We start from the raw sequence: 56293 nt of genomic DNA, 5'->3' as shown, positions 1-56293 counted from the left end.
AAAAAAATGACACAATAAAAAACATGAATTAAGATTCAAAAATAAATCTATGATCTTTATATTATCTTTGAAGCCCAAATAGACCAGTAAAAGCTAAAACAATGGAGGAAAATAAAGAATCTTCCGTCAAATCCAAATTCAAAAGAAATGAGAGATGAAGCAATATCAACAAAAATGGTAGGAATTTGAATATTTTTCTCGAATTAGAAAAATGTAAATAATGTTTGGTCCTTCAATTCATCTAATGCATTCTTAAACTAATATATATTAAAAGAATAAAATAAACATATTCCGCTCGTTGGATCATCTTTATGCTGTTGAAGGGAATTTGTAAATGAAAGACAACATGTCAATTTTTGCTATTTATACATTTGTGCTTTGGTATATAGACAAAACTAATGTGTTCACTTATGCCTAAAATTCTTCCTTATATTGACCAACGATAGGTTGATAGCCAATTAAATTACCGTTAATATTCTATACATAATACATTGATTTTCAACAAAATCTTCTATGAAAAATATGAAATCGAAAAAGTGTGTACTCTTTTTTGTCGAGTGTACTCTATTGACACTTGATCGGTGTAAGATTTAACACCCATTTTCCGATTTCATTCATTTCGTGTTGCATTGATATATTTTAAATGTACTTGAAAAAAGAAACGTTTGCTATAGAGTTTGATATAAAGTTTGTTTGTCTGTGATGTAATCTAATCTGAAAAAAAAAACTGAGCTGAATTGCTTTTCTTTATTCTTTTTTCTAAATGGCGATCTTATTACCAATGATATAGGCTATACTGTGATGGTCTTGGCCTGAGATTTCTATTTAATAGTCTTACCTTGCACGACTGTGGTGTGAACATGTCTGCTGTCATCATAGCAATGGAAGCATAGCATCCATCATAGACGTTTTCTCTTCAGACGTTACGAAACCAGAACGTTTGAAGTGTGTAAATACGTCTTATATAGTCACCAACAGAGTTAAGGTTATGAGTCTAGAAAGGACACTTATATGAATGCTAAAACATGTAAAACATAATAGTGGTCGATCTGTTCAGTTTGGAATCTGTGAATGAATGCTAAAGAAATATGAAGGGACCTACTTAAAAAGCGAGCTTGTTGAGCGTAGGTCCCGGTTAAAAACGAGTTTAAGATTGAGAATGGGAGCACGGGTACAAAAATGACCGGAACATAAGAGAAAAACAAAAAAAAATAAAAAAGTACAAATATACAGTTGTCACGTGAGTGACTTTTTTTTTCTCTGCTGTCCACAGTTCTCTTAGCACATCCAAAGGCCCCCGAACATGTCTCCCATACAACAACTCGAACGGAGAAAACCCCAGGCTCGAACTCGGTGCTTCTCGCAAAGCAAACAACAACGCCGGAAGATACCTATCCCACTGACGTGGCTCCTCGGAACACAACCGCTTCAGAGCTGATTTCACCACAGCGTTGTACCGTTCAACGAGGCCATTGCACATAGGATGGTAGCGAGAACTTGTCAACTGTCCTATCGACAGCAACCTACACACCTCACGCATCAAATCAGACACAAACTGTGTCCCTAGATCCGACATCACTTCAGTCGGAATCCCAACCCGGCTGTATACCGAAACTAACGCCTCAGCTACGTCAACAGTTGATATCGATTTCAACGGTATCGCCTCCACATACCTAGTCGCATAATCTACAATGGTCAGGATATGAGTGTGTTTGCGAGCAGACGGCATGAATGGACCAAGAAGATCTATCGCAATGCGTTGAAACGGGACACCAATGAGGGGAACCCTACCAAGGGTAGTCTTGGGCACCCTACCTTTGTCAATAGTCCTTTGGCATACATCACATGACCTACAGAAATTAGCCACGTCTTCCGACATCCCAGGCCAACAGAACTGAGTCTGAATCTTAGACAAAGTATTGTTGATACCCAAGTGTCCACCTAAGAGTGAGTCATGTGCGACTCGCATTATCTCGTTCCTACGAGGCTTAGGCACTACGAGCAATTTAGGACCTATGCCCTGATTACTTTCATCCTTTTTCTGCCTAAGTAGAAACCCCTGTTCACACACAAACTTGAACTTGGAATTGTCAACCTGTCCTATTTTCTGCCATAGAGGGCGCAATGACTCATCATCTTTCTGTTCCCTTAGAAATTCACTCGACCGCACATTATCAACAGGATCTGCAACAGTCAAACCTTTACTAGGCCTCGAATCCTTCACCTCTTGTGCACGAGTTTGAACAGCCATCCCAGTATCATCCAGTTCACCCGGGAATGCGACCTCGACGTCCTGTTCTACACCATCATTTGAACTTTCTAGACCCATATCCGGGGTTATGACCTCTACATCCGGGTCAGACACAACACTCTTTGGGACCCAATGTAGATTGGGGTCACTCGGTTCACGAGCCCCTTCTACATTCCCGATAACTACCTCACTCAAACAATCAGGCATGCACACGGCTTCAACTTCCCCTTCAAAATATGGCGAGTCAACAGCTACCTTAGCCACGGGAAAACGCCTAACCGTACCGTCAATTAACCTCACTGCCTGATGTTGACCCGTTAATTGGTCATTTCTAACCAATTTCTCTTTCACCACACACGTACTACAACCTGTATCACGCAAAACAGACACGGGTGTATTATCTGGCATCAGCCTCCCAGACACAACCGGCATACGATTCACCATCGCGGCGACATCATTGTATGCCATTCCAACTCTGTCAACCACTTTCATTTTCACATCCTCAAAGTCATCGACCACTCTTTCAATGGGGAAACAACCTGCCGTCGAACCAACAACTCCCGGCTTAGAATCACCCCGAGACACCTCATTCGCCACATTCATGTCTACTTTTGGGGCCGTACCTTCCCCAGCACCCATCAAACCTTGAGCTGATACAGGCCTAGACAACATGGGACAATCTCTTTTCATGTGATTTGGGTTTCCACAAATATAGCAACCCCTGCCCTGAAAAGTCCTATTTCCCGTAGCCTTTCCCGCCTTTGACTGAGCATCAGCCGGTTTCTGATACGTACTAGTCCCTTTGACCTGATTTTGTTGGGGCGGTTTGCTTTCCGGCTTTGAATCAGATCGGTTTCTTTCCGATCTCTGTACACTCGAAAATGCATGAGGACCGTGAGCTTCTACATAGATTTCTGCGCAGTCAACTACCTCCTTGAAATCTTTACATTTTCGTTCCTTGACAAACCTAACTACTTCTCTGGGACAATCTATCAGAAATTGCTCTTGCAAAATCAAATCTTCTAGATCCTTTCTAGTATCCCCGATCTCAGCCTCTTCCACCCAATGATCAAAGTACCCCTTCATACGAGTAGCAAACTGTTTTGGGCGCTCAAACTTCATTGGCTTGGCTGATCTGAAACTCCGCCTATACCCCTCTTCAGTGAGATGATAATATGACATCAACTCATGCTTCACTGTAGCATAATTCTGGCGATCATCAGCACTCATCCGATTCACAACATCTAACGCTTTGCCTGTTAGATTGGAAATCAAATACAACACCCACATGTCTGCCGGAATATTCTGACTTTTCATCAACATTTCGAACTTTGTGACATAAGCATCAAACTTATCATGTGCGTCATCAAATCGACCTACTTTCAGCTTTAAGCCAGCTAACTGGGGCCTACCAACATTCGCTGTTCCTTCCTCTATACGCAACTGTGCTAATCTTATTTCATGTTCGCGCGCCTTTTCTAGAGCTTCGCGTTCACGATCAGCTTTGCGTGCTTCACGATCAGCTTCACGGGCAGCTGCACGGGCAGCTTCCTGGGCAGATTCACGCGCTTCGCGTTCAGCTTTAAGCTCTGCTTCAATTGCCTGGCATCGCTCTGAAACAAAGCTACTCAATTCACCACCACTAAGGCCCATTTCTCTGCCTAATGAAGAGAACTCTCTGATTTGCTCAACACTAGCCATACTGACTATGTAACTTCCAGACTAAGCAAACGTGTAGTCGCACAAAACAACAGCTGACTAGCACCTAGCTATCAAAGTCCGACAAAAGTACTACCTTGCAGCCAGCGTATACTTATCAACAATTTGTATCTCCGAACGAGCGTACAATTGCAAATGACAAACAGCTGAAATTCACTCAACAAGTATTCCACATACCAAACCGCTAGTACCTTATCAAAAGCGTATTGGAATGCAGGCAATGTGAAATCACACGAGTTCACTCAACAGACATTCCACATGCCAAACATGCCTTGTCAATAAGCATACTTAGAGCTGTATCTCCCAATGAGCATACAATTGATTTGGGACTGTACAAACCCAATGCAATCTACCAAACATGCCTATTACAGGCAACACCAAAGCAAGGGCGTAACCTTGCAATATAATGACACTCCGCACAGATTCATTCATGCATGCAAACCCCGAATCTATCACACTGCCTCTAACCGGCAATACCAAGGGCGTAACCTTGAAAAAGGAGTAACACTCCACATAGACTCTTGCACACAAACCCGAATCAATCAAACATGCATATAAGATGCAACACCAAGGGCGTAACCTTGAAACACGGAGCAACACTCCACACAGATTCATTCATGCATGCAAATCCCGAATCTATATCACACATGTGCCTCTAGTAGGCAACACCAAGGGCATAACCTTGGGGAGAAAGACTTCAATCAAACTGTCACGTAAGGCGACATACTCGTACGATTCACACTGGGGTAATGTTTCCGATCAAACATACGAAACAGTTATCATATCGACAATAATAACATGCAATAAATGACGGTAATGCGTACGATTGAGCAATGAGGCTTCAATCATGAATCAAACACAAACATCGCATTTAAGCCTAGAGCATGTTAAAAGAGTAGCAGTGTCTCGGTGGGACCTCCAAATTGTCACGTGAGTGACTTTTTTTTTTCTCTCTGCTACTCTGACACCGAAATAATGGAAATTCAAACTGTTCGTATACAGTTATGTTCGAGTTTAATCTTTCAAATCTTTGCAGCTTTCTCGTTCATAACAATACATTGAGCAAAAAATATAATATGAAACAAATCACAAATACATAACTTAGGTTATCTTGGATGACCTGAACTGGTGATCCCCTCAGCTTGGCTCAGTCGTCATCGATGTCCGATACCCTCGTCGTCGACCTCGGCACAGTCGCTTGGCTTGTCTCTTGGAAGCACCCTTTGACTTGGCCACTCAGCTAGACGCTACCCTATCGGCGGTCCTTTCAGCTCCTCGGCCTTCACTAGTCCCTGCTACCACGCAGACTCATGCCTTGATCTGCGATGCCCGAGCTCAAACGACGGCGAGCAGGCAAATGGAGATTGAGCTCCGTTCCAAAGTTCGGATCATAACTGTCCGAGTTCAGTTTTGTCGGCAGCTGGAGCTCGCATCTCACCGACGTAGAAAACCCCCAGAAGAACGACTGCTGCCTAAGCGGAGATCTATGCTGGATGTCTGATCAAAGTGTTTCTCCCCGATCCTCTACATTACTCAGCTTTTTATTAGCTTCCCTAACGATAGATGTTCATACTAAAGTCCCTTACACTCCCATACACTTGCTTTTTCATGCCTTTCCTACACTAAAGAAATCATCCAATCATCATGCTTAAATATAGCCCTATTGAAACTCTACACAATATGTCTAGCCATCGTCTAGACTGCTATTACATAACATCTTTACTCATGAACTTGTGCACAATAAATTACAACCAACATCCTAATGACACTGACATAGCTGAGTCTCGACTGAGCTAGAGAACATTCCTAGCCACCACCTGGATGGGAGCTATTACATAACACCTCTATTCACTCAATTTCTATAGTCTGAATTAATACATGATACTACAAACCAGGCATGCTGTTGCCATGCTATTTCTTTAACTTCTGCTTTGTCTCACTTCAGGTGACTGCCCTGTCTGAATTTGACTGATCTAGACATGCTGTTGCTATGCCAGTTTATTCTTTTACTTTTACTTTGTCTCATTTAATGTAAATTTCCAGACAGTCAGTCTCTTGCAGTTTGACCTAGTGGCTTTCTAGGACAACTTTAAAGCTCTAAACCTTTACAAATTCAAACAAATTCGATTTCACTTCACTGGCAAAATCAAATAGGGCCCTATAAATTTCTCTCCTGACAACAGTTATATAGCAAATTCTTCTCTAGTGCAGGTTAGGGATCGGAAAAGCCACATGCTGTATATAGGCGGATGAACCATTGTCGTTCTGGCAATACAATATGACTTAATATAGTTATAATAACAATGATACCGTTCAGACAGTATTAGAAATGTGTACATTGCGTGTATTAAGAAGGGAACACATGCACCTGCAAATCCATTAAAAAAGACATCGAACAACCAGTTGCAGTGCAATGAGAATGTGAAATACCAGCTGTTTCCTCGTCCCAGCAATCTTTAAAGAAGGAAAAATATACATAAACACAGTGATAGAATTTAAGGGCGCAAACAGCTGGGCTCTTAAAGTCTGGTTTTACATGACAACAACCCTGGAGTACAGTATAACGGGATAGTCCTGGACAGCAAGCAAGCAAGCATATGCAAGCAACGGCAAAGATACATTGTTCGTCATATGTAAAACACACACACGTAGTCTCTCTCTCTCTCTCTCTCACACACACACACAATACATCTACTATATATATATATATATATATATATATATATATATATATATATATATAACATATACATATACATGTACAGTATATACATATATATAAGTTTAACTGTATGCATATACATAATATACACACAAGTAAGTAATTATGTATTGATTCAAGAGAGACATCGCAATTAAGCAAGTTAACAGTAACAGGTTTTATGAATATTGGCACGGAGGAAAACGGCCCTATGCTATGATATATGATGTCGCTTTATTGGAGTACAAAGTTTGTTACCACCTTTGCTTGCATCTTTTGCTTGCTGAACGCCAGTCACCCAAGGGCGATCATAGCGACAGTACTTGCCTTCGGTCGATCATTTCAATGACAAGTGAGGCTGCGACCATAATCGGTTTTTTTTTTTTCTCGGGGACAGTGACAACACATGAGGCAACACTTAATATTCGTTCTTCAGGCCAATTCTACATGAGTTTGAGAGCGGTTTCTACCCCGATGATTACCGTGTGCTGCCATATGGCGCCTTGGGCAACTGATACAGGACACGCCGTGACAGTTTTCGCATTTTTCATGGTCTTAGGACACGCAGTGGCTCAGTTAGGTGAGTGCTGTGGGAACGATCGCTGAATTTGTGCCATCCTTTGTCGTGTGACATAACATTTGAGGAAAAATAGCATTACGATACACAGGATTTTAGTGCAATAAATGAACTTAATTATGAATATCATGGATTCTTGTCACGATGAGGTCTGTTTTAAATTACACAATACTTAGAAATCAATCTGAAATTCCCTTATCAGGGGGCTAACATAATTGGCATGTTTAACCGTCCCGAAATATGAGTCTGTATTCTTCCTTATTAGCAAGGATTAGCCAAACTTGTACATGTATCCTCTCGTCTTTTGTTTTGTTCAACAGTCAATCTATACTAGTATCAAAGTTGTTCCTTCATTCCTTCATAACTCCTTCCTTCCTTCCTTCCTTCATTGCTTTGCTTTCTATTATTAATTCAATTTCAAACAAACAACAACAAACCAAAAAAAAAATGAAATAAAAGAAGAGAACTGATTGATATAGTTTACCATATAACTAATTGGTCTATGAAAAAAAGAAAGTCAATTTTAGAATCTATTAGCTTTTCGCCTGTAAATGTTTTCTACGAATACTTCGTTCATGTCCTTCAAGTATATGGCACAGTGTGATCTTCAATGGTTTTTTTTTTTTTTTTTACAATCAATTGCAACAAAATTGCCCCACAAATTCAAGTAGGATATCAGTTTGTTTGTTTGTTGTTGTTTTTTACAGTGTGATTTCAGAATTCGATCCACATTATTTACAGGACCGTGGTTGTTTGTGTTCGTGTGTTATATACGTATATATAATATGTACATATATATAATCGTTTGTGTGTTTTGGTGTCTGTGTTTGTGTGTGATGTTCTCTAATGTTTTCTCTCTTTTTTTACAATGTTTTGACAATAAAAGTAAATTAAAACCGAATCCCGCAATGGAAAGTCTTAATTGCTGCATACACTGATAGCTTTGAGAAGCGAAATGATTATACAGGATATTTTGATAGAAGGCATCACTTACTCATGGGCCCTGTTTCATAAAACTCTTCGTAAAGTTACGCACGACTTTACAAATGACTGGAATATTAACTGCCAATATGTGTGGCCATTATCTTTCTTTCCTTACGTTTAAACAAAATACGACCAAAATTAACATGAAAGCAAGCTGGTTCGATTCATTTTCAAATATGACCGGTAATAAACTTTACAGTTGACAGCCAGTTCTTCATTTAACCATCGTAGCCCCTCAAACTACAGCACCTGTATACTTCTCCATCCAGAATTCTTGATAAGGAATGCATCCTCTTGCAAATATGATATGCTAATATAAACAAAACAAAACTATGTGCACGAAGTTCCATTATAGGCAAATAGAGTCGATAAACAGTTGCATTCTTCTCCATAATAGTTTAAAAAAATCATTTACGGTTTCAGGACACTTATTGTTACCCCTGAATGGTCACAATTTCGAAGTCGAAGTTAAAACTTGTTGTTGTTGTTGTTGTTGTTGTTGTTGTTGTTGTTGTTGTTGTTGTTATTATTTCAGTGAAGGTTATACAGTAAGGCTGGTTTGATAGAAAAAAAAGGCATCATGGCGGTTTCTTCAGCTATGACAATCAGGGAGGTGTTACAGAGATGGAGTGGCAACTCTTCGTACATGCAAACACAATAATGTTTGGGTTCAAGGCGTTACAATGGGATGTCTAGCATTCCACTACGTTGTTGTTGTTGTTGTTATTTCAGTGAAGGTTATACAGTAAGGCTGGTTTGATAGAAAAAAAAAGGCATCATGGCGGTTTCTTCAGCTATGACAATCCAGGGAGGTGTTACAGAGATGGAGTGGCAACTCTTCGTAATTCATGCAAACACGATAATGTTTGGATTCAAGGCGTTACAATGGGATGTCTAGCATTCCACTACGCTTTTAAGTCATGCTCGACACCACTCTAGTTGCAAGACGAAGTTCGGAGACGAAGAACGCATTTCGCCTTTCGTTGAATTACAAGCTTTATTTCACCGTAGTTTCTTCATAATGCGCAAATTGAAATGAAATAAAAATTAGGCCCTTTTAAAAACCTAATATTTTTCTATAATGCGCACATTTCCGCATGTTAGTTTTCTATCTTTTAATCTGGGATATTTTTATCTTTCAAATAAAGTACTCCGCTAAAGCGTGTTCCAGCGTGCTTTTAAACTATTTGCTGTTAAAATTGTCAGTTTCACACTGCATTTTGTCAGTTTCACACTGGTGTGACACGGCCTTTAAGGCCGTGTCACACCATTCCGGGCAAGCTACGCGGGCTTGTGGCGAGGAGGTAGTTTCCAGCACGTAGAAGATTTTCAGCGGGCGAACAAGAATGTTTGCAATTTTCATTCATTCCTTGTCATACCGTACGGGGGAACTTCTGCGGCTTGACTTGCGGGGAAACAAATTTACTCCCCGGAGCTCTCCGCAGTTGGTCCGCACCTGATAGTATCTAGCGCGTAGTTGCCCGGAGGTGCTCACGCAAGTCCAATTTAACCGCAGCCAAGTTTTGTGCATGACCAAAACTTTTTCCGGGTGAGTCGCGGGAATGCCCGTACAGGTCCACGCAGAACGCCAGTAGGAGACCCTTAGCGGCAGTACTTCCCAGGCAGTTCCCACGCAGGTACTTCGCAGTCCCGTATGCAGCCAAGATAATGAAATTCTGTGAGATTTCAGCCATTCCATTAGAGGAATTCCTTCACTGAGTTGTCAGCCCCCACGCGACTGGTACAAAGGTCACACAGTATACTCGCAAGTATAACGCGTCCAGCAAGTAAGACACATGCGCTGACTCGCACAAATCCTTTTCCGCCCTCAGGAATGTCCGGTATGCTAGAAAATCCCTACACGTAACAATCCCGAGTAGCTTGCCCGGAAAGGTGTGACAGGGCCTACACGACTACTTTTGAAATACATGTTAGGTACTGTCATGTGCGGATCATCTACGGGGACCTCCGGGTAGTCAAAATTGTTCTTTGCAAGTCGCACGCAAGGCTGGTGTGACACGGCCTTACAACCAGTTTAGGAATTGTTTTCATTATTTGTCAATACTTGTATCTTATTGTCTAAATATGAAAGCTATAATAACGACGATTAATGTAGGGTTAGATGAGCATATTAAAGACACAATATGTCATGCTATTATCGAAGTTTTTTGTTCATACACAGAAGATACAGTCCGTCTGGTCGGCGGAGCTAGCAACTTCGAAGGACGCGTCGAGATCCTTCGCGGCTCCCAATGGGGTACGGTGTGTGATGATAACTGGGACTTGAACGACGCGCAGGTGGTTTGCAGACAGCTCGGCTACGGGGACGCCATAGCTGCAAAGACAAATGCCTACTTCGGCCGTGGGGGTGACAGCCAACCCATTCTCATGGACGGCGTGGCGTGCAGTGGGTCTGAGAGAATGTTGGCTGACTGTTACTTCTTCGGATTGGGGAACCACAATTGCTACCAAAGCGAGGACGCAGGGGTGGTGTGTTCGGCTCCTGGTAAGCTTCTTTATAAAAATAATAAGAGCAATAAAAAAGAAATGGTGGAAAAGACAGGCTTAAAAGTGATAATTCTATTCAAAGTTCAGTTCAATTCAACGAACTTTGTGTAAAATTACACAAACAAGAAATCTGAAGTGTCATTAATATCTTTTGATTTCTTATCATTTCTTTTATTGAATATTAAGAAAGGGAAAAGCGAAGTCAAACTGGCATCATTGGCACATATAAATATAATACATATATAGAAGGCTTCACACTACTAACTTCTTTTTTGGTGGCTGGACTACCGGTGAATCTACATAACTTGAACATGAACTTTACATTCTTCATTCATAGCACCCATACAATCTATGATACTATAACTGCCTCAGTTATACTTACCGTAATCATCACAAATTCTGCTGAAATACATTTCTACCAATCCTAATTACAGAAAAGAAAATTCCACACTCTAACAGTAAAAAGTAAGAAATTTTCCTCAACATTATGAGAGATTTAAAACTGAAAGCCGAAAAAGATCACTTACAAGGATGTGTAATGATATAAAGATGTCATGTAACTCTCCTACACATCGCTCATTTCATTCTCTTTCTTTTCTTTTTTTGTATGTGTGTAGGTGACCCAACCGTCATAATTATTACAATGGAATGATGTATGGATTCTTTCCAAGCGGGCGGTCACATCACTGATCGTGCTATCAAAGCTACTGGGATGCAGCGAAGTCCATGATTTGTGCTTAACCCATTCTAGTCAAGAAGAATTCATCATGACATTGTCTAACTGTTAGCATCAGTGGCGTATCTAGGGAAAACGGCGCCCGGGGCAAGCGCGGAAATCTACGCCCCTAATTTCTGAAAAAGAGTGTTCAAACCTAACCCCATCCCGGTAGGGACTTTATGCTTTTTCATATAATATGCTTTTTCAAGCACTTAAAAGGGGTCTTTTGAGAGTGATTTAAATGTAATAAATTGTGATAAATTTTGGCGAGCGGAGCGAGCGAGCTGAAAATGTGTGTATTTCAGCTTACAAAACATGGAATTCTTGTCATTTTTTGCTTACTAAATCTTACAATTCTAATCAAGATATAGTGACGGCCTTATAGATAACGATTTATACCAACAAACTAAAGTACTCCAACTTAGTACGCGCGAGTGAGCCGAAATTTGTATATTTCTGCGTCATCATCACGTTTTGTTCTTCTCTTTTCTTTTTGTGAAAATTTTTGTATTTCAGCTTACAAAACCTGCAATTCTTGTCATTTTTTGCTTATTGAATCTTACAATTCTAATCAAGTTATAGTGACAGCCTAATAGCTAACCTAAAGATTTATACCAACAAATTGAGGACTTGAAAAAATACTCTAAATTACTACGCGCGAGTGAGCCGAAATTTGTATATTTCTGCGTCATTATCACATTTTGTTCTTATCTTTCTTTCTTTCTTTTTTTGGATAAATTTTGGCGAGCGAGCGTAGCGAGAAAATTTTTGTATTTCAGCTTACAAAGACATGCAATTCTTGTCATTTTTTTGTTTATTAAATCTTACAATTCTAATCAAGATATAGTGACGGCCTTATGGATAACGATTTATACGAACAAACTGAGGACTTGAAAAAATACTCCATCTTAGTACGCGCGATTGAGTCGAAATTTGTATATTTGATTTGATTTGATTTGATTTTATTGTTCCACATTTCAAAACATCAAACATGATACGATCGATTGAACATAAGATTGAACATAGCGTCGTAAATTACAAAAAATACAAGAGAAGACAATTTAACAAACATGAAATGTGGGGACCTACTAAAAAGCAAAGCTTGTAATGTATAGGTCCCTGTATATATGAAAGTGTTGGTCTTCTTAAACAACCTAGAAACGAAAACTATGAAAGGAAGGAAAGGGACGTAAAAGAAAAGAGAGCAAAAAGAGCAAAGGAAAGGAATAGAATATACGAAAGCATAGCGAAATACAAAGTAGCCACCTGTAACGCGTTAACAAGACTCCTTGTCACCCGAGCAACACAGTTACGTAACTGTAAGAATGCGCAAAAACGCACATGATACATAATGATTCATTAATTCAGGAATAGCCTTGACATAAATGACTCAGTAAAAAAAAACCAAAAGGCAACCATGGAATACCATGGAATACATATGATAAACAACGAATCTGATAAAGAAGAGGGAGTTCAAATAAAATTGCATGTTGTATTATTAGATATAAGCCTGCACAAGGGATTTTTTTAGTTTACGTTTAAAACAGTTCAATGACAACGATTCAATAATGTCGGAGTCAAGGCTATTCCAGAATGTTGGACCTGTATGTACTATTGTTTTAAGAGCAAATGCAGTTCTCACGGGAGAAAAGTGAAATGAATTTTCCTGTCTTGTAGGGTAGGAATGTATAACTTTATTTTTTACAAACATGGGAGTGAAAGCATAAGGTAATTCGTCTTTAGTTAACTGGTACATAAATATCCCAAGGGAGTAAGAATATATATCAAAAATCTTTAAGAGGTTATTACTTTTGAACAGAGGGCTTGTCGGTGCTAAATAATTGGTACAATTGATAATTCTTACAGCTCGCTTTTGTATTCTAAAGATAGACTCCAGGCGTATTTTGGAACAATTCCCCCAGGCCAGTATGCTATAATGAAGATACGGCAATAACAAAGTCGAATATAAGGTACGTAATATATATGTGGGGAAAACATGCTTAAGCTTCTGTATAACACCCAAATTTCTTGATAATAACTTACATAAATGATTTGTTTGTTCCTGCCAAGATAATTTACAATCAATTAAAAGACCAAGAAATTTAACTGAATTTGTCTGTTGTAAGTTTACTCCTGTGATTGAAATTGAGCCAGGTAAACAAGTGATTGTATTACTAAACACCATAAAATTAGTTTTGTTTAGATTTAGAGATAGTTTGTTACTTTGAATCCAATCATTGACGTGATTCAACTCAGAGTTAAGCATATCAAGTAACTCAGTAGGATTTTTGTGCGTCAAAAAAAGACTTGAATCGTCCGCAAACAAGAGGAAAGAAAGGAGTGCTGACGACCTGGGCAAATCATTTATGTACACAATAAAAAGAAGTGGTCCCAAAAGGGAGCCTTGTGGAACACCACACGTTATATTTGCTGTGCTTGAATCAGAATCATTAATGTGTACAAATTGTGATCGATTTGTGAGGTAATCTCTGAACCACTCCAAGGCGCTGCCACGAATCCCGTAATGAGACAGTTTGTACAGTAATATTTCATGATCAATTGTGTCGAACGCCTTGGAGTGGTCCAGAAAAACTCCAACAGTGTGAGATTTAGCTTCGATAGCTTGAACAACTTTATCTATTAACAACAAAACAGCGTGAGTAGTCGAATGTTTTTTGCGAAAACCAAATTGAGTGTCTACTAGGATATCATGGTCATTTAAAAACTTGATAGTTCGGGAGTAGACAACTTTTTCAAGTACTTTGGAGAATGATGATAAAAGAGATATAGGTCTATAATTGCCCAGGTCGTCCTGTCTGCCTTTCTTAAAAACAGGAATAATCTTGGCAACTTTCATTTTACTAGGAAAAACACCAGTCATTAAAGACAAATTGAATACATGGGTCAAAGGTGCGGCTACTTCATAAATGATTTGTTTAAGAAGAAACACTGAAATACCATCATAGCCTGAGCTTTGTTTAGCTTTAAAATTATTTACAATATCAATGACATCCAATGCATCTACGGGCGTGAAAAATATAGAACTAGGATTGGGATTCACAAGAAATGAATGAAATGTTTTTTCCGTTAAAGGAATATTTCTGGCCAAATTTGACCCAATATTTACAAAATACGTGTTGAATGCTTCAGCAATACCACGGGAGTCATCAATTATCGTTCCATTTTGTATTATTTTATCAATTCCCAGTTTCTTTCCATCATTCTTTTTTAATACATCATTTATAACTTTCCAAGTAGACTTGATATCATTTTTATGGATTTGAAATTGTGCAGAAAAATAATCTTTTTTTGCTTTACGTAGCACAGAAGTCAAAGTATTTCGGTAAGCTGAGTATTTACGTTTTGCTTCTTCTGTACCACTAGACTTATATCTATAAAATAAATTGTTTTTACGATTTATAGATCTCAAAATTGATTTGGTGATCCAAGGACTTCTTGGGATTTTTTTATAATTCAATTTGATCGATGAAACTGGGAAATGAGCATCATATAAACGCAAAACAATTTCATTGAATATATCAAACGCTATATCAGCGTCATTCATATTATAAACAGCAGACCAGTCGGTATGATCAAGACTCATTTTAAAACTTTCTATACGTTGTTGTGACATTACTCGAAATCCCTTTTTATTATAATTTGTTTTACCTTTTTCAAAAATATCATGTAACGTCACAAATATAGGGAAGTGATCCGATATATCAGAAACAATGATTCCTTGATCAGCAACGTGAGATAAATTTGTAAATATGTTGTCAATTAGTGACGAAGTTGTATCAGAAACCCTTGTTGGTTTCGTGATACAAGGTATAAATGAATTGTACATCATTGTATCTAAGAATTCCTGACACTGGGGCTTTTCATTATAACAAAATAAATTAACATTAAAGTCTCCCATCAATATACAATGCTTGTTCATAAGAGAGGGAGAGTCAAGTATAGTTTGCAGTACACCGACAAAATCGTTAAAATTACTATTTGGTGGCCTGTAAATTTCTCCAACTATAAGGTTTTTCGCATTCGGTATAACAATTTCTATAACGACACATTCAATCATATCAGAAACTTGGCAAAATGTTTCCATAACATTAAACTTGACATCATCTTTAACAAACAAGGCCACACCACCACCATGCTTACGTGTTCTATCCTTTGAAACTAAAGTGTAACCGTCAATACATACCAGCGAATGAAGCGGATCATGCAACCAAGTTTCGCAAAGACCAATAACTGAAAAAGTAACTGATGAAAGATTTAAAAGTAATTTTAATTGATCAAAATTTTTACTTAAACTTCTCACATTATGATGCATTACAGAAAAACTATTACGTGAAGAAAAAGTTTCGCGGTGTACCAGTTGTTGTGGTAAAACATATTCAGTGGTTATATGAGGTACAGCTGCATCATTTTCGTCATATATTAAATGTAAGTCAGGCATTTGCTCATGTAAACAATGAATAACATCAGACTGAAAATACACCTCATTTGTTTTGTGAGACGTAGTATAATTACTGGCAAGAACTGCTTCTACAAAATCATCGTTTGACAGTGACTGCATTGGAAGACTATCCATTATGATGAACTATCGGGGAATCAACACAACGGATTGCAAAAGTGTAGAGAATTCCATCTCCATGACTACTACGCAATTCACGAATAGCAAAGAACACTATCAACAAGTACTCAGTGTGTATGAGTAATATCAATGCTTGCTTACAATCAGTGTTACGTAATCGAATGCTGATGAAAAGGAAGGTAGGTTGCTCGGGTGACTCGGGCTTAATGTGAATACATGAAATTTGGTTACGGCGCATGACATTTACATATCGTATAACAGGTGCGAGAAATGGTACCCGGTCATTTACCAGTGAGAAGAATTCATACATTACAAAGTAAATAAGAATAAATACAGAATAGAGGGAGTGGAACATTGTCATATCGTCACCCTGTGTACGAGGTAAAACTCCAGGTACAAACTCAAAATTTGTACAGCACAGGGATTCACAAAATGAAATAAAGAATGCTACCGACACGATACGAACGCACAAAACCATGGCCTTAACGGGTACTGATTGAACTAAAAAAACAACAACAACAACAAAGGAGGTTCAATCCACCTGCATCAGAATATGAATATTATGCTTTACATTTATTTATAAGCAACAACTACGACAAATATCATGTGTTATATGCTGCTATTTTAAGAGAATAAAATAAATGTGCCTACTTTACATGAATATCAGCAACTTTCAATGTAAATTAAATTTACCTATAGTATCATACGGATGCAGTTATCCTGTCGTTCAATTCACTTGAAGTGTGACATTTATAGCTTGTAATATATAATTTGAATCTAAAATCTAGTCTGAATTACACACAAAAGCAAAAAAAAAAAGCGTCGGATTGATGTAACAAGCAGAGTGCTGAGAAAAATTGCTATGATATCACATAATAGACTCAGACTAGATGTGAATTTGACAACTACCTGGTAGTGGTAATCAGAAATGAAAATCTCTCACCACTTATTCAATGTAATGGTCCCATGGCGCTGTTTTCTGGCCCTTATCGCGTGACTCCAGGATAAGTTGGGTTCCTACCAAGCGGATTCGTGTAGACTTTCCGTGGTCCTTTCTCAGCTTGTACGCGGCGGATTCAAGTTCGTAGCGACGGGCTTTGAGCTTTGGGGGGAGGTCTGTTTTCACGTTAAAGCATGGCCTGGTCTCAGGCGAACGATGTCTGGTCTCAAAAGCGTGAAGAACGGCGTTCCTATCAAACATCGAGACGAATCGCGCGATAATCGGGTCGGGGGTCTTCGGGGTATCTCCACTGGGTCCTGTGAGATTTGGTCGGGGTTTGCGAGGCAGGCGATGTACGTTCGCGAAAAGCATCGCGGAGGTTTCTTCGTCAGAGAAGCCAAGCTGCTTGATGGCGCCACGAATATCCAGCAGTGCCTGGTTGGATGTGGGATTCTGGGTTTCGGCCTTAATCCCATAAAACAGCAAATTTTGTTTCCTGTCGTGTATTTCCATTGCTGTCATTGCATCAAACAGATCCTTTTCCGTTTTCTTCCTGTCTTTCTCTAGCTGAGGTAACTTCTTGTTCTCGATGTCTGTCAACCTATCTGCTGAATCCTGCGCTGACTTTTGGAGTTCGGCAAGGGTATCGTTGATGGTTTTGATCTCTCGACGTACCTCTGCCATTCCATCATTCATTTTGTCCAACTTATCCAAGACTTGTTGCGCGAAACCGTCAAACGTGGTACGGAGTTGAGTCAGAGACTCTTCCGTAGCGTAGCTGCGTGATTTTGTGGACATGGTAGAAACAGCGTTGCGATTTTGCTGGCTAAACGAACGGTTTCTCAGAAAATATGACCTCGAGCTTGAAGAAGTGTCAGAATTGTTACAATTGTCCATAATTTGGTCGAATATTCAACGCCATAAACAACGATGCAGGTGGATTTTACCTCGTAGTTACGGAGCTCAAATCACAGTACGTCCATGTTGTTTCGAGGTCACGTGTCACGAAAAATATTTCCGTGTCATCATCACATTTTGTTCTTATCTTTCTTTCTTTTTTTGATAAATTTTGGTGAGCGCAGCGAGCGAGCCGAAAATTTTGTATTTCAGCTTACAAAACATGGATATCTTGTCATTGTTTTGCTTATTAAATCTTACAATTCTAATCATGATATAGTGACTGCCTTATAGATACCGATTTATACCTACAAACAGAGGACTTGAAAAATTACTCTAAATTAGTACAAGCGAGTGAGCCGAAATTTGTATATTTTCGCGTCATCATTACGTTTTGTTCTTATCTTGTTTGATTTTTTTTGCGCCCCCCTCCCCCCATGTTCGACACCGTTGGTGCCCTCCTTTGATCCAATCGGCGATCGCTTCAGAACGAAAGAAATTGCAGCCGCTGCTCCGTGTAACATTTTGCCTGCTAAATATAAAATTACATGTGTGAACACAATATACATTGTCATTTTGTCCGCATCATCATCATGTTTGTTTTCATCTTGTTTGATTTGGTTTTCTGCCCCCACCCCCCCCCCCCCCCCACCCCGTCCGGGCGAGGGTTTTTTCTTTTTCTTCTTCTTCTTCTTCTTCTTCTTCCTTTTCTTCCCCTTTTTTTCCTTTTTTTTTCCTTCTTCGGGTTTTTTTTCTTTTTTTCGTTTTTGGCGCCCCCAAGGAGCGGCGCCCGGGGCACGTGCCCCCCTTGCCCCCCCCCCCCCCCCTAGACACGCCACTGGTTAGCATCCCTTTCTTGATTATGCGTACGGATTTCTACGTTGTCTCTTCCCAGAGTATAGCTTTCACATAATTTGCACTTTCTCCTTTCCTCAACTCGTAACTGGACTACATTTTGCATCTAAAGAAATTCAGACATACATGCCAACAATATACTAAAACGAACCTGAGCTGATTTTAGTCCATTGTACCAACCGTCAATATTGACGGTTTGCTTTGTTTGTTTTTGATTTGTTCAAACTTTATTTTAGAGGTTTGTCTGTGTGGTTATTGCTGCTATTGTTTTTCCTGTTACATTTCAGATGATGGAGCAGTCCGCCTTGTTGATGGATCCGGCAGTCACGAAGGGCGTGTGGAAATCTTCCACGATTCGGAATGGGGTACCATTTGTGACGACTCGTGGGACATGACTGACGCAAATGTCGTGTGCAGACAGCTCGGCTACGAGAGCGCCCTCAGCACAAAGAGTTCGGCATACTTTGGCAGAGGTCAAGACAACCAGGAGATCTTTCTCGATGAGGTGAACTGCTACGGAGATGAAGAGGAGGTAATTGAATGCAGCAGTAATGGCTGGGGAAATCACGACTGTGGCCATAACGAGGATGTAGGAGTGATATGCACGCATGACGGTAAGCTTTTATTAGTGGAGGATAAAAACAATTTTTTTTTTCTTTTCAGTAACCTAAATCACGGGCATTTGGCCACGCTATAGAAGTGGTGAAAATCTAAATTTTGCTGTCAATATACCAACAATTTGCTGGCAGAACGAGTTAACTCCATTCTTGTTAATTCGGGATATTTGCGATGAAAGCGGCTATAAAAAATAAATAAGATAAAGAAAGTGTGAGTCTTTTTTATCGTAACTTCAAGAATATTCCTTGTTATGTTACAAGTAAGCTTTCACATTGTAATGTCGGACTTACCTGAGATTCACTCGTTTTGCATTAAAACATTTCATAATTATCATCTTGGACAATGTCATGAATGTTTTAACAAACATAATAAAAGTCATTATCCATTACAATAATAATTCAGTGTCTGTGTTTCTGATCTGTGCTGGAATGACCAGACTATATAAGTCGAACGAGTGAGTCCTTTTCAGGATCACAGAAATCAAATTATTATGTGGTATAAGCGTGCTGATACTGTGGTTCATTCTTCATATTGGTTATCTGTTCCAATGAATTCATTTCAAATATTTCGTGATTTATAAATTGTATCTATGGAATTCATTTTTATTAAGTCGAACACATGATTTTGTGTCCATTTCGATATGTCATGACCATAACCTTTTATTGTGATTTCAAAGAAGTCTCAATAGAGTTTATGAAACGAATGTGTTATGAACATGTCCATGCTAAATTGTACATACTTATATATACATATACCCATTATGTATAAAATCGGCTATTCTTGGATAGGTAGGAAAGCCCTAAATGCAGGAATTGTAACTGGTTTGTTCAATTTGTCACGAATCCAATTACATCAAACTTTATCGATCATGCATGACACAGAAGCAAATGACTCAACATGCCAGCAAAATGACTAAAGCTCACACTAGTAAGTTCGCGAAGGCTGAAAAAACAAAAAAAAAAACTTTAACCCCTTAATTTGTTAGTCTTTGTCAAGGCGAATTAATCATTTGCGTAATTACCTGACAGAATAGTGGCAAGGATTTTGGCATAATTATTTTCATAAATGATAATGCGTTAAAGGTTTCCCGGCCAATTTCGCACTTTTGTCAGTCCAATTCCTAATTGCTGCTTTCAAGTTAGAAAAATCTAGCGCTCGGTATTTCAATTTCATGATCTCTTCATTCAAATTCATTTTGGAGCATTCAAATTACCTTTAGCCTCATTCTACTAAACACTTTTTCAATTGAAATTCGTAAAACAAGCACCATTTCGTTATTCGTTCATTCAGTTTAGAATGATATAATCACGTGATCACGGACATGCTGCACTCGTTCATTCGAATTCATTTTTGGGCATCCAATTTAACATCTTTTGCATTCAATTTAGCACGCATCTTTATGCTTTGGTTCTTTCTTCATTTTTTCTTTTCATCATAGCTATTGTTTGCAAGCGTCATTGCGTTTCATATTTTCGTATTCATTTTAGAGATTTTGGCAACAGTGTATTTTCTTCAATGTGCTTATTGAGTCTTCCAGTCCGAAGATAGTTCACGTGGCCACAACTTATCTGGCCGTTTGGCGCTTTATTCCGAGTGTGTCAGTTCTAGGAAGTTAAGGTTATGATCATCAAATGTTCCTATAATTCTTTTTCTGTCTTCTTAGAAATACGTCTTTATCTAACTTGTGCTGTCATGACTGTAATTTGTAGTATTGGTACATGTAGGCCTAAAATGAAACATATGAAAGAAAAGGGGCGTTACAGAACAACAAACTCGAGTTATACCGGGTGTCCCCCAAAAAGCGGAACGGTGGATTTTCAGTACATTGCGTTCTAAAAGTGATATATATATATATATTTTGAAATCATTAGAAAGGAGCATCTTCCGCAGAAGACAATGATACTAAAATTATTAAATTTTGTTCAGTACTTTTTATTCTACTCCATTTTCTGTAAATGCAGTCATTTTCAAATTTCGACGGATTTTTGCGACTTATGAGATAATAATTTGGGCGCGACACGCGATCCATACGGTGAATATTGTGTGAGCTTCGTGATCCATGCCAACAAAAGATACAGCTTTCACATTGGGCCAGGAAAAAAACAGTGTGTGTGTGTGTGTGTGTGTGTGTGTGTGTGCGCGCGCGCACCCAATGTGAAAGCTGTATCTTTTGTTGACATGGATCAACGAGCTTACACAATTCACCGTATGGAACGCGTGTCGCATCCGAATTGTTATCTCAAACGTCGCAAAAATCCAGCGAAATTTTGAAAATGACTACATTTACAGAAATTAGCGTAGAATAAAAAGTACTGAACCAAATTTAATGATTTTTGGTATCGTATCATTGTCTTCTGCGGAAGATGCTTTTTCTAATGATGTCAAAAAATATATCACTTTTAGAATGCAAGGTACTGAAAATCCACCGTTCCGCTTTTTTTCGGACACCCGGTAAAGGGTAAAAAATATATACTTTTACTTCTTGACAGTGTATAGATGAAGCAGAAATTCACACAGAAATACGCGTTTAAATGTTCTCACCTTTAAAAAAAAGAAATAACATGACACCAATTTGAATGAACATGCTTGGAATTTGACTGCCCATACGCGAAATCGAATGACTGAAATACCCTTTTTTCGGTCAGTGCTGGCGAATTTGAATGATTGAAGAGCACGTGCCAATTCGAAAGGCACATGTGCGAATTTCATTGATCGAAATGCTAAATTGAACGAACAGCTTACAATTTTGAATGACAGAATGTGCAGTGACGAGTTTTTTTTTTTTGTTTTGTTTTTGTTTTTTTGTGCTAAACTGTATGAACCTTCTTTCAAAAGGACTGACAAAATTGCGAAATTGGCCGGGAAAACCTATACTAAGAGATGATGTGGTCATTTTTCTCTAATATGTTATTCTTACACATGCCGTGATCCAGCTGAAGAAGGGGAGCTCCGACTTGTTCAAGGAACGTCGTCGAAAGGAGTACTGGAAATCTACCACGAGAACTCCTGGGGTAGCATCTGTGACATTGGTTGGACCTTCAACAATGCAAAGGTCGCATGCCGCCAACTTCGGTTTCAAGAGGTGGGCGTAACTCAAGTGTACTACGGGTATGTGGTACCAGTCCACCTGTCGAACATAAGCTGCTCCGGTAACGAGGATGAGCTTTCGGACTGCACCAACGTAGTGTGGGGTGATTACAACTGCGGGTATTATGATCATGTGGGTGTCACTTGCTCCTACACTGACATCGAGTCTACGACATTTCCACCCACCACCACCTCCAGTGGTAAGAAGTTTTATAAACTTTGTTTCTAAGAGGAAATTGAGATTGAGTCGATAGATGTTATATAGGTTTACTCTGACTTACTCTGACTAATTGAGTCACATTCGACCACATAAAACGAAACATGCGTTTCCCAAAAGAAGAAAAGTAAAGAAAGAAATAGATGTAGAGGCGAGAGACTACGGAGAGAGCCAGAGGGAGAGAGAGAGGGAGAGAGGGAGGGAGGGGGGCAAAAATTTTGCAGGGCAAAAATGAGAATATGGATATACAAGTACAATAGTTTTGCAAGTCTCCTCTGTTCCATCTAATTGTCAGCTTTCCCCTGAAATTGTTACATTGGGTCATAAATTCATATTCTTCTCTAATATCAAACAGCGGAAGAAGGCGACGTTCGTCTTGCTGGCAGCAATTCGCCTGGCCGCGGACGAGTTGAGATCTACCACAACAACGAATGGGGTACTGTGTGCGACGACAGATGGGGCCAGGATGAGGCACGGGTAGTTTGTAGACAACTCGGCTATAAAGGTGTTATCTACTACAGCGAGACATTAGAGGAGGGAACAGGCCCTATCCATTTAGATGACGTCAACTGTGTGGGCACTGAATCTCGTCTGTCGTATTGTTCCCACCGTGAGCCCTGGGGCTCGAACGACTGTGGGCACCACGAAGATGTCGGTGTGCGTTGCAACACATACGATTCTGGTGAGTATAGGCGTGAGGGCCACTTGTTCAAACTGTCCTGTAAGTGTCTTATTGGACAAGAAGGGGCGAAAAGTTAACGTTTTAAAACTCACCCCGGCACCTTGTTAAGGACAAGAAGGTGAGAAGGAATCTTCTTATGGATCGCACAGAAGAGGTATTGTTTAAGCAGGAAAGGAACCTTGGCCCTGTTATAAATTTTCATGAGTCTCCTCAGTCGATTTCTGAAAACCCGTCTCCATTCTTCAAGCATTTAAAACTAGCAAAATGAATTTAAAAATGAGTTCATGCATGTGTGTGTACACACGTGTTTGTGAGAGGGATACTGATTGTTTTCGTTCACGCATTTGGTGCTCATCATATAATACCAAAGGATTTTTTTTTTTTAATGATACATTTTTCCTAACACTTCTCTGTCTTGTTTTGTATTGGGCCTACCTGTTGGAGCTAATAGAACTAAAAAGTAACTATGATTTCAGATAAAATGTTTCGGTACTGTTTATCAATATAAAATAAATGAATAAATAAACAAATGATAAAATATGTATGGTCCCCACATGTGTATCCAATCTAACATGTTTCCCTACTGTTTTATCAATTCTAAATGAATGAATAAACAAAGAAATGAGAATACATTTTAATCTTCTTAATATCAACTCACCCTCTCCGTCTTCATGATTTTTATAAAGTATAAAATCGGTTCTTTACTGTTCCTTGAATTCCTCCCTCATCGATTAAAGAGAGAGAGAGAGAGAGAGAGAGAGAGAGAGAGAGAGAAATGGTTCGGTGTTAATGTCAGAGTTGCGGCGCCAATGCCATTTAAACTTTGTCATTCTTTCTTAAAGTAATCTTTGCCTTTCCTGCTTCTACCCAGGGAGTTTTACCTTGACATTACGCCTCTGGCATTTCGTTCCTGTTTTTGTGGTAGGACTTATTTTTAAATTTACTTCTGGTCATAATTTGCATTTCCTCTCCGAACAATATCGTCACCATAGCCTACGAGGGAGACGTCCGTCTCGTTGACGGAAGTTTTTCAGACCGTGGTCGAGTGGAGATCTATCATAACAACGAGTGGGGCACGGTGTGCGATGACGGCTGGGGTGGACAGGAGGCAGAGGTCGTCTGTCGCCAGCTTGGTTACTCTAGCCTTGTCTATGCTGTCCAGTACTTCGAAGAAGGGAGAGGACCGATCCACCTCGACGATGTATCTTGCGAGGGATACGAGTGGTCACTGTCGTCGTGTGACCACAGGCCTTGGGGAGAAAACAACTGTGACCACAGTGAGGACATCGGAGTCCATTGCTCGTTTAGTGGTACGAACCCCTTGCTTGGCAAGCATTGTTCAGGGCTTCCTTTTCAGTACAATTGGTAACCTTCGTGATTTTCCCTCTGCCGAATAATCCCCGGAGTAACGACTTATTGCATTAGTGGTTTCACTCTTGGTTGGCAAGACCAGACGTCGTGGCAGCACGCTACTTTTGAACACCTATAGGGAGTGTATAGTTAACTATCGGTGAAAGTTGATTGTAGTCTTTCCTATATCTTTTGGACACCATTTTTTCACAAAATAAAATGATCCATTACAAACACATTCACCTAAAAAAAACGGATATCAAACAAAAGCATGGTAAAATTTGTTGACAGACGTAAATGGTATTTCGGTATGATATCAACTGTTTTCCATATTTTCATTTTAAGCTGCATCAATGTCTTCATCATTTGTGATTTCACTCTTATGATAATGATCTTCATGAATTCTGATTTATTTATATGTCAAGCTACTAGTATCTTTTTTTTCTGTTTCAATATTGACAAGTTCAGATCCACCTTACGAAGGCTTAAAAGGGAACACTGCGAGAGCATACCATGCTATTTATAATGGTCACCTTTATGAGTATCGATTTACTCAAGTGAATTGAATTGAATTCAATTCAATTCGATCATTTATTTTCCATTCTTCTCTGTTTCCAACAGAACACAACACAGTATAAATTAGGAATCATATCACAAACGTTTACATATAACTTTGCAAAGGATATCAAATGATACAAATAAAGTTTTTTATGCATGTATATATATATATAAATATATATAAATATAATATATATATATATATATATATATATATATATATATATGGATGCATACTCGCAAAAATAATACAAGGTTATGTTTCAATTGAGAAAAAAAATGTAAAGGTAGCTTTCTCCTGATTTATCGTTGCCATGTTAAGAGCCGTCTTACGGAGAAGCAGAAGGCATGGCTGGATGGCTGATTGGGGTTACCGTCGTGTGTTCAGTCTTTGGTTTCACCATCATCCTCACTATCATCGGAACTGTGTGCTCGGCATCCAGCCAGAAGCAACGACGTCAGTCACCAACCGTGTTTTCCGTCAGCGGGAATCCCACCGCTACCACCGACACGGCAGCGGCCCGCGGTGGCGTTGGAAACTACCCAAGGCAAGACGCAGCTCCCTACTCGGCGCCGCCACCCAGTTATGCCACAGTCATGTACGCGCCGAGTAGCAACGGCGTGGAGGTTCCTCAGGGGCTCTTCTACGCGCCGTATGCACACGGTCAACCATCGTCGCCGGCAGTGACAGGTCCTTCCGCTGTAGATTCTGGTCCTGCTAGCAACGCCGCTACTGCTCCATCCAGTGTTACCCTCAGTTCACCGACCAGTCCTAAGGGCAATACTCCATATAGTTATGCCTGAGACATTTAATTTCGGGCGAATTCGAACGACCAACGACATCAACGTTCAAAAACATTAAACAGACATTCGATTCAAGAATATAGTATTGCAATCGCATTGTGAATTGGAAGTGTTCTAATTAAAAAGCTGAAAAGATAGCTTTTTAGCACTCCCCTCCATATCTAACAACTGCTGTTTATTACGCTAAAGTCATAGGACATAACCATATTTAATATTAATGTATTTTCCTTTATTATGATAAATATCCTGCGTTGATTTCGTGTAACTATGTATATGCAAATGTTATAGTGTAGTTATCCTTTAGTTGGAAATGAAATACATGCAATGGAATGAAAAAGTGCATGCAAACGTCATTTCTTTAAGTGCCTTCTCTCTTGTAATCGTTCAAGCATTCAAATACGTGAAGGGGAAAACTGTGTCGTAATTTGATATTAAATATCATTTTCACAAGCCAAGTGCAATAATTTTTGTTCAAACACACCCAGAAAAATCTGCTCAGATGTGAATCATGCCAAGAAATTCACGAATGCAGGGACCCAGATTAAGGAACAGAAAGGTATGCAGGTGTATCATAACATTACTGGTTTTTCAGAAATGGAGACTTACGACTTTCCACTTTCATGATAATAACACTGTTAAAACTGATATGATTACTTTACGAGAAATGATACAGGAAAAGGAATGAATTCAGAAAAAGTTGGTAAGAAACACTGAGCAGATTTAGAAGAGAAGATAAGATAAGAGGTTTAAGAAGAATTGAGTCCTGAAAATAAAGTCGTAAAATGTACTTGAAACTTGCTTTCATTCCTGTGAGATTTGAGCAATGCTATTGGATATAGCCCTATTGTACCAAATGAATTGTCATGGATTAGAATGAATAGGATTTTTTTAAATCACTTTTAAATGACTTAGGGATAAAGAAGAGCAATTAAACGTTGCAAAAACACAAAAACAAGTAAGAGGGGGGGGGGGAATACAGATTTCTAGAGAGAAAGAAAAGAATGGAAACGCCTGGCAGGGAAAAGGTACATGAAAACAAGTAAATGTGATAACAATGTAAAGGAGAAGTAAACATCCAGTTCATTGCCATTCTCATCCAGTAGTTTCTTATGTCTTTAAGAAGCTCGTTATGTTAATGATTATTAAATGATACAAACTGGCTTTCTAAAGTTTGCCTTTGAGAACAACTGGTCGAACATTAAATCATATTCCGACACATTTTGGGGATAATTCAAGTTTTTCAAATGTTAATCAATGTCAATCACAAAGACTACAGCTTGCTAAATACTCACTAAATATTCTGCTAAATGAGGAAGAGATGGTCACTTGCAACCTTACAATCTCGTACCTTACAGTCATTGCAAAGTTGTTGGTGAGTTTGCTTTTGGGGGGTTAACGAGTGTCTTTGTTCCTTTGTTGATAAAATATCTATGAATTCTATTTAAAGGTCATGGGTTAGCCCGTCTGACGTCACCATTAATCTCGTTTATCTCGTCATAGTTGTCAGCTCTGGTCTCTTGATATGATAAGCCTTGTCAATTTGCATTCAAATTCCAAGTCATTCTAAAGCATTGAGGCAATAAATGCCGCAGCAACTTTCAACGAATGACGTTGTTAAACAATCGACATATTACGTTTGTTAATTGAACTTCCTATATACGTTTGTACTGACGTGACTTTTCCTTGTGACGTGATTTTTAATTTCTAGGAGTGGTTCTTGTTGGTTATTTAATCTTTTGGCTTGTTGTTTGCACTTCTCCCTCATTTCTTTCCACCATTCATGAATCTATAGAAAAAGAATTAAACTAAAATATTACGCGTATGAATAACGAGACATCAGTGTGTCACCTACATGCCTTTACCAAGATTTATGACCATATTATGAAGATGTACTTTCCCTCTCTTCTGTACTCGGTTGAGTTTATGACTATGACATGTTTTATCAATCCTCCCTTACTCCTCACTGAACAAAATGCTGATTTTCTTTTTTTTTCTTTTTCGTGATTTTTAATGTATCTTTATACATTTTATATTACATTAATGCATAATAGTCTTTCAAGAAAAAAGATTTTGTAATGATCCATTAGAAATAAAATTTGATTTTAAATGTTTTGAACTGAATTTGCTTCTCTATACATAGTTATTTTTTTCTCATTTCTATATGGTGAACTTACTTTGACAAAAAAAGAGAGTTTGTCATAACTGACTGTTTCTATGTCATTACAAATATGTGCATTTTGTTTGAGTACTGGTTTAGAAGAACGTTTACTCTAGCATGATGTTCAATGTAGGCGTAAAAAGTTTGTAACCAACATACACAAACACATTCAAACCACACATTGATCTTTTTATTTACCTTTTATTTTTGCATGTACACACTGATTTTAATTGATCAAAGCCGTTTATTCTGCTATACTTTGTTTTAACATTTGCACACATATTACTCTTTCGTGATTTTTTTTTATTTGAATTTCGTTTGATATCAGCATGCCATCATTATTCTCAGTGAAACAAATATCAACAAAACTAAGCAGCTGTATTCTTCAAACTTGTGCCTCTAATTGTCATGTAGAGAAACATTACTATTGATGCAAATTTATGCCATGTACAGAAAGTAATATAAAATCTACGTAAGTCTACCTTGATAAACCTGATTAAAATCATCAATATCTGCTCAACTGCACAGAATACACACGTGAAAAGACAGCATTTTTTAATACCCTGCTGTACACTAAGATTTCACAAACCATAATTCAATAATAAGAGAACAAAATTTGTATTTTAATGCATCACCCTACACTCTATCTGACTTTATCATACCAAACAAAACAATAATCACATGAGCTTGATGCATTTAGAACATGAACAAACCATCTCCCTACTTGAGCATTACAACTTACCAGCTTCTAACTATGGCTGCCTATCTAACCATTAATTACCCTACTTTACTTTACCCTACCCTAACCATTAATTACCCTACTTTACCATCCTAACTACGCAACTTCCTCCCTGGGACACTCCCTAAATTCCATCGGGATGAAAATACGAGTGTATCCAAACGTTTGAGTGACTTTGTGTCTTCACTTGGTCGTTCACTTTAGATGAGAAAATCAAGTTTAGAGACAATGAAAAAATAAGAACTAGACGGACGGCTGTACCAATTTTTGATCGTACCATGTACACACAGTATCCATGAAAGTAACGCGCTGCTCTGTGTTTCTTAACGGTAAATATTTTCTGGGAATGATCTGAATATTACAAAGGGAGAATGTGAAACACTTCTGAAAATGACAAAGCGAGAGGGAGGGAGGAGGTTGTGTCAGGTGATTAAACTCGCAAGTGGCATGTACCAGAAAAATGTGGTTAAGTCAGCTGACTAAATCCGGAATCCGGCAACAGCAATATGTTATCTTTATACTCTTTATAAAGATGTCTTTATCCCTCCATCTTGAAAATGAATGAACGCCTCTGTTTCCATACAATGGGGCCCTCACTCTTAAAAAGACAGCACTAGCTGATATACACTGTCCATGACATCGTATGCTGTACCATGATGATTTTGGCCTGAGCTTTCTATTAGTCTTACCTTGCACGACTGTGGTGTGAACATGTCTGCTGTCATCATAGCATTGGAAGCACAGCAAACATCTTAGACGTTAATTGCTCTTCAGACGAAACCAGATAGTTTGAAGTGTGCATATATACGTCTTAGTCACCGACAAAATTAAGGTTAAAAGTCGACAAAGGACACTTGTAAGCAACGGCAAAGATACATTTACCGTCACACACACTATCTCATATATATATATATATATATATATATATATATATATATATATATATATATTGTAGTTGTTCCGCGTATTGGCAGTACTAGAAATAGCAATAATAAAGTCACAACAGAGGAATGCAGGGAATGCATTAATAGCCAATCTTAATTTAATGAATAATCCGAATTTTCGAGGATCCTCTTCTTCAGGGATGACAGTGATGATTCGCACTGTCATCCCTGAAGAAGAGGAAGGATCCTCGAAAATTCGGATTATTCATTAAATCAAGATTGGCTATTAATGCATTCCCTGCATTCCTCTGTTGTGACTTTATTATTGCTATATATATATATATATATATATATATATATATATATATCTTTGCAATGATACACAAAGTTATCGTTAAACCCTCCCATTCTACAATGATGACTTGCTATACCTGTTCACCTCATCCGTTGAGTCATCGAACTTTATCATCCCTTGAGTATGAATTGTACATCTAGCCCCATCTAATTATTTATGACCAGATTAAGTCAAACACAAACATCCTGCCCGTCCCCAATTGATTACTTGGAATTGTTGCTGAATCCAAAACCAAGAATACTACCTTCTTTATAAACTATAGTCCCGCCTTTGTTCCTATAACAACCAAAGTTTTGCCCAATCAAAGCCTCTCTTTCACATGAAGACTCCACCCCCATTCACCTATTCATAGTATGTTACAACCGTGTAAGCAATGTGTATGATTAAATGTATAAAGAGAATTATAACATGCAGAGAAGAAGACTTGCATTCTGACGCTCGCAGAGAAAGGATAGCTCCCAAACATCTCTCGAATAAAATGCTCGCGAAAATATATTCAACTGTGTGCCACGATACTTCGTTGAACGTATCTCTGTAACCTAAATTGATCCCACTACACAGTATGGTGGAGACTTGCATTTTGACGCTCGAAGAGAGAGGATCGCTCCCAAACGCGTCTCGAATAATTAAAGTGCTCATCAAAATATACTCCACTGTGTGCCACGATACTTCATTGAATGTACCTCTGTAAACTTAACTAATCCCACTGCACAAGTAAATAATTAGGCCTATATTGATTCAAGAGAGATATTGCAATGGAAGAACATTCAAGCAAGCTAACATTAACAGGTTAATGATTATGTCATGGCGGAAAAAAGCCCAGTGGTATGATCTATGATGTCGCTTTATTGGAGTACAAAGGTTGTTTACTTTATACATGTATATCACCTTTGTTTGCATTTTTATTTTCTGACTTAACGTCAGTCACCCAAGGGCGATCATAGCGACAGTACTTGCCTTCGGTCGATCATTTCAGTGATAAGTGAGGCTGAGACAATGATCGTTTTTTTCTCGGGGACAGTGACGACACATAAGACAACACTTAATATTCGTTCTTCCGGCCAATTCTACGTGAGTTTGAGAGCGGTTTCTACCCCAGTGGTTACCGTATGCTGCCATGGCGCCTTGGGCAATTGATACAGGACATGCCGTGACAGTTTTCGCATTTTTCATGGTCTTAGGAAGTGCAGCAGCCCAGTTAGGTGAGTGCAGTGGGAACAATTGCTGAACTGTGCCATCCTTTGTCGTGTGACATCATTGAGGAAAATAGCATTACTATTACACAGCATTCTAATGCAATGAGTGAACTTAGATACGAATATCACGGATTCTTGTAATAATGAGGTCTGTTTTAAAATACACAATTCTGAGAAATTATTTCATTTTTCTTTCAGGGAGCTAGCATATTTGGCATGTTTTGTGCGGTCCCGAATATGAGTCTGTCTTCTTCCTTATTCGCAAGGATAGGCCAGCTTGATATCCTCTGGTCTTTTTGTTCTGTTCAACCGTCAATCTATCAAAGCGTTCCTTCCTTCCTTCCTTCATTAATTGATTTGCTTTATTTTAACAATTCAGTTTCAATCAAACAAACAGACAAACAACAACAACAACAAACCAACCAAAGAAAAGAAGAGAAGAGAACTGATTAATAGCTTACTATGCTACTAATTGGTCTATGGAAAAAAAGAAAGTTCATATGACAGTTTATTAGGTTTTCGCCTTTAATTTTTTTTTTCAAATATTTTCTTCATGTCCCCCAAGTATGGCACGGTGCGATCTTTAATTTTTGCAACAAAATTGCCCAACAAAATACCAGTATGACTTCCTTTTGATTTTTTTATAGTGTGGCTCCATGTATATGTATACATATATATATATATATTCATATATACATGTATATATTATATATACACTCAGCACACAAAAAAGAAAGCGAACACTTTTTCGAATTCATATTTTTCATAAAAGAGTTTGAGTATGTCAATGTAAATGGAAACCTTACGCATCTGAACACATTCATTTTTGTTCTCCAAGGCACAGAAGTAAAAATTGCAAGAATTGACATAATCATTGTCTTTCATTTGCAAATGCCCTTCAAGTGAACGATGAGAAATGAGTGACATGAATGAAGTAGCAAAAAAATAAGTTTTCGTTCTCTTTATCTCTTTATGACCTCCAACAAAATCAAAGTGGGAACCAGAGGGGAAAATAAGAATTTTCTGTCAACTCAAATCTCAAATGAAATAAGGAGTAAGGGCACACAAATTATTAAATGAAGAGAATATCTTTATTTCATTCTTCAATTTAGTAATTTAAGAATTCATGAGACAAATTCATAAACTAATTATTATTTACAATTTTTCAATTTGATAAATCAATTCAAATTCCCACCATTTATGTCAGTATTGCTCCTTCTCTCATTTCATTTGAATTTGGATTTGACAGAAGATTCTTCATTTTCCTCCGTTATTTTTAGCCTTTATTGATCTTTGGGCTCCAATAAATATCATCGAGATCACAGGTTTAATTTTGCAGCTTAATTCATATGTTTTATTGTGTTTTATTTGTCTTTTGTTCTCGTTGTTACATGGAAGAGCACTTACACATGAATGAGAACTTGTTCATTTTTGCAATCTTCACTTTTGTGCCTTGGAAGAGAATTATGAAGGTGTTCAGTCATGCGTAAAGTTTTTCCTTTTTATTGACCTATCAGGTTGAAAGCCATTTAAATTACCTTTCATTTGGTATAAAAATTTAATCATTAACTTTTAACCAAAAATCAATAAGAAATCTAAACTTGAAAAAGTGTTTACTTTCTTTTATTTTGCTGAGCGTATATAGGCCTATATCAATTGTATATATATATATATATATATATATATATATATATATATATAATTTTTGTGTTGGTGTGTGTGCTTGTGTTTGATATTCTCTAATACTTTCTCTCTTTTTCTTTACAATGCTTTATCTATAAAAGCAGATTGGAACCGAATCCCGCAATGGAAATTCTTAATTGCTGCATTAACTTGTAACTTTGAGAAGAGAAATAATCATACTGGATATTTTGACAGAAGACATTCCTCCCTCCAGGGCCCTGTTTCATAAAAGTGTTCGTAAAGTTACGCATGACTTTACGAATGACTGGAATATGCAGTGAAAAATTATGAGTGCCCATTTTTTTCTTACGTTATAACAAAGTACGACTAAAATTAATATGAAAGCATGTTCATTCCATTCATTTTCAAATATTAAAGGAAATAGACTTTACAGTTACCGCTCATGGTCAGTTCTTCACAGTGGCGTACCATGGGTCAAGACATTGGGGGGGGGGGGCACCTCGTGGAAAAGTATCAGGAGAATGGCATAGCGATTAAATGCGAGCGAGCGAAGGGAGCGAGCTTGAAAATTTTGACATTTTACAGTCCCCAAACTGCTGTTTGTAGCTATATCTTTTCGCTTTGGAAATTAAGGGGGGGGGGGGGCGCACCGGGCACAACCATGACAACTTACTCCTGGCAATTACTGTCAGCAACATCAGGAGAATGGTATAACGTTTAAACGCGAGCGAGCGAAGCGAGCAAGCTTGAAAATTGTGACATTTTACAGTCCCAAAACTGCTGTTTGTAGGTATATCTTTTCGCTTTGGAAATTAAGGGGGGGGGGGGGCGCACCGGGCACAACCATGGCAACTTACTGCTGGCAATTGCTGTCAGCAACATCAGGAGAATGGTATAACGTTTAAATGCGAGCGAGCTAAGCGAGCGAGCTTGAAAATTTTGACATTTTACAGTCCCCAAACTGTCGTTTGTAGCTACATTTTTTTCGCTTTGAAAATTAAGGGGGGGGGGGGGTTGGGCGCGCCGGGCGCAACTGCTGGCAATTACTGGCAGTAACATCAGGAGAATGGCATAACGTTTAAATGCGAGCGAGCGAAGCGAGCGAGCTTGAAAATTTGGACATTTTACAGTCCCCAAACTGTCGTTTGTAGCTACATTTTTTCGCTTTGAAAATTAAGGGGGGTTGGGCGCGCCGGGCGCAACTGCTGGCAGTTACTGCATGGCAGCAACATCAGGAGAATGGCATAACGTTTAAATGCGAGCGAGCGAAGCGAGCGAGCTTGAAAATTGTGACATTTTACAGTGTAAAAACTGTCGTTTGTAGGTATATCTTTTCGCTTTGGAAATGAAGGGGGGCAACGGGCACAACTGCTGGCAATTACTGGCAGTAACATCAGGAGAATGGCATAACGATTAAATTCCTAGCGAGCGAAGCGAGCGACCTTGAAAATTTTGACATTTTACAGTCCCAAAACTGCCGTTTGTAGGTATATTTTTTAAATTGGAAATTAAGGGGGCGCACCGGGCGCAACTGCTGGCAATTACTGGCAGCAACATCAGGAGAATGGCATAGCAATTAAATGCGAGCGAGCGAAGCGAGCAACCTTGAAAGTTTTGACATTTCAAAAAACTGCCGTTTCTAGCTATATTTTTTTTCGCTTTTGAAATTAAGGGGGGCAGTGCGCCCCCCTGGATCCGCCACTGGTAGTCAAGGATGTCGCTTTATGTTCATGATTGGGGGAGGTATGACCAGCGAGGGGGCGTCGAAGTGACCAAGCAGGGGAGAGAAGTCCAAAATATGCACTTTAGAGCATCCCTTAATTGTTTGTATTTGTGTGTGTGTGTTTTATATAAATGGAAAAGTTAGGAAATAACCCACTTCAAGTCTTATTATTGGCAATGCAAGGCATTTTAATATAGACTAGTATGTAAAGCAACACTGCAAAATCAATGATCTAGCTGTGATATAACGAAGCGTAAGGTACAAAGGTGTACATTCTAAATCATATTGCGCAACATTGCAGTGACTCTTTTTGCCGTTCGGATGTTCTGAGTACACTGCGCATATCCTGCTTCTATTCAGAATGCCAACCAGGAATCACGCTGAATCACAATCTTTTGTCGGCTCCGAGCTTTTTGAACAATGTTTCACACTACATACCTCTTTAATTATGATTAAGAGAAATCCTAGAAAAATATCTTACTTCTTGATCACCCTTTCATGTCGATTTCAAAAGCAGTTTACCCACCCTTGAATTACCTTTTTTTTTTTCTTTTTTTACCAGCGGATTGGGGGGGGGGGGCACGCGCCCCCCATGCCCCCCCCCGTAGTTACGCCACTGGTTCTTCATGAAACCGACGTAGCCCCCAAACTACAGGACCTGTATACTTTTCCATCCAGAATTCTTGACTAGGAATGCATCCTCTTGCAAATAAGTCATGCTAACATAAACAAAAAAAAAACACTATGCACGAAGTTCAATTATAGGCAAATAGAGTCGATAAATAGTTGCATTCTTCTCCATAAAGGTTATGAAAGAAAAATCATTCAAGTCTTCAGGACACTTACCCCTGAATGGTCCCAATTTCGGACTGGAAGTCGAGACTTGTTGTTGTTGTTGTTATTTCAGTGAAGGTTATACAGTAAGGCTGGTTTGATAGTATACAAATATTGACTGCTCTTGAGGATGATGGTGGGAATTATCATTCCCAAGGTGCTTTTCATACCGACCCTTCTATCACCCCGAGGCGTTAGCCGAGGGGTGATAGAAGGGTCGGTATGAAAAGCACCGAGGGAGTGATAATTTCCACCACCATCCGAATACAGAGCAGTTGATATTTGTTTATATACCTCATCGTTTAAGACTAGGTCTAGCACTACTAATAACTAGCTATGTCAAGATCTATAGGGGCTAGTCAAATACGAAGTAAATTCTAACACTAACGTTTAAAACAGGCCATTAATGGCAGCGATCGCTTGCGTGGTTTTCGTACATTTCGTACAGACCCTACCCAGTACTCACGCGGCCTTCTGCGAGCTCCTGCATAAATCTTGGCAGAAGATTACAGCAATACAGTATGTTATTATCCAGCTTCCCGTCGCTCGTGTTTTAATTCGATATTTCCAACATGTTGAGATTTGTCTCTGCTTCGGGATCCTAAGAAATCCTAAAGACAAAGTGTACAATCTTTGATTCAACTCACTTCAAATCACGGAGGAGCACTCGATCGCCATGCCATGTTGAAACATGCCTGCTGTGCGCTAGTGTGATGATTGTGCATGTGTACGATGCGCGTAGTGAACGTCCTTGGAGGGGTTGCGGACACCGCGCGCGAAGTCTAGTATACTTGTTATGTGTACAAAAGTCGCGGAGGGTTTACGAATCATTCGCGAGGGTTTTGCCTTTCTATCACTTACATGAAAACCCTAAGGCAAGATAGACGGGACTACACCTTGTCACATGATATACTTTTGACCAATTAGTGATGAGAATCTCACTTATGAGGTATATAAAAAAAATAGGCATCATGGCGGTTTCTTCAGCTATGACAATCTTGCACTCTCTCTTTGAAACATAATCATGTTGTTGAATCTTACGAATTTGGGAATTATTTTCATTATTTGTCAATACTTGTATCTTATTGTCTAAATATGATACCTATAAATAACGACTTTCAATATAGGGTTTGATGAGCACAAGACACGATTATGTCATGCTATTGTCGAAGTTTTTTGTTCATACACAGAAGATACAGTCCGTCTGGTCGCGGAACCAGCAGGTTCGAAGGACGCGTCGAGATCCTTCGCGGCTCCCAATGGGGTACGGTGTGTGATGATAACTGGGGCTTGAACGACGCGCGGGTGGTTTGCAGACAGCTCGGCTACGGGGACGCCATCGCTGCAGAGACAAATGCCTACTTCGGCCGTGGGAGTGACAGCCAACCCATTCTCATGGACAACGTGGCGTGCAGTGGGTCTGAGAGAATGTTGGCTGACTGTTCCTTCCTCGGATGGGGGAACCACGATTGCAGCCATAGGGAGGACGCAGGGTGATATGTTCTTACGCTGGTAATTTTACTGAAAAATTGATGTAACGACTACCGGTAAACAATTGTATATTCAAGGCAGGCCTCAGGGATACCTCTATGTTCAAATTAAGCTTCACCAATTAAATTGAATTATACAAATATAATGTCAGAAGTGTCATTATTGTTGCAATTAAGGTAAGAAGTATTATTTTAATTTTTCTTTGACTGTCTCGGGAATGGGGACGTGCTCTTGAATTATGAATGACAAAGAAAGGGATAAAAGCAGTCAAACCGGTATTAACTGACATTAGGGTAAACAGTATTATCGTATTATTGTGAAGTCATTAGAAACTTTTGATAATAACACTGGTGGAGGCGTGTGTGTGTACAGGATTTAATCATATCAACGTGAATCCTGGCAAAAGAGGTAATGATATGTACGAAGAGGTAGTGAGTATTATTACCTCTTTGATCTCGACCAAAGTCGAGGGTACGTTGTGTGAGATACGAAAAGGGGTTTACGACCATTACGGTAAGTCTTAGTCGACACGCTCTCTCGCTACCAGGAGACCTCCGGATGATTTTTTTTTCAGACTTTTATATTTGAACAACTATGAATTAGTTATACAGAGTACAGAGTTTCAGAATTTATAATGATTGGAATGAAGAATAAGAATGTTTTCAAAATTTATAACAAAAATGAAATGAACAAGGATGGTGACATGGCAGCCTCACCATACGAATGGATGAGTTGAAACTCAAGGAAGCAGAACAAGAAGGCGTGCATAGATTATACGCAGGTGGACTTGCAAGCAAGCTATGATATCATACAAAATATTGTAATGGAATTACACTGTTACATTTCTGTAATATGTGAGTCTCTTTGTCATCATTATTGTCAGTGTAATTCATTTATTTAAAGGTTTTTCAAAGTATGGGTTCTCTGCTCAAGGACCACGATAAATTCCACATATCTAGCCTATACATGGAGCTGTCGACTTATGTACTACATTTACCGCCCCTTTAAAGATGCATTTAAATCGCTCACACATGGGTAATCATTCCCTCCTCCTTTCCCTCTCTCTGGTTGTCGGTGACGCGATCGTCATAAAATGAAAAGAAAGATTTTCGGTAAGATTTAGGATCGGTAAATGACTATTCTTCCAATAGTAGAGCAGATAAGCCGAAGAATTGTGCAAAATTTGACTAAACCATGAAACTTTCACCATTGTTAGTACATGCTATAAGATTAATTTTAAGATCGGGAGGTAAGTCTGAATTGACCTCTGATGACCTCCAGAGGTCAATGACCTCAAAATGACCTCAAAATTAAAGAGAATTGATATTTTGTGTCATTGGTTAATGATAAACACAGTAATGATGTACTAAAACTTGATTCTTGTCACAGTGAAATTGTCTTCATGTTCAACAGAGCCTAGACAGGTTTCTACCTTTGACCTCTGATGACCTCAGAGGTCAATGAACTAAAAATGCAAGAAAATTGATATCTTGCATCATTGGGTAATGGTTAACACGGTAATGGTGTACTAAAACCTAATTTTTGTTACAGCGGAATTGTTCTCATGTTCCAAAGAGCCCTGACAGGTTTATGCCTTTGACCTCTGATGACCTCCAGAGGGTCAATGACCTCAAAATGTCAGAAAATTGATATTTTAAGAGTCACTTGTAACTGAAACACGATAATTATGTACTAAAACTAATTTTTGTAAGTGGAATTGCCTCAATGTTCCACAGAGCCTTTCAAGTCAGGTTTCTACCTTTCACCTCTGATGACCTATAGACCAATGATGAGGTCAATGACCTCAAAATATCAGAACATTGATATTTGGTGCAATTGGTTGATGATAAACATGATTAAAGGGATAGTACAGTATTGGTAGAGATGAGAATTGGGCTTTTAACTTTTTGCGAGATACCAAGAAAACACTTATGATATAGTACAGAGCGTACCATTTTAATAGGAATTCAAAGTTTATTTGATGAAAATCGGGTGTGGAATGAATGAAACATCCAAAAACAAAGTAAAACAAAGCGGTCGTAATAAAGTGTGGGTTCCCACACTTTATTAGAATCGCTCTTTTTAGGATATCTCGGCCATTTCCAAACCAATTTTCATCAAATAAACGTTGAATTCCTCAAAGAATTACATGCTCTTTCATATTTCATAAGAGGTTTCTCATTATCTCACCAAAAAATGTTAGAAACCTGAAATTAGGTCTCAACGAAAACTGTACGATCCCTTTAAGATGTCATATTCATTTGCATTACAATTGAATTGTTTTGCTATTCCACAGAGCAAGAGAAATTACTCATGTATCTCTACCTTTGAATTCTGAGGAAGGTGACAGGTCAATGACCTCAAAATATCAGAATACAATGTATTGATATTTTCTGTATAGTCAATGGTCAACTTATACCCGATGTACAGTCATGCATAATGCTGTTAGCATTATGCTATAATAGAACAATCTTGTCATTCCATGGAACATTGGTCATTACCCTGTGCATTATATCCAACTTTGACCTCTCAGGACAACGAAAGGTCACTTGCTGCTTATAACTCTTTGGAGACCTTTTGTAGCCAATTAAGAAAAGGCTCCACGGCAAAATATTACAAGATTACACAGTATAGTGAAGAAGAAGAAGAAGAAGAAGAAGAAGAAGTAGAAGAAAGAGAAGAGGAAAAGAAATCTGCTGTCAATGATGCAGAGCCAGTACCAATCAGTTCCATGGTAGATCTTAGTCGACACTGCAAAGGTTGGGATGTCTCTGTTGACAAAGGATATTCTAAAGCTCCGAGTAAGTCCCTAGGGTGGTGTACATTGTCTGGGCATAGAGAGTTGGTTAGGTCTATGTGGATATGATGCTTTGTTTTAACAATTAGGTCTGAGATATCTTTTTTATGTTTGTTTTGACTATCCGGCATGGATCTCCAACACAAAAGAATGGTGATGTGTTAGACCCAGCCACCATCGTGTTTTTTCAATAGATTTTGATATTACAGTGTAGTTGAGAGAAAAAAAAAACATAACCTCTCAATGTCCTAGATGGAAGTCAAAATTGAACAATGTGTGGAATACTCTGCATACAATTTCGGACACACACACACAGAATGCATTTTTTTCCCGGTATATTATTTCATAATGCGCTGGCCATTACAAACCAATGAGACCAGACATCAATATTCTTACATTTCGATGCATATCTTTCAATATCCTTCACAGGTCAGAGGATACTCGCTAATGTTCATGTGAAATAAGTACACGCATTTTGAGTTGCTCACTTTTACTGCTATAGAAATACACAATATGTGCATCATGTCAATCGTTAAGTAATGTATCGGTTTCATTTTCAGTCTTGGATTATTTTTTTCTACGCGTACAAATATAATCATGGAAAAGTAAACAACTTTCACATCAAAATATAAACGAGTATATTTAAAAAAAAATAGATGTACTAATGTGCAAAGCAAATACCAGGCCTACATCATCTTAAGGTATACAGGTGAAGGAAATCACCTTTTTGATAAACAGGGATAGCGACCACTGAACTATATTGTTTCTTACAATTCTCTCTTCTTTTCAACAAGTGGAATAAAACACAAGCACATACCGGGGCATCAGTTTGGAGGAGTGGGGTGGTGGCAGGGATAGTTGACACCCACCCCAATAAATTGTGAGATGTGGGATTTGTTTTGTTTGGTTTTGATGAATTTTTTGGGGGCTTTTTTTAGACAGAAAACTGCCCAAGTTTTTCACTTTAAGTGTGCATCAGATGGTTGAAATCTAATTCTGAAATGCAAAATCTCCCTTCTATGAGAGGGGATATCTCCTTCCAATATACTCCTTCCTTCTGCTTGGTTCCTTCCACAGATATAACGTACTTTGTTGATTGATAATTTCCCTAATTCTATGAAAAATGTTTTTAAGAGATATTCTAATCTAAATTGTAAAGATGAAAAGGCTTTCTTATATATGCACGAGTGTTCATCTTAGAGGGCAAGAGCCATTTGCTCCGCCTCCCGAGAAAATATGGGAGGGGGAGTGGTGGGGACATAAAAATTTGCCTACAAGTATTTCCAGAGATGTGGATTTTTTGCACTTTTTTGACAGAAAATAAATTGTCTTAACATTTCACCTATAGTATGCACCAAATTAAAAGGCAAAATTTCCTTTGCATACCCCCTCCCCTACACTGCCTTCCGCTAGGTCCCCTTCGATATACACGTAGTGCTTTTGAGATTAACCATTTTTGTTTCTATATCATCAAAAAGTATGTACTAGATCTCTAATTTCACTTCCAACAACCATAATGAGGGAGGGGATACCTCCACCTACATCCTTCCTTCGATTGGTCTCCCTCCATAAATGACTGACTTACTACACCTTTCTGATACAAATTTCGAGATATTCCTTCAAAAGGGCATGTGTGCCAGATGGTTGAATGTCATTTCTCAAAACACCAGAGCTCTCTCGAATGGGAGTGGAATACCCTACCCTCAACAACGCTGCCCTTACTGGGTTCCCATTCATATAGACTTGGTACACTTTGGCAATCCATAATTTTCCAAATGTTCCCCAAAACGTATGCATCAGATTAAGAATTCAAAAACGGAGGGGGGGGGGGGGGGGGTGGGTGAGATGCGCCCACACCCCATCAACTTCCATATACTAATAAGTGATGACGCACACGTTAAACAAGAGCTGCACTAAATCACTGATTTCAGGTCTAAAACTGCAAAAATCCAACCCCCCACCCACACCCTCCACCTCTCCCTCCGCTCCACTTCTTTGCACCATGGACTTATGCTTACACATATTTTCCAAGTCCCCCACCCCCACATGAAAACAGATCGACACCCCTTGATCTGTGCACATACCCGACTTAGATAATTACCCGAAAAGTTCAGCGGAATGAGTAGCCACTTTTTTGGTAACAGAAATGCATGGTTTGTAAGCCTTACATTATAAACAATTTACTATTAACTATCGTAATATCAATATCAATATCCTCACATTTCATAAGAGGTCTTTGACCTCGTGTGATTTTCATAGGTGAAAGGTAATGGCTCGTAAATAAGTATCGCCTACGAGTGCTCTCTAGAACATCATCATGTTCACCATTAATGATGCCAAACTATTCTGATATTTTGAGGTCATTGACCTCTCGAGATCATCAGAGGTCAAAGGCAGAATCTCGTCTGTGTGCCTTGGAATATGAAGACAATGTCATTGTAAAATAGATATGCTTGTTTTGTACATCTTTACCAAGTTTATCACCCATCAATGATGTCATAGTTCAATATTCTGATATTCTAAGGTCATTGACCTCTCAAGGTCATTAGAGGTCAAAGGTAGAAACCTGTCTGCTCTTTAGAATATGAAGACAATTTCATTGTAAGACAGATATGCTTGTTTTGTACATCTTAACAATGTTTACCAATAACCAATGACATCACAGATCAATATTATGATATTTTGAGGTGATTGACCTCCAAAGGTCATCAAAGGTCAAAGGTAAAAACCTGTCAATGCTTTGTGGAATCAGAAAATGGTTTCCATTAAGTATAGATGCATGTTTAGTGCATCATAACCACATATGTCATTCACAAATGTCTCAAAAATCGATATTCTGATATTTAAAGTTCACTGACCTCTGGAGGTTATCAGAGGTCAAAGGTAAAAACCTGTCAGTGCTCTGTTGAATCTGAAAATGATTTCTCTGTAGTATAAATGCATGTTTAGTGCATCATAACCACATGTATCATTCACAAATGTCTCCAAACATCAATATTCTGGTATCTAAAGTTCATTGACCTCTGGAGGTCATCAGAGGTCAAGTCAGACTTACCTCCCGATCTTAAAATAAATCTTATGGTATGTACTAACACTGGTGAAAGTTTCATGCTTTAGTCAAATTTTGCACAATTCTCGTGATTTTGAGGGCTTAACCGCTCTACTATACAAGTAAGGCGTGCCATTTGCACAGATTGTTGCGTGTTTGGATTCTTTCGAAATGTGAGATCACATTGATAATCGTATCATAAAAACTACTGCGGTACAGACAGGGATACAACTGAGTATATGATATGAGATTACCCCATTCTAGTTGAGAACAAATCATCATGTAGCTGTTAAACAACCATAGCATAATTTTCTTGATATCTACATACTTCTTCATTGCTCTCCTCTGCGTGAATCATAATGATCTATTTCGTACTTTCTCCCTTCCTTACCTCATGACTGGTGTGTATGTTGCATGATATACTAGAAATATACAATCAGAACTAGAGTATACAGTTGCCACCCAAGGGAGATGAAAAGAATGACCGTTATAGGCAGGTTATCTGACTTTTTGAGCGTACTGCCTACAATTTACGTGTATTATCATGGATACATCTATTAGTATACAAACATGTACATGTATGTGTATAATATGCATGCACGTGTTTCATGAATTGAACAATGCCGGTATTGATCAAGTTCTTGTACGGTATAGCACGCGCACTGGCCCCCATCTCACTAGGAAGGAGACCATGGCGACCATGGCGATCAGTGAAAAAGTCACACATCGTGGCACGATCGCCGTCCGTCTCCATTTTTGGCCTCCTACGGTTTCTCTATACGCTCAACCTGCGCTGTAGGCGATCGTGCCACGATGATAATACGACTCTGCCACGTTGTTGACGCATTTCCAGGCCGACGAGACGCGCTGCTTCTACGATCGAACCGATTTTGTTGCGATATTCGTACGCTTATCAAGACCTCGCTACAACAGTGATACGATCAGAGCGACAGTGATATATTAACTCCGGGCTCATGCTACGATCTCAAGCGATCTTGGTATAAAATGGGTTTTATAATTGAATTTCTTCAGGCAGATGTCAGTGTCAAACCAACATGGATATGCAGGATATGGTTTCACCCTTACATCTTAGCATTGTAGAACACACCAGGTAGAACCTGATGTGAAATTTCACTATTAGTTATCATGGTTAACATCCATTCAATTAAAATGGTAAAATGTGTATGTAATATCAAAGAACCGGCTTACGAGCAAACTACAAATCGTATTCTACAGTGAGCCAATTCAATGAGAATGAATTTGAAAAGATTGCAACTAAATCTCCTTTCATTGACTTGCAATGGTATATGACAAACAAACAATTTAATAAACAGAGTAGATTCGTCCTGAGTGTACGTGGAAAAAGGAAATCTGTACGCTTTTCTCCATATCCACCTCCCTGCTCTGGTGCATTATCTCTTCTTTTTTTTTTTTTTTTTGGGGGGGGGTTATGGTTAGTTACTGTTACGTAATACTGTAAAAAGTGGTAATTTTCATGGGCGATGGGGCCGCTTTCAATGCGCTTGAGTTACGCTTTACGCGTTGCTACCCCGTCAGAGCTATATGAATGTTGCGCTTTTAATGCGCTCGTGAGGCGATTGTGATACGCTCTAAAACCACCGCGCTCTCACTACGGAAGTTTTGGACATGTTCAAAACTTGGCGGCGACCATGGCGATGGTAGCGACCCTCCGCGCTTCTGAACCGCTCAAGATACGATGGAGAAGATTTAAAGCGATCAAGCCACGTCCGCCGCGCTTTGTCGATTTTTGATGATCGTAGCGGAATCGTCGTCTAGTGAGATGGGGGTATGCTGAATGGTGGGTGGATGCAGCGGTGCTGATCGGCACGGTTGCAAAGTAGAAAAACATGCTGAATTGTCGGCTCGGTTTGGACTCCGTATTGGTCTATGGCTGCTATAGACAGGTTAAATCTACCGAGGGAAACAAAATTGGTGGTCGCTGGCCGCGTTAGACAGGTGACTGGTATGCACAGGGTCTTTAACAGGGCTTATTTCTCGGGGGAATTTTTCAGTGGCCGCATACGGCAGGTGGCCGCTATGGACAAGTGTCCGCTTTAGGCGAGTTTGACTGTATTCTGAAACAGACCTATCAACAATACACTATTGAAACGAACCTGAGGTGGTGAACAGTGTACCAACCTTCATTGTCACTTTTGTTTTATTTAATTTTGTCTCATGGTGTTGGCTGTGTGTGTGTGTGTGTGTGTGTGTGTGTGTGTGTGTGTGTGGTTGTTGTAGCTATTATTGTTAGTGTTATTGTTATATTTCAGAGGATGGAGCAGTCCGACTTGTTGATGGATCCGGCAGTCACGAAGGGCGTGTCGAGATCTTCCACAACTCCGAGTGGGGTACCGTTTGCGATGACTCCTGGGGGGTGAATGACGCAAATGTCGTGTGCAGACAACTAGGCTACGAGAGCGCCCTCAGCGCAGAGATATCGGCATACTTCGGCAGAGGTCGAGACAACCAGGCGATCTTTCTCGATGATGTGGACTGCGACGGGGATGAAGAGGAGCTGAGTGAGTGCGACAGTGATGGGTGGGGAAATAACAACTGCCACCACGGAGAGGATGCAGGGGTGATATGCAGGCATGACGGTAAGCCAAACGAATGATTATCACTTTTTTTCCCTTTTCTTTCAGCAACTTAAATCACGGGCGTTGAGATCGTAAGTGAAAAAGTGTGAAAACGACTTGTGCTGTGAACAACATCATCGACGCTCGAATGTTCCAACGACATTGTCCATTGTATACGGCGTTTTTGTGTGTTTCTAATCCATATAGAGTTGACTGGAATATGAAAGTCTAGAAAGCTAACGAGTAAGTCCTTTTAAAAACCACACTCGTCCCAGAAATAATCCACATTGAGCAATCCAAAAGGAAGGAACTAGACCCTCTAACCACTCAAGGCTTCAAAATGCACCTTTCGTTTTGCACCAACACTCACAATTACTTATACAATATGTTATATGTTATATACAATATATAATATGTTCCCTTTTTCTTGAGGGGGTGGGCTGTTTCTCTGGTAAAAACAACAACAGGATTGAGTAAACAGATAAGTTTTAAGCAAGGATTTAAACTTATCAACCCTCTGAAAGCGCCTTCATTAGCGTCAAAAGTCTTTGAAGTCATCTTCAGTTCTCAGGTCTGATGAATATCAAAACAATAATTTCCTGTGTTCTGCACACTGCGCGAGGTGAATACACCCTTTCTTCACCCCGACACAACACTCTTTACCTCGACACAAACTTTCTATCTTGCTCCTACACCACTACTTCGTATATGCACTGCAGAATCGGGGGGGGGGGGGGCACACATCCCACATCCAACATAATGGCAGCGGGGCGTCTTCAGTCTATAGCGTATATGTCTCTCAAGTCCTTTTTTTCAAATAAAGTTAACTTTTGTCTTAACTAACATTCTACACGACGAGGACCTTGTCTCATAGATGTTTGTTTGTGTGTGTTTAGGGCAAAATGTCGTCATAAGATTTCCTTTCGTCAAAATATCTTTTGACTTTTAGACCCCATGATTTGTAGAAAACATTGTCATCTTATTTTCATTATTGCCTTCAATGCTTTTAATTTGCAATTTGTTTTATGTGATGGTGTCGTAGACATCTTTCTCTATGTTGTTCATACGCATTTACCGTCGTGATCTAGCTGAAGAAGGGGAACTCCGAATTGTTGAAGGAACGAAGTCGTCCAAAGGGGTATTGGAAATCTACAACGGGACTTCCTGGGGTAATATCTGCTTCGATGGATGGACCTTAAACAATTCAAAGGTCGCATGCCGCCAACTAAGATATCAGGAAGTTGACGGAGCTCACAGGTACACATTCGGCTATATTGGATCGGGACCGTTCTACTTATGGAACGTAGGCTGCTCCGGTAACGAAGATGAGCTTTCGGACTGCGTCAACGTGGTGTGGGGTGATTACAGCCACTGCTCGTATGAAGTGGGTATAGCATGTTCCTATACTGAAGTCGAGTCTACAACAGTTCAACCCACCACCACTACCATGCCTACCACCATCTCCAACGGTAAGCAAGCAATAACGTGCAATAGACTATAATTATATTCTTTAAGAGGAGATTTAGACTGCGGTTTACTCTTGCTTACTTCAGCTATAGTTGAGACGCATTTGACATGTATTTTCCGTTAGAGATAAAGATACGAAAGACATAAAAACAGTTACAAATTCGTGGAAAATAGCAGAAAAGGTTATCTTGATGGAGGAGTAACCATATATTTAAAGCAAGGTTTTGATTATTTTGTTAAGTGTCGTAAAATGTATGAACGATATAGGCAGATAGGCAAATAGTGTCGTAGTCTAGCCCTTCAAATTTATAAACTGATGAAATCTTCGATTATCTAAAACATTTATAACACAATCCTGTTTTAATGATAAAGGTTGATTTATGTAAGTGCAATTCAATTCTTTTGCATAAGGTTGTTCTAGATATCATATCATCTGGATCACTAACTTGTATTATCAGTCCTAAACTGTATCAGGACAATTACCTCCGGCTAAAGATTGGTTAGTGTTAGGGTTAGAGTAAAGATTAGGGTTAGGGTTAGTGTAGTGCTGACGTTTGGTTAGGGTTAGGATTAAGTTCAGGACTAGGATTAGGATTAGGGGAAGGGGAAGGGTCTGAGGTAATTGTCCCGGGGGGTAATTGTCTTAGAACAGTCCCTGATTATTTAGTTATGTTATCCGTTTATCTAAATCAGGCACAGTTCTATCAGACATTTCTGATCATTATCATATTTCTATTTTATTTCCATTGCAAGTTTGAAATTTACAATGAATAAATGAATTAGAGTTTAAAATGGCTCCCACCAAATTGACTAGTTTACAAAATGGCTAATTTGAATGGAAGTTGGCTAGTTTAAGTACTGCTGATTGGACAGAAGTATGTGCTTCGTCAGATTCTAATGCTTCATATAACAATTTCGTGAATATTTTAATTTCCCATTTCTATGAAAATGTTCCGTTTGGTAACATTTCCATGGGTTTTTAAGCTTACATAGTGCGTTCGAGTAATTGAAAATAAAAATATGGATGTAATAAAACGAAACGAATTACCTCAGTTAGATACATTTCTTACTAAAATACCCCAAATTTAACGGTTGTTTAACAAATTAGATATTGTAATCAGTTAGCCTTATTCAATCATGATTTAAACACTAGTAAAAATACCTGAAAATTAAATAACACGGCACTTAATCATCCTAAGTCATACGTTACTAATATCAAACATAATAATGAGGATATTAATGACACAGGATGATTGCAAAAGCATTAGACTTTTATAAGCATTAATAACGTTCTGTCGCAAAATATGGGGGCATTATCCGTTGATCCTTTGACTCACATTTTGTTGTTGTTTCTGATCAATGGTGTAGTTCCGGAGAGCGTGAAAATCTCGAAGGTTATCCCCTTATATAAAAAGCTTGACAAAGAAGACATGAATGATTACAGATTACATCATAACTTGTATTTTGACAGATCGTTTGAAAAAAAAAGTTCGTTGACTCCAGGGCTATAGATTTTATCAATTGCCATGATTATTTTGCTTTCTTGTTCTCAGTTTGAGCTTCGTCGAAATCATAATACTTCTCATGCAGATTTTACTTTTATAGACTTTTCCTAAGTAATCGGAAATTATTATCGCATATTTTGCGTTTTCTTGGACTTCTCTATATTTAGACTTATGGTACTGTCAACTTCAATGTCGCTATTTATCAATTAGATTTTATGGTTTCAGAGCGAATGCTTAGAGTGATTAAAGAACTTTGTCAGCAAATGAAACATCCCATCAATTGTGATGGTCTCCATGGACACCGATGGAAGGCTTCTTAATGCTCTATGATCTATCATTTGTTATCAATGTTTTACCAAATTCTTCAAACAGTCTTTGTTATCTTTTTTTTTTTTGCCGACGAATCAATTTTTTCGTCACTTTGATCCAAATGTTTTCATAGATACAGTGAAGTCAGAATCGTATAGATTATCAGATTGCATCAAGTAACACGATTAACACAATTATAGAAAAGTAAATTCATTAACATTTTCTAGGCTTAATTTTGGACCATGAATGACAAAAACCGCACATTGATAGTGAATGCCTTACTATTTACAGAAATGTATACGTGTTGTCAACAAAATGAAGACTTCTTGTTTCCCTAAACATGTTTTCATTAATGCTATGTACTCTACTTTGATTCTACTGTATCTGAAGTATGGAGTACTTGCGTCGAGAAACAGATATTCCAAGTATTTAGATTGATTTTTACTCCTGCAAAAGAAAATAATTCGCATCATCTGTGAAGTTCCTTCTAGATCACACACTGATATACGGAAGCCCATTCGTGCCACGCAGGGTAAAACTTTCAGTGGAGCTAACTGGCGGCCGCCACTTAATTATCTGGCGGCCACCAGATAATTATCGATATCGATATCGCTAAACGATAATCAAGTGGCGGCCGCCAGATAATTATCTGGCGGCCGCCACTTAATCATCTGGCGGCCACCAGATAATTATCGATATCAATATCGCTAAACGATAATCAAGTGGCGGCCGCCAGATAATCATCTGGCGGCCGCCACTTGATTATCGTTTAGCGATATAGATAATATCGATATCGATAATAATGTGGTGGCCGCCAGATAATTTTCTGGCGGCCGCCATTTAATTATCATTTAGCAATATCGATATCGATAATTATCTGGCGGCCGCCAGATAATTATCGATATCGCCAAACGATAATTAAGTGGCGGCCGCCAGATAATTCGGCCGCCACTTAATTTTCTGGCAGCCGCCAGATAATTTTCCTGAGTGGCACGAATGGGCTTCCGTACTGATGTAATTATTTTCTGAAAATAGAATTCACACGATAAATGATATATATTAATTTTCAGTCTGTCAATTTACGTATGAACTAAACAGTGATGCTTTATCACATCTTTTTGATACATTGTTTTTAAAAAATCCATCTATAAATACCATCCATAAATCCATCCCTAAATTTCAAGTGAATTATTGTCAGTTACAATCGAAACGCACAAAAAAAAAAAAAATCAGTTTGGTCTCCAGCGTTCCCTGTATTTTGGAATTCCTTGGAAAATAGCATAGAAAATGTAGTTAGTCTTACTAGCTTCACACTAAAGTTAAAGAAATCTCTTTACTGATCTACAAAATCTCATCAAGGCTCATCGCTGTTGACATCAGATGATTAATAGTATACACCTTTTTTTTCCATTCAGACACAAGAGATATCTTCCTGAGGGGCCAAAAACATTTTCGGCGCTTAGAAATCATGTACCACTTAATTCTTTTCGCAAACGTCTCGAATGTCTTATATTTGTTTTGTTTATACTGTCTTTAAAGTTTCCGTCTTCTTTCACCCTTCCCCTTTACACCAATATCGCATTTTATCCCATATTTGCATATATGTGGAGAAAGGCTTATTTATATTTCTCTGCTTTTTTACTAATCCTGCGATATACAAGGTAAGCATTTGCGCACTCTCCTCCATTTCCAACAGTCTACCTAATTACCCATCCTACCAATTAATGCAACGTCAATGGTTTTGCTATCTTATCACACAACATATTTGAAATAATTGTATTGTCTTCCATGATTGTGTATATTTTTGTTGGAAATTGAAAAATAGATGAAATAAAATGAAATGAGAAATGGAGATAGAAAGCGAGAGATGTGTGACAGATGGAGAGAGACCAGGACAGACCAAAGAATATGGACATCTTAAGTAGGTGACATTTGAGTTCCCATCGAACTCTCAGCTTGCCCCCAAAATTACAAGTGGTCATCATATTTTACTCCAACATCAAACAGCGGAAGAAGGCGATCTTCGTCTTGCTGGCAGCAGTTTGTCGGGTCGCGGACGAGTTGAGATCTACCACAACAACGAATGGGGTACTGTGTGCGACGACGGATGGGGCTATAATGAGGCAGAAGTAGTTTGTAGACAACTCGGTTTTGGAGATGTTATCTTCTACTCCAGCGAGTTTTTCGGGGCCGGAACAGGCCTTATCCATTTAGATGACGTCAGCTGTGTGGGCACTGAATCTCGTCTGTCGTACTGTTCCCACCGTGAGCCCTGGGGTTCGAACAACTGTGGGCACCACGAAGATATCGGTGTGGGATGCAGCACTTACACTTATGGTGAGTAGCGTGAAGGCGACTTGTTGAAACAATCTTGGTTGCCTTGTTCTGCCTAGAGGGCGCAAGAAGGGGACTTATCATAAATCATCTATAAGTGTCCTGTTTGAAATGGATAGACGCCCTTGGCCAGAAGGAATTTTCCTAAGTTGCCTCTTGCCTTCTCTTGCCTTCTCTTTTGGAGCAACAGCGATGTAAGAGAAACCCGGCCCTCCATACGTAAATTAGAAAAAGAAAAATGTTGCCTCTCCTCTGTTCTCTGCTTGTGACTTTTTTTTCTGTCTTGACTCGTATTGCCTGCCGGAGCCAATTCATAAGAGATAAAAAAGTTAATCGTTAATATCAGGTAAAACAAACAATATGTTCCGGAACTTTTTTAGCCATTTTAAATGAATTAATAAGTAAAGAAATACAAGTATTTTTTGAATTGATATCTTGGGCCACTTCATGTATTTGTACTCTCCATATTTTCTATTTCTGAAGACAACTAGATATCACCTGCCGATTAGTTACAGATTTTTGTTTTAGGTCACCAACAATTACTACAGGATTATAATGTTGTAAGCCCCTGGACACATACTCTAGAAAAATGTTTCCAGTACGGTATTTGTTAACTTGTACATGTAAACTGACAGGCAGCCACTAGGCAAATGGTTCGCAACCACATTTATATAACAGACAATAGGTTGATAACTGGTTACCGATCAAGCAACCATTCTACAACCGCTTACTGACCAATTTATGACCCGTCACCGGTCAAGGTTTTCGATGGATTATCGAAACCCTTCAGCCGACAAATACGAGTTTGTATACTAGTGACAACCGTTTGCTGACTTCCAGAAAAAAAAAAAGAAAGAAATAACACTTCCTGCAACATATTGCCGACGAGATGTCGTAGAATGGTCTTCACTTATGTGTGACTAGGGCTTTAAAAGAGTTTTTACCTCTTCCATTTCACGCGTGGCACTACGCATTTGTTTTGTAGCGTGAGGCTTCTACATTCTTGGCTTCGAACATTGATGATTGGAAGGATACATAAATCAAAAGCTTACAGGTTCTGAGAGTAGTTATCACTTACATTTTGTTAATGCACCTCTAAATTACTTACATAATATGCATACTATGTAATGATGCTTCACCGCGTACTTCATTTGTATCGGAGTGAGTTTGAATAACCAATCATCGGCAAAGTATGACTTTTGTTTTGAACTTTTTGGGGGCACAACTTGCATTTTCCCCATTGCGATGTCATCGCCGTAGACACCGAGGGCGACGTTCGTCTTGTTGACGGAAGTTCCTCGGACCGTGGTCGAGTGGAGATCTATCATAGCAACGAGTGGGGCACGGTGTGCGATGACGGCTGGGGTGAAGACGAGGCAGAGGTCGTCTGTCGCCAGCTTGGTTACGTCAGCGTCGTCTCTGCTAATGTGTACTACGGACAAGGGAGCGGGCCTATCCACCTCGACGATGTATCTTGCGACGGATACGAGTGGTCACTGTCGTCGTGTTACCACAGGCCTTGGGGTGAAAACGATTGCGTTCACAGCGAGGATGTCGGAGTCCATTGCTCGTACTCTGGTGAGTCCGGCCACTTCGCAAGCATTATTCAGGATGACTTGTACCGCACAGGTGGTACTCTGGGCATGGTTTTATTCTCTCCCAAATAACTGATTGAATAACAATTTATTACTTGAATGTTGTAGCTCAAGTCAATGCAATACAATGCAATTGATATTTTCAAATCATGGGGTGGAACACCCTCGTCAGCCGAAAGCTGGTTTTCACAGGGATCCACAAAGGTCTTTCTTTTTCAAGTTGTGTATACACCACTTCTACACAAATTTAATGAGCAATTGCAAACACGTTCACTTTCAATAAAAGATGCAAAATAGATACGTAATAACGCTTGGTAAACACGCGAATGAGATTCTCTGTACGAGTTTATTTTTTTTTCGTCACCAAACATTACTGTATACATAATTTGTGCTCTTTCTTTTATTATAATGAACTTTATGAGTTCCAATTTATTCATGAGAAACTAACATTTCCGGTTTAACGATGACATATTTGGATTCACCTTACGCAGAAGAAGGCATGGCCGGATGGCTGATTGGGGTTATCGTCGTGTGTTCAGTATTTGGCTTCACGATCATCCTCACTATCATCGGAACTGTGTGCTCGGCATCCGGCCAGAAGCAACGACGTCAGTCACCAACCGTGTTTTCCGTCAGCGGGAATCCCACCGCCGCCACCGACACGGCAGCGGCCCGCGGTGGCGTTGGAAACTACCCAAGGCAAGACGCACCTCCCTACTGTGCACCGCCACCCAGTTATACTGCAGTCATGTCCGCGCCGAGCAGCAACGGTGTGGAAGGTCCTCAGAAGTTCCTGTACGTGCCGTATCCACACGGTCAATCATCTCCGCCGGCAGTTACAGGTCTTCCCGTGGTAGATTGTGGTCCCGCTAACACTGCAGCTGCTGCTGCATTCAGTGTTAGTTCACCTACTGGTTCTACGGGTGATATTCCAGTCAGTGCCTCCGGCATTGAATGTGGGGCGAATACGAATGACCAACAACATTAGAATTCAAAAACATAAAAACAGGCATTTTTTAATGTTGAAATATGGTTTTGCGATTTCAGTGAATTTTAAAACTTTAAATCTTTAGAAGCCTGCAATAACAATTATAACAAACTCGAAACCACATTCGCATTCCACACGTTCTTGTCATTTGTTCGGAAAATATATATTTTTTAAGTGTTATTACTATTACTATGACTATGACTATTACTATTACGTTTACTACTACTATGACTATGACTATGACTATGACTATGACTATTACTATTACCTATACTATTACAGCTTGGTTGGGCAATCAGGATATTAATATTGATAAAGCCCAAAACTCCTTATCATTGATGCTAGTATATATACATAATATGTTGTTCCGTATCGTTCATTTTTTTCTTTTTTTTTTACTAGTTGAGCAAGTTGTGAGAATGAAATGAAATGAAATTTTGAATTCAAATAATGAATGCTGGCAAACTGTTCTTATCCAGGATTCAAATACATTAAGAGGGAATATTTGTAATGAGGTACTGAATGTCGTTTTCCAGCCTAGTGCAACAATTTTGTTTGGTTTAACACTCCAAGACTTGTCTCCCCCCCCCCCCCCCCATAAGAAGAAAAGACGGACGGAGAGACTCTGCAGATTAAAAAAAGTTAAACAAGAAGCAAATTATTCAACTGTGTATCCCGACCCCACACCCACTCTAACAGGACTATTAAGTAAGTGTAAAAGTATCCAAGTGTCTCACACATATGTGAATTATATAATACCGATTTAACAAAAATTGAGACCTGCGACATATCTTAACAGTGTAGAAACTGCTTTGATTTGTTCATGAAATATTAATGAGAGAGATCCCGAAAATATTGATTAAAAGCACTCAGCAGAATTGGAACAGAAAATAAATGAACGAAATAGAAACTTGTGTTTATGACGTTCTCATTTACTAAAAACGACTGATTCATATTGGATGTAATTATTGTTCCGTAGGAATAGTTATTGATTACACAAGATGATCATGACAATGATCATCTTTAGTAAGTTCAAGATGATTAAAAGTAAACTAAACTTTGCAAAACAAACATATGGAGGAAAGAGAGAACAAAGAACCGGACAGATATCTGGAGAGAAAGAAAAGAATGGAAATGCCTGGCAGAGATTATGTACTCGAAGGCTAGTAAAAGTTATAACAACTTAAAGGAGGAACAGATATTGGGCTTATCTGTTATCTGCGAGTAGTTTCTCTATCTATAGAAAGTAGGCTCGTTAAACTAATGAGAATAACTCTCGTTAAAACAAGAAATATATTTAAAAAATGGATCTGTAGTGTAAACAAAGACATATTTTCCCCCGAGGAGAACCGTGCTAACATCCAAAATTCCTCCTACGCTCTTTGTCTGTAATTCAAAGGGAACCCAAACCCAAAGAGCAATGTGGATTGAGTGAAAACAGCAACATTAGTAGCACACATCAGTGAAAGTTTGAGGAAAATCGGACAATCGATGCAAAAGTTATGAATTTTGAAAGTTATGAAAATTTTCGTGTCAGAACCGCTGGATGAGGAGTCTACAAGAAGTTATGACGTATGTGTGGACAACAATATAAAGAAAATATAAAGAAAATTCCACAAAGATTCGCTTTTCCAGAAAGAGCACAAGACTTGTATACCGCTTTCAAAAAGGAGGAGAAATAATTGCTTCACTTAACATATGTCAGTATCGAGTTTAAGGAATGTGTAATGTCCATGAAAGATACATTTTTGTGGAAAATAAATTTTTGTGGAATTCAACATACACTCGGTAAAAAAGAAAGTAAACTCGTTTTCAAGTTCATATTTCTCATAGAATCTTTGGCTAAAAATTGATGTATTGTATACCACAAGAAAAGTAATTTAATCAACATAGTAGGTCAATAAAAAGGGATACTTTACGCATGAGTGAACACCTTTGTTTTTCTCTTCCAAGGCATAAAAGAAAAAAAAAGAAAAATGAACTTGTTATTCATGCGTAAGTGCTCTTTCATATAACGAAAAGAACAAAAGAAAAAAATGACACAATAAAAAACATAAATTAAGATTCAAAAATAAATCTATGATCTTTATATTATCTTTGAAGCCCAAATAGACCAGTAAAATCCAAATTCAAAAGAAATGAGAGATGAAGCAATATCAACAAAAATGATAGGAATTTGAATATTTTTCTCGAATTAGAAAAAATGTAAATAATGTGTGGTCCTTCCATTCATCTAATGCATTCTTAAACTAATGTATATTAAAAGAATAACATAAACATATTCCGCTCGTTGGATCATCTTTATGCTGTTGAAGGGAATTTTAAATGAAAGACAACATGTCAATTTTTGCTATTTATACATTTGTGTTTTGGTATATAGACAAAACTAATGTGTTCACTTATGCCTAAAATTCTTCCTTATATTGACCAACGATAGGTTGATAGCCAATTAAATTACCGTTGATATTCTATACATAATACATTGATTTTCAACAAATCTTCTATGAAAAATATGAAATCGAAAAAGTGTGTACTTTTTTTTGTCGAGTGTACTCTATTGACACT

General features: G+C 38.8%; 2 protein-coding genes across 2 annotated transcripts; both read left to right on the top strand.

The window, feature by feature from the left end:
* Window positions 1-7166: 7166 nt before the first annotated feature.
* LOC139741910 (scavenger receptor cysteine-rich domain-containing group B protein-like) lies at window positions 7167-26063 on the top strand. The gene is made up of 7 exons (XM_071652482.1): window positions 7167-7251; window positions 10415-10738; window positions 19035-19361; window positions 22299-22652; window positions 23025-23351; window positions 24344-24628; window positions 25582-26063. The coding sequence occupies exons 1-7, from the start codon at window positions 7167-7169 to the stop codon at window positions 26061-26063; spliced, it is 2184 nt and encodes a 727-aa protein (XP_071508583.1).
* A 9939-nt stretch (window positions 26064-36002) lies between these two features.
* Window positions 36003-53981, top strand: LOC139741909 (scavenger receptor cysteine-rich domain-containing group B protein-like). The gene is made up of 7 exons (XM_071652481.1): window positions 36003-36115; window positions 36787-37084; window positions 45227-45551; window positions 46619-46999; window positions 50819-51148; window positions 52406-52723; window positions 53232-53981. Exons 1-7 carry the CDS (start codon window positions 36003-36005, stop codon window positions 53726-53728), a joined length of 2262 nt encoding a protein of 753 aa, XP_071508582.1. The 3' UTR covers window positions 53729-53981.
* Window positions 53982-56293: the final 2312 nt, after the last annotated feature.

This window comes from Diadema antillarum, unplaced genomic scaffold, assembly GCF_040938485.1.
Source record: "Diadema antillarum isolate AM-2024a unplaced genomic scaffold, OU_Dant_1.0 seq00000962_RagTag, whole genome shotgun sequence".
Taxonomy (NCBI): domain Eukaryota; kingdom Metazoa; phylum Echinodermata; class Echinoidea; order Diadematoida; family Diadematidae; genus Diadema; species Diadema antillarum.
This window is presented reverse-complemented; position numbering and strand designations above follow the sequence as displayed.

Bases quoted from the DNA above. Each gene is read 5' to 3' on its own strand.
- LOC139741910 (XM_071652482.1), top strand. From the start codon at position 7,167: ATGGCGCCTTGGGCAACTGATACAGGACACGCCGTGACAGTTTTCGCA. The intron at 7,252-10,414 runs GTGAGTGCTGTG...GTTCATACACAG, and splicing joins ACACGCAGTGGCTCAGTTAG to AAGATACAGTCCGTCTGGTC. The intron at 19,362-22,298 runs GTAAGCTTTTAT...GCCGTGATCCAG, and splicing joins AGTGATATGCACGCATGACG to CTGAAGAAGGGGAGCTCCGA.
- LOC139741909 (XM_071652481.1), top strand. From the start codon at position 36,003: ATGGCAGCGATCGCTTGCGTGGTTTTCGTACATTTCGTACAGACCCTA. The intron at 36,116-36,786 runs GTATGTTATTAT...GTTCATACACAG, and splicing joins CAGAAGATTACAGCAATACA to AAGATACAGTCCGTCTGGTC. The intron at 51,149-52,405 runs GTGAGTAGCGTG...TCATCGCCGTAG, and splicing joins ATGCAGCACTTACACTTATG to ACACCGAGGGCGACGTTCGT.